At 45.8% G+C, this 72,089-nt stretch overlaps 1 protein-coding gene across 1 annotated transcript; it reads right to left on the reverse strand.

The window, feature by feature from the left end:
• Nucleotides 1-232: 232 nt before the first annotated feature.
• On the reverse strand, nucleotides 233-38,185 carry LOC129693712 (equilibrative nucleobase transporter 1-like). The gene is made up of 12 exons (XM_055630494.1): nucleotides 37,953-38,185; nucleotides 34,938-35,067; nucleotides 31,209-31,255; nucleotides 28,675-28,751; nucleotides 26,087-26,179; nucleotides 25,078-25,217; nucleotides 18,921-19,615; nucleotides 16,911-17,084; nucleotides 7,959-8,075; nucleotides 5,709-5,901; nucleotides 5,232-5,355; nucleotides 233-1,102 (listed from the first exon to the last, which is right to left on the reverse strand). Exons 1-12 carry the CDS (start codon nucleotides 38,140-38,142, stop codon nucleotides 977-979), a joined length of 2,106 nt encoding a protein of 701 aa, XP_055486469.1. The 5' UTR covers nucleotides 38,143-38,185; the 3' UTR covers nucleotides 233-976.
• Between the last annotated feature and the right edge of the window lie 33,904 nt (nucleotides 38,186-72,089).

The following is a 72,089-nucleotide window of genomic DNA, read 5'->3' on the forward strand; positions in this document are numbered from 1 at the left end:
CTTGACCGACTGATTACTCAACCACTTTGGTTAATTATAGAAGACCTATCCTTTCTAACTAATGTGATTGATTTTTTTTTTTGTGACGGAAGATAGCAATTGCTTGCATCAGGATTAGACGAAATGGAATTTAGTGGAATAATGCAGTCTTGAAAAGTTGAATTATTTTAGCATGAAGAAAAATATCCCACAGAGTTTCTCAGGAAGCGGTACCAGTAATATTATATATTATTTAATTCAATAATGTTGTGGCAGTATTCGTGTAGGTGGCACATTATTTTGAGATGCAGTAACAGATATTTGAATGGGCGAAACTTTGACAGATCACGTTTCATACTCAGAGTAAGTATTTGGGACAGTGAAGATGCGATATAAACAAAGTCACATTTCTAAATAGGCCACACCTATAGAGAGATTTGGGAATACAGGTGGATAATTGATTGAAATGGTGGAGCAGTTTGGGGACTCGGAATTTCTGAAAAGAGATATAGCCTAAAAGAACTAGGAAGGTACCCTGTCCCTAAATACATGTTTCAATCATAGTTAATAGCATCGAGTTCATTTTGGGCATGACATCGCAGATAAGATGGAATGGATTGATGATGCTAAAAAAGGACTTTACCTAAATTATTCAAAGGAGGAAGGGCATATATTATCTGCATTGAATTTAAAAAACGGGTTCAGTTTTTCGTTTTCGATGGTTGCTTGATCAGATACAGTTTTTGCAAAATCATGATATGTATGTGAATGATAGACGAGATATCGTGCAGCCATTGTCCAATGGATCAAGATTTAAATAATACAAAATGAAAACGATTGTCCACGGAACAAACCGAGAACGCGGCCTTATGTGTACAGTGATTAATTATTGTTAGGACTGAAGTATCTATGGAAGTATCAAGTACCGACTGCAGACGATCTCACAAAGTAAACAACAACAAACGCCCTGCACCGCCCTGTCCGGCTCAGATATCCATCATTGTTGGGCAGGAACTGGTGTAGCTTCGAGTATCCGTCTGCGGGTTTCCCGTCGGCAGTAGAAATACACATTGATTGGATGGACATAACTCAATGTTACCAGTGCGATGAGTGCGATGTTTAACTGTGTTTGTAATGGAAATGAAGACGTGGAGAGAGATTAGTTTTTGCGAAGCGACTGCCCCGATGCAACAACGAATAATTTGTGGGATCAGAAAGATAGTCAGTGGGACCATCTGCTCCGTGCAGATAATTAGAATAACTCCCTACCCATCCCATTACCCGTCCCGTTCCCACGTCAGCACACGACTGGTTATTTCAATTATTTTCCTACAAAGACTCCGTCTCCATCAAGCAGGGCCACACAGTCTCTGGGCAAACGTTTCCCGGCCTAATCTCACGGGGCGACTTGACACAAGATGTAACCAGAGTGAAGTGGTCGTGGTCTAGCACGATATCACACGATATAACGGGGGGTAGACAAAGAGTTCCCACGGTACTTGGCATTTCTGTTATTTGTGCGAGTGACTTGTCCGTCTCCCGAGCTTTCCCGTTAAATCTTGAATGAACATTGTAAACTGTCAAGTGTAATTAAATCATCACGTGGCACAAATGATGTCACTTTTTTTTCCACACACTATAAATATCCTCCCTTGCTTGAATTGGCTCATTTGGAGACATGCCTGTACTACTGCCGTGACTTTACTGCAGGAATATGCCACATTACTTAGGAGAGAGGGGGAGTGAGACAGAGAGAGAGAGGCACAGAGGCAGTGTGATGTACTTCGGGGTGACTGGCGGAAGAGAAAGAGCGCACATGACCTTGGTCTATCTGTGTGTGTGTGAGCGAAGAGAGACTAAGCAGAATACATCGGTCTTATTGTGTGTGGGGGGAGAAAGAGAGAGGTGGGGGGGGGGAGAGAAAGAGAGAGGTGGGGGAGGGGGAGAAAGAGAGAGGTGGGGGAGGGGGAGAAAGAGAGAGGTGGGGGAGGGGGAGAAAGAGAGAGGTGGGGGGGGGGGGAGAAAGAGAGAGGGGGGGGGGGAGGGAGAAAGAGAGAGAGGGGGGGGGGGGGAAAGAGAGAGGTGGGGGAGGGAGGAGAGAAAGAGAGGGGTGGGGAGGGGGAGAAAGAGACAGAGGTGGGAGGACTTTTACTGTGTATGTGGGAGACACAGATGGACTGAGCACAGTAACTCGGTCTTACTGTGTGTGGGAGAGGGGGGGGAAGAGACGTACACTCACAGAGGCAGAGTCTCTCGGCCTGTGTGAAAGGGAGGGAGGGAGAGAGAGAGAGGCACACACAAGGTGGATGTGAGATCTCACCTGTCTGTTTCAGTGACAGACACCCGCCACCAGTAAATGAAGACACCCCCATCTGTCTCCCCCTCCTCTCCCTCGACTCCCCCACCTTTCCCTCCCAACTCCAGTCCCGTCCCGAACCCCTGGGAAACTGAAGGGAGCAACAATCAACTGCTACCTGCCCGCTGAGTTAAAGAGTTCCCACGGTAGTAAGACGATGTTAGTTGCGCCCAAGTTTAAATTTCCAACATGTGTTTCAGAGTAAAGAGTCAGCGCAGAATCCTTGATAATTAAAAACTGTCTGAATCAGTAAGTTAGACCCAAAATGCTGGAGTAACTCAGCGGGCCAAGCAGCATCTATGGAGAAAAGGAATAGATTCCATTTTTGGTCGGGACCCTTCCTCGGGATGATTGTAGGGGGGAACTGGAAGCAAGAAAAGACCGGGACAAATCAGGGCCAACAACAGATGACCTCAGCAGGGTATTTTGAAAAGGGGCCCCGACCCGAAATGTCGCATAACCCTTTCCTCCAGAGATGCTGCCTGGCCCACTGAGTCACTCCAGCACTTTATGTCTATATTTGGTTCCCTGATAGGCCAATTGTTGGCTAGGGATAGTGTGATCCCAAGAGGGAACCATCGTTGCAAATCTTGAACTGGTTAACCGACATTTACTGCATGGGGGGGGCAGGAGGGGGTGGGCGAGGGAGAGAGAGAGAGAGTGTGAGTTACTTAAAATTAAATAATTCAATGTTCATAGTGAACACAGACACAACATGTTGGAGTAACTCAATGGGTCAGGCAACTTCTCTGGAGAAAATGAACAGGTAGCGTTTGTGTCTATCTTCGGTAAAAACCAGCATCCGCAGTTCCTTCCTGCACAATGGATCTCAGTGTCAAGTCTCTGACTCCCGTTGACAGGCCATTCGGCCCACAGCCCGCCCAGCGATGACTAACCCATGTCACAGGGGGATGGTGTGAAGGCGGAGTTAGACAGAGCTTGATTAATGTTACGGTTGGGGAATGGGCCATAATATGGCCAGGGAAACGCTGTTATTCGTGACGCCCCCTCCGCCCTTTCCTAGCTGTTCTCAATCGCACCCCTGGCCACACAAAAAAATTATACTTTAAGAAGGAATACACGGAACATTTAAACTGAGAACGCTTCTAACAGAGTGAGCCATGTGAGCACTTTGATCATTCTCCCTGTATTTGCATTTGACTAAATAGTCGGGAAAAAATGTTTAAAAGTGTTCATACCTTTTGCTATGCCTAATTGGCCCTTACCTCTGCGAAAATAGTCTGATATTCGTAGGTGAAATGTCACCAACAATAATTGATTCTATAATTAATTGACTAATAATTGACTCTATTAGCGGAAAGATGCAATTCTGATCTAATATTATAAGTGCCTCTGTCTTTGGAAGCAACACCAGCAATTTATTAAATCTGACTACATGCGGCACAGTGGTAGAGTTGCTGCCTCACAGCCCCAGAGACCGGGGTTTGATCCTGACCATGGGTGCACCGGTTTCCTCTCACACTCCAGAGATTACAGGTTTGTAAGTTAATCGGCTTCGGTAACATTGTAAAATTGTCCCTGGAGTGTATAAGAATAGGTGGTCGGTGCGGACTCGGTGGGCCGAAGGGCCTGTTTCCGCGCTATATCTCTAAAATCTGAAGTTAGGTAATGTCTAAAGGAACTGCAGATGCTGGTTAATACACACATAAGGACACAAAATGTTGGTGTAACTCAGCAGGTAAGTCAGATCTGGGAAGAAAAACATAAAAAGCTGGAGTAAGTCAGCGTGTCAGGCAGCATCTCTGGAGAAAAAGAATAGGTGGTGATTCGAATCGGAACCCTTCTTCAGACATCCTAATCGGAATTGAGTCTGAAGATGTGTCTCGTCCCGAAACATCACTTATTTTTCTCCAGAGATGCTGCTTGACTCGCTGAGTTACTCCAGCTTTTTGTGTCTGTCTTCATTTTAAACCAGCATGTGCAGTTCACTCCTTTACACGGGTCTCTGGAGAACATTGATTGGTAGCGTTCCGGATCCTGCTTCGGAAAGGCATCGCTCGCTGGTCGGCGAGATCTCCGAGCTGTATCTCACAAAGAAGCACATGTGAAAAATTTCTCACGGACCATAAAAATGCGGGACCTTTCAGTAAAGTCCCTTTTAAAGATTATAGTTATTTTCTTGAATCTCATTAACATAACTCATGAATAAGTTGATGTCCATATGCGGATGCAAATCTTTATTTTTTAAATTCAATCCCACAGAAGACAATATTTACTCACCTTCTGTCCCCTCTGTCCAGCTTCCGGTTTCACCGTTCGCAGGAGTTCCCACGGTACACGCAAGAGTCAGTACGGATATCGCACTGGCCACTACGTGCATATAATGTTGCAATGTTCAACCACAAGTATACAAGTCACTCTTGGAGAAATTCAAGCTTGTTTGAATTTTCTCCCGAGTCACCAAGTTACACGAGTATCTGCCGTTAGCGCCATGGTGGTCCACGAATGCCGTACGGTTATCGCAAGAGGTTCCCACGAAGTTCAACTCTGGTTAACTCTTGCGTCAAGTCGCCCCGTGAGAAAGGGGTTTATTAAGACGCTGTTTCTACATCTAAACGCCATGAGCCTGTGGCGTTTAGGCCACCGATCCTCATCTCGTTTCACCTCATTTGCTCCCTATTTTCTTTTGATCTTTCACTCTGTTCGTCACCTCTGCCTCATCTCCCCGGAAGCGTCTGCATTTAAGGGCAAGCACCGCTCCTCCAGTAGCCCCGCTGCACCCCGCCCAGTTATTTCCTCTACACTCCTCTTCCAAGCATTATCATCCACCCTAAAAGTACCGAGCAATAACTGTTGCTGCTGTGCCTGTTGTTTGTACAAGCCTTCGCCAGTGTCTCCGCAGGTTTCACTGAAACCTCAGCAATCTGATACTTACGTACAAAGGGTTCCCCTGCAAGGGTCCATTGACGAGGATAAGCCAGGGATACTGGAGCAGAGACACCACGGCTGCCAGAGCGAACGACATCCCCAAGGTTTTCCCAAAGTGACACAGAGGGAACCTGCAAGAGTAGAAGTTTAATGCAAAGCATTGAGTCGTGCCCACGAATGCTTCATCCGACCAATGGAGGTAACTGATACAGGCTGGTCTTTATGATCCAGAGGAGCCTAGTCCCAATCTCACATATTGATTGCTTCCGAGTATCACCTCCATTATTCGTTGATTGGCCAAAGCCCAGGGAACACTCTCTCCCCCACCTGGATTGCCCATTCCCCGCCCAGCCCACAGCCGGTTTCATTTCACCGTCTACTCAAGGTGGATTCAGCATCTTAAATGTCGCCAAAATCCAGATCTAATGCTTCGGGCTTTGGCAACTAAACCCTGGTCCATCCCCCATGTGACGAGTTCACTTGCGTCATGACGATGAATGCATTGAGTCCGCCATACAGGAAGGCACGGTTGAACGTTAGCAGGATGAAGGTCAGGTACTGAACCTCCAACACGGGGATGGCGGCGCACACCGTGAAGGCAACAGAGAACGTGACGGTAATGGCGAGAGACAGCACCGCCGATTGCATGTCCGCCAGTCTCTCAGAGACAGCCGAGCCTGGGGAAAAGAGAAACGTCGTTAACGATCCGCGCTCCCCATCAGTATCACTATATCTCGCAATGTTACAAAATTTTGAGATTTAAAAAATCAAGTCTGCAATTTATCCCATCAGATAAAGCATAACAATAAGTTTAATTTGACACCTAATTCACTTTCATATCTCAAGTATTTAAAAAGTTATGGCCATTTTCATACTCGGAAATTAGCATCTTGTTCCCTATTGATTTTCTATGGACATAACAGAAAAGCTGTGATCGTGGACAGTCAAAAGCCCATAACCTTCTTAAAAATTAAGAGAACTGAATGAAATTTTCAGTTATCATAGATTGAACCATTCTGAAACAAATATAAAATAATCTTACTTGGAGGACCTAAAATTAAAGCATATAATTAGTTAGTTACCCAATTGTAGCTAATTTCAAACTTCAATTACTAGATCTAAACATCTATCAATTTCTTAATAAATGATTAACATTTTTAAATAGCCTAAGTGTCCAAATAATATTCACAAATAATTCACGATAAAACATGATTTTTAAATCTCATTTACATCAATTTATAGGCCAAATGGAAGGAATTTAGTGTTCAATTGCTGTAAATTAAAGTCAATTTAAATCAGCTTTCTAGTGGGTTCCTGTGAACGCGCTGGTTTAGAACGTTCACATTGCAGTGGATTTGTGCCCTCAAATGCCCAGAAAAATACTGCGGGATATAAAGAGCCCAAAATGAACTATTCGCTATAGAAATCTTTATATACAGGGTTCTTAAGAAGCCCCTTTTAATGTAAAAATAAGGTACATACCTTTAATTGTTTGCTTTATAAAACCCTGGGGCTGCGAGAGGTTGCGGGTTGAGAGAGTGATTTTTAAACTACTATAACTATTATACAAGGCCATAAAAACTAATAATACCTTTTGCGACGGGGTCTTCCAGCGATTTTCCGTTAATGATTTACTAGGCTGAACATTCTACACTCGTTCCACCAGTCTACGCTTGGCCCATATCTCTATAAACCTGTTCTATCTATGTACCTGTCTAAATATTTATTACACGATGCGATAGGAAGGAATACTTTATTGTCATATGTGACGAAGCAGAGTGCGATTATTTGCTTGTATTGTATACATTTGTATTTTATACATTGTATACAAATAGCACCCACCAAAGGCACTGACCAACTTACAAAGCATGTGCCTGCAACTACCTCGTACCATACGCCCACCAGGTTTCGTGTGAAAAAGTTACCACTCAGGTGCCTATTAAATCTGTCATTCCTCAATTTAAATCTGTGCCTCTGGTCCCCGATTCCCCTCCTTTGGGCAAGAAATATTGTGTCTACCGAATCTATTCCTCTCATGATTTTGTACACCTCTAGAAGATCACCCCTGGTCATCAGGCGCACCAAGGAACAGAGTCCTAGCCTATTCAAAATCTCCCTAGACACCAGACGTTCGAGTCCTGTGAACATCGCAAATCTTATTTGCACCATTTCCGCTTTGACATCTTTCCTATTACATGGTGCCCAAAACTGAACACAATGTTGCCAATACATCTTATCCAACTGCAACACGACCTCCCAACGTACTATGACATAAAGGGCAATTCACTGTGTCGGTCCTCCTCTATAATCTTCGGTCCTACCCATGTTAGCGCTCCTAAAATGCAACACCTCACATTTCACTGCATTCCTCAGATGTTTGGACTACTAAATACAGCCCTCCAGTGCCAAGAGCAACCTTCCACAAACACCCTCTGCTTCGTTGCCTGAAGCCAATGTTATGTCCATTCGGGTATCTCTGCTTGCGTCCCAAGGGATCTAACCTTCAGAGCAGCCGACCATGCAGAATCTTGTCCAATGCCTTATTGAAATCAATGTATACAATGTGCACAACTCTCTCTGCATCGAGGTTTTTGATCAAATCCTCAAATAACAGATTTGTGAGACACGACGTCCCACATACATGTTGAAGATCCATAATTAGCCCTCGTCTATCTTATGTCTGTGACTGAAATATCTGCAATTGAGTAGAAGCGACTCAGAACTCCCGGGTTACCTGATGTGTCCAACCGCTTGTTTCTCCATTTGTGTCGGTCGAGGATCAACCCATTCCATGGCGCACACAAGATGCCGCAAAATTGGATAATACCAAGGGCGTTTGTAAACTTGCTGACTGTATAATAAAAAACAGAGGGAGAAATCGCAATGTGTTGGGTGCCAAGAATGGGGGGGGGGGGGGGGGGGGGGGGGGGGGTTAGATTGTCACGTGAAAGAGAGACAGAGAGAGCGTCTGCGGGGCAACGAAGGTGCATACAACAGCCATTTAAGGAAAGAAAATAACCGACACAGATAAAAATACAAACTTGTAGCGAAATGTGCGGCCGAGTAATGTCTTCAGTTCTGGCCACCATGTTATAGGCAATATGTTGTTAAGTTGGAAAGGGTACAGAGAAGGTATACGAGGATTTCGGTAGGACTCAAGTGTCAGAGCTACATGGATAGGTCGAGCAGGCTGGATCTCAATTTCTTGGAGCGCAGAAGAATGAGAGGTGATCATGTATAGGTGTATAGACATGTGAGATGAATATATCGGGTAGACGCAAAGTACGGAATCGAGAGCCAGATGCCATAGGTTTATGATGAAGGCGGAAAGGTTTAACGTGAATCTGATGGGTAACCTTTTCGTACAAAAGGTGATAGGTGTATGTAAACAGCTGCAAATTTGGTAGTTGAGGCAGGGACTATTGCAACGTTTAAGAAGCAATTCGACAGGATAGGTTATCGACCCAACGCAAACAGGTTGGACTCATGTAGATGGGGCATGGTGGACGGTGTGGTAAAGTTGGGCTGAAGGGCCTGTTTCCGCGCTGTGTTAACTCAATGACTGGAACACTCTAATTGAGATAATGTTGATTATGCTAGGTGGTTCAATGTTTATTCATGAATTCGGAGACAGGTCTGATTGAGCGCTGGGATAGCGAATTGAGAGTGCGTTGGGATCCCAGGCAAAGTCATGGGGAGCATCCGAAGTGTGCCTGCATGAGCAACGGGCGCGGTAATCGTGATGTAACTGAAAATAATGCAAAGTGATATATAGTTATTTAGATTAAAAATCTGATTAGTGTACGGTCCGGACTGATGTTTTGGTTATATATCTGGGAAGCAATTATACTAGGTGTCTCAGTATAGGGCGTTGCACGTAAGGTCACCGGGTCAAAGAGCGGAGCAGCTCAGTCCTTCTGGAGGACATGGCATACACTGTTAACTTTCTTACCTGTTAAAAACCGCCAACATGGTCATTTTTTTGCGCTGTACATAATTGTGGAGGGTGACTGAGCGCTATGAACCAAATGCTGTAGTATCTTTGCTCTGAACCCAAGCACCAATTTAAGCGGCCGGAGGAGCGCATCCCTCAGGACAGCCCCCAACTCTCCCCCCGGGGTCAGCGCTGTCCGGCAATGGCCGCCCTCCATCCCGTCTCCCCCTGTCCGGCCGCAATATCACGGGCTGTGGGTCGGCAGCGCCCCAAACACACGGGGCCGGGTGGATATGGGCCGCGACTCTGGGCAGCGGAGACACGGGGACGACGAAAACACGGCGACGTCTCCGTCAGTTGCAGCAGAGTTGGGGACAGTCTGGTCCCTCCGCCCACCCATAGTCACTGACCGCACTGCACTGGCACCCCAACCCCCCCCCCTCCCCCGACCGACACCCCGCCGATCCCCCCCCCCCCCCCCCCCCCCCCCCCCGACCAGTCCCCCCCACCGACCACCCGGCAACGTCCCCTTCAGCAGCAGCACTGTTGGGGACAGTCTGGTCCCGCCGCCAAACCCAGAGTCACTGACCGCGCTGCAAGGCACCCAGAACCACCACCCCCCCCCCCCCCCCCCCCACCCAGAACACGAACCCCCACCCCTCCCGGACCTCCCCGCCCCCCCCCCCCGACCACAAACCACCACCCCTCCCCCATAATTAGGAAAGGAAAAAATAGATTATGAAAGAAAACTGGCAGGGAACATAAAAACAAAAGTTTTTATAGATATGTGAAAAGAAAGAGATTAGTTAAAACAAATGTAGGTCCCTTGCAGTCAGAAGCAGGTGAGTTGATCATGGGGAACAAGGATATGGCGGACCAATTGAATAACTACTTTGCTTCCGTCTTCACGAAGGAAGACATAAATAATTTGCCGGAAATAGCAGGGGACCGCGGGTCAAAGGAGTTGGGGGAATTGAGTGAAATCCAGGTTAGCCGGGAAGTGGTGTTGGGTAAATTGAATGGATTAAAGGCCGATAAATCCCCAGGGCCAGATAGGCTGCATCCCAGAGTACTTAAGGAAGTAGTTCCAGAAATAGTGGATGCATTAGTAATAATCTTTCAAAACTCTTTAGATTCTGGAGTAGTTCCTGAGGATTGGCGGGTAGCAAACGTAATCCCACTTTTTAAGAAGGGAGGGAGAGAGAAAACGGGGAATTACAGACCAGTTAGTCTAACATCGGTAGTGGGGAAACTGCTAGAGTCAGTTATTAAAGATGGGATAGCAGCACATTTGGAAAGTGGTGAAATCATTGGACAAAGTCAGCATGGATTTACGAAAGGTAAATCATGTCTGACGAATCATATAGACTTTTTCGAGGATGTAAGTAGTAGCATGGATAGGGGAAAACCAGTGGATGTGGTGTATCTGGACTTCCAGAAGGCTTGCGACAAGGTCCCACATAAGAGATTAGTATACAAACTTAAAGTACACGGCATTGGGGGTTCAGTATTGATGTGGATAGAGAACTGGCTGGCAAACAGGAGGCAAAGAGAAGGAGTAAACGGGTCCTTTTCACAATGGCAGGCAGTGACTAGTGGGGTACCGCAAGGCTCAGTGCTGGGACCCCAGCTATTTACAATATATATTAATGATCTGGATGAGGGAATTGAAGGCAATATCGCCAAGTTTGCGGATGACACTAAGCTGGGGGGCAGTGTTAGCTGTGAGGGGGATGCTAGGAGACTGCAAGGTGACTTGGATAGGCTGGGTGAGTGGGCAAATGTTTGGCAGATGCAGTATAATGTGGATAAATGTGAGGTTATCCATTTTGGTGGCAAAAACAGGAAAGCAGACTATTATCTAAATGGTGGCCGACTAGGAAAAGGGGAGATGCAGCGAGACCTGGGTGTCATGGTACACCAGTCGTTGAAAGTAGGCATGCAGGTGCAGCAGGCAGTGAAGAAAGCGAATGGTATGTTAGCTTTCATAGCAAAAGGATTTGAGTATAGGAGCAGGGAGGTTCTACTGCAGTTGTACAGGGTCTTGGTGAGACTACACCTGGAGTATAGCGTACAGTTTTGGTCTCCAAATCTGAGGAAGGACATTATTACCATAGAGGGAGTGCAGAGAAAGTTCACCAGACTGATTCCTGGGATGTCAGGACTGTCTTATGAAGAAAGACTGGATAGACTTGGTTTATACTCTCTAGAATTTAGGAGATTGAGAGGAGATCTTATAGAAACTTACAAAATTCTTAAGGGGTTGGACAGGCTAGATGCAGGAAGATTGCTCCCGATGTTGGGGGAGTCCAGGACAAGGGGTCACAGCTTAAGGATAAGGGGGAAATCCTTTAAAACCGAGATGAGAAGAACTTTTTTCACACAGAGAGTGGTGAATCTCTCGAACTCTCTGCCGCAGAGGGTAGTCAAGGCCAGTTCATTGGCTATATTTAAGAGGGAGTTGGATGTGGCCCTTGTGGCTAAGGGGATCAGAGGGTATGGAGAGAAGGCAGGTACGGGATACTGAGTTGGATGATCAGCCATGATCATATTGAATGGCGGTGCAGGCTCGAAGGGCCGAATGGCCTACTCCTGCACCTATTGTCTATGTTTCTATGTTTCTAACATCCCTATATACTTATATATATGGATACAGGGTAAGGGTACAGTTGTGCAGATACTTGAATGCAAATGTTGTACACTGGGATACTGGTCAATGTGAGGATTAGGACACACATCTGTGGGGGAATAGCATATCGGTCTAAAGTGAGATCAGGTACAGTCTATAAGGGGTGTAGGATGGAACATTTTGCATAGTCACATAGTTACCTGACTGTGGGACATGCGTGTTCGTGGCGGGGGATGGGGGTATCATGTGGACACGGACATATGTCTTAATACAGACGAGGATAAAGCTCTCCGAGAACATTATGAAATCTGACGTAGAGTATTGCGGTACATTGGTACAATTAATTTCTCTAATTTCTTTACAGATAATGCTGAAGGAAGTCTCGAGGCAACGCATATAATTTTGCAAAGCTTGCACGCTATAACAGGCCGCAAACCGAGGTGGGACAGTAAACATAGCAAGAGCGGCTTCTTTCTCAGATGAGCTCAATGCATTCTATGCTGACTCTGAATAGAAAGTCTGTGGACATCGACTACTTCGTCAGTAAAGGGCGCACATATAACAAAGGTTGCTGTAGCAAGCGTAAAATCGGCATTCCTGTGAATGAATGTGCAGCGAAGAACTTGTCCGGATGAAGACCCCGGACGCCTAATCAAGACGATTGCGGACCAACGGGAAGAGGAAAATACTGACATATTTAAACTCAGTAAACTCCATCTGAGGTACACCTGATTCAAGAAGACGACTATCATCCCGGTGCTAAAACGACTGAGCGCAGTGAGCCTTAATAAGTAGAGTTCAGTGTCCCTGGCATCCATAAACATTTAGTACTCCGATAGAGTGGTGATGGTGCATATTAAGTCCATTCGATCGAAAGTGCAAAATGATTTGGGAGTGCTGATGCAGGGTTCCCAAAACGTTAATGTACAGGCTGAGTCGATCGTAAGGAAGGCAAATGCAATGTTATCATTCATTTCCAGAAGATTACAAAATGAAAGTAAAAGGATACAATGCTGAAGCTTTAAAAGGCGCTGGTCCGAACACGTTTGGAATATTGTGAGCAGTCTTGTGCGCCGTATCTGAATGACGTGGATAATTGGTTTCATTTATGAGAAGCGTTTCATGGATCTCGGCTTTTGCTGGCTGACGTTTTTAAGGCCGAGGATGGGACATTACAGAAACCTCCCGAATAATGAAAGGGCTAGCTATAGTGGATTATGAGAGCGTATTCAATACAGGGAAATTCCAAATCAAGTGGGCACAGCCTTAGAATAAAAGGACAACTTCAGATTGGAAATAGTAGAACCCAGAGTTTCGTGAAGATGTGGAACGCGTTGCCGCAGACGGTGGCGGAGGATAAGTCATCTTTTTAGGGAGATTAGTCGCTCTTTCATTAATAAGGATGGCATCGGGAGAAGGCAGGAACATAGATTTCCCTCCACGATGTCATTTCCCCGTGACAACGAGAATGAACCGATGTTGAGTTATGGATGCTACCCCTCAAACACATCTGTTTTAGTCATAGTCGAGTGATTAGTAGAGTGATACAGCGTGGAAACATACCCTTTGGCCCAATTTGTCCACACCGGACAACATATCCCAGCTATAGTAGCCCCACCCCCCGGTGTTTTGCTCATCTCCATCCAAAACCTCATATCCATGTACCTGTCTAACTATTTGTTAAACGTTGGTACTGTCCCTGCCTCAACTACCTCCTTTAGCAGCTTGTTCTAGCCCCACACTACCCTTTATGTGGAAAAAGTTCCCCTCGGATCATTATAACATCATTGATCCTTCACCTCAAACTTATGCCCTCTTGTTCTTGATTTACCTACTTTAGCCAAGATAATCTGTGCATCTATCTGATCTATTCCTCTCATGATTTTATATACATCCATAAGATCACCCCTCATTCTCCTGCTCTCCAAGGAATAGAGTCACAGCCAAAACAAGCTCTCGCTGTAGCTCGGACCCCCCTAGTCCTGGCATCACCCTCGTAAACCTTCTCTGCACCCTTTCCAGCTTGACAACATATTTCTTATAACACGGTGCCCAGAACAGAACACAATACAGGAAATGCGGCTCAAACAATTGCAACATGACCTACCAATTGCAAAATTCAATTCGATGAAGGACAAAGTGCCAAATGCCTTTTCACCACCTTATCTACCTGCGACTCCACCTTTAAGGAACCAAGCACCCGCATTCCTACATTCCTCTGCTCTACAACATTCCCCAGCGCCCTACCATTCACTGTGTTGGTCCTCCTCATATGAGACTTTTAGAGTATTGTGAGCAATTTTGCGCACCATATCTGATGGTGTATGTACTGACTCTGGAGATAGTCCAATGAGGTTTACAAAAATGATCGCAGGAATTGTGGGACTACACATGATGAGCGGTTGAAGGCATTGGGCCTGTATTAGCTGGAGTACAGGCCCAACTAATACAACCTGATGTGACCTGCAGCAGTCTGCAATCTCCTGGCACATTTGTTCTTCTACTTCACGTTGACTGGTGTAGAGGTCTGCAGTACACCCCAACAAGTTGATCATCCCTTTCTTGTTCTTCAGCTCCACCAATATAGCCCCACCAATGCCCGTCTGTAAGGTCACATCTGACCACCGCAATGGCATCCTTCTTAACCAATAGTAACCCCTCCCCTCGCTCCCCTTTTATCCTCAGCACTGTCTCTCCTGAATCTCCTGTACCCCACGAACATTTAGCTGCCAGTCCTGCCCTTCTCGTAACCAGGTTTAAATAATGGCTACAACGACCCAGTTGCTCGTGCCGTGCGCTAATCTCGTCGGATTTACCCGCAGGCCGCTGTTCGATTAGAAATAAATTACGTGCAGTTTAAAACAACCTTAATTCCCCTCTATCCTTCTTCCTGCTGCCTATTCTTTCCTCTAAATGTTCTCTCACTACGCTGCATTTGAACTTCTGACCTCTCACCTCCCTGTGTCCGATATGAGATCCCATCCCAATACCAATATATTTTAAATCCGCCCGTGAAGCATTAGCGAACCTGCCAGCAAAAAAATATTGGTACGCTTTCAGTTAAGGGAAACCCAGTCCCTTTTGTTTTGTACAGCTCACCCCTGCCCCAGAAGAGATCCAATCGACCAGAAATCTGAATCCCTGCCCACTTCACCAACTACACAGCCACACATTCATCTCCCCTTAACTTTCTGTTTTCACCCTCCGTTCTCTGACATCACTCTGCCTCGTGTGTCTTAATGGACACTCCTTCATTTGCAGGCACGGATGCGAGGTTCCTAGTTAAATGAACGGTCTTCCCCTAGCGTAATTACACGCATTTTACTTTTCATCCCTTGTAATTTTCTTCGACCCAAACAACTTGTGCTTCATTCCTGGAGTCGGCTGAATGGCATATCTCCACGCCATTTGCTGGAGTAATCAGATATCTATAATCTCTCGTCATTTACATAATGTTCTAATTGTACACTTCCGCCGGTGTAAACTATTTATTTTTATTCTCCTTTGTGGAGTAAACAAGTCCTAAGACGAAGGTACACAAAATTGCTGGAGAAACTCAGCGGGTGCAGCAGCATCTATGGAGCGAAGGAAATAGGCGACGTTTCGGGCCGAAACCCTTCTTCAGACTGACGATAAGTCCTAAGACTATACGGTTCTAATGCGGGCGAATGAAATTACGGCATAAAGGACAAAGTCTGACGGGCCTGTTTCTGGACGGCACTTCTGTATGACGACATGATTCCACCAGATATATTTCCCTCTCGTAAACCTGGTTAATTCCCTCCGTTCTTTCAGTCCTCTACACCACGACTCCATCTTTCTTTCGTTCCTAGATCCCGCAACTTTCTGTCCCAGACTTCCATCACCATACTTTATCCAGACCACCCATCCCTCTTTATTTCGCATCTGAATTGATCAATCTCATAGAAACATAGAAACATAGACAATAGTTGCAGGAGTAGGCCATTCGGCCCTTCGAGCCTGCACCGCCATTCAATATGATCATGGCTGATCATCCAACTCAGTATCCTGTACCTACCTTCTCTCCATACCCCCTGATCCCTTTAGCCACAAGGGTCACATCTAACTCCCTCTTAAATATAGCCAATGAACTGCCCTCAACAACCTTCTATGGCAGAGAATTCCAGAGATTCACCACTCTCTGTGTGAAAAATGTTTTTCTTCATCTCGGTCCTAAAAGATTTCCCCCTTATCCTTAAACTGTGACCCCCCTTGCTCTGGACTTTCCCAACATCGGGAACAATCTTCCTGCATCTAGCCTGTCCAACCCCTTAAGAATTTTTTAAGCTTCTATAAGATCCCCCCTCAATCTTCTAAATTCTAGCGAGTACAAGCCGAGTCTATCCAGTCTTTCTTCATATGAAAGTTCTGCCATCCCAGGAATCAGTCTGGTGAACCTTATCTGTACTCCCTCTATGGCAAGAATGTCTTTCCTCAGATTAGGAGTCCAAAACTGTACGCAATACTCCAGGTGTGGTCTCACCAAGACCCTGTACAACTGCAGTAGAACCTCCCTGCTCCTATACTCAAATTATTTTGCTATGAATGCTAACATACCATTCACTTTCTTCACTGCCTGCTGCACCTGCATGCCTACTTTTAATGACTGGTGTACCATGACACCCAGGTCTCGTTGCATCTCCCCTTTTCCTAATCGGCCACCATTCAGATAATAATCTCGTTATTCTCATACTGCCTCTTCGTCTCCTGCTCCATTACTAATCGAATCCACCGCCCCATTCCATCGTTCCATTGATTCGTGTTGTTTCCTCCCTCCCATCGACTTTAAAAACTGTCATTCTTACTCGATCTTCTCATTGTTTACCTTCTTCACCCTCTCTGTCAATTTCATCTCTTGCACTCTTTAATATTTCACTTCAGGCTTGTCGCACCAACTACCCTCATATACACTTTTATTGCTCCACTCAAGATTCATGCACCCTTTCTAACCATCATTCTCTTCTTATATCCCTAATCCCAGTTCACTTATCTCTCGCCTGTCACTCCCCTTTCGGATTCTTCCCCCTTTGCTTCCGTCCCTTTCAATTCATCTACATCACAGTCTCCCAGCCCGCATATGCCCCTCCTCCACTGCCCCTTACCTTGCCCGGGATCGCCGTCCGCCAGGAAATCCAACATAGGATTTATCGTCCCGATAAACAATATGAATCTCAGCTGAATGACTGAGAACCATAGCAGGTGCGTGAGGAAGAGGCTGGAGAAGACGCAATTCTGGAAGGAGGGAATCTCTTCTTCTTTCTCGTTGTTCAACGAGCCTAGAGAGAGGGAGTGGAGCGTCATAGGAAAGTAAACACATAAAGTAGATGCAAATGTGAGCAGTTCTGAGTTGTGACATTCCATGTAAATATTTCAGCCAGCGATGGTGAATAAATGTGTATATGTTTAAGACGTTGTTAGCGGGTGTAGATCGTGTACCGACGGCGTTTCTGTTTTAAATATGCTGAACGCATTGTGCAAAAGGTGGCATTCAACTTGCAAAGTTGCTTTTGGTGGAGACGTGAGGAGGGGAGGGGAACGGACATGGAAGAGTCGAAGGCCAGATTTGGAAATATATCAGTGACCATGGGAAAACCAAAGACCAAATAATAGGCAACCAGGGGAAAGGAGGGAGCGGAAAGGACAACGCAAAAACCCTTTGAGCCAACACAACTCGCCGATCATAGAACACCCATGTATCCTTGTATCCTTTTCAGCATCCTCATCGCAATCCCCACTTGACTTTCCTCGGCGGCGGTGTTCATATCTGGACCAGGTTACAGGTGGGAACTAATTTATCATTCTGTACAATTGTGGAATGTGGGATGAAGATTAGTGGTAGGATTGGTAATCCGCGGGCTGCGGGCAGGGTTGAACCCTGGTCTTTAGTGCTGTCGGGCAGAAGTATGGATGGATACATCAAGTTATCGACCAAGAATATAAGAGGATGAGGGAGAGAAAATCAGCAATGGACAAGGCCGGAAGGGGAGGAGAAGACGAAAGGAAATCTAGAATAAGAGCAGGGTGAAACTTTATGACTACAAATAAGGGCGAAGAAAATGCAGGGAAATGGGCTCTTCAGCCACGGAGACCACACCGAGCATTTGAACCTGTAGGAGGGAATTCTGTGCTTTACGCGAACGCAATATCTGACTTCACTCAGATAGGCACAAACACTGCTCGTAGATCAGAGATGCGGCTATCGAAGAAGTCGGTTTATTAAAGGCCTCGGCAATGTACATCGGAAAACAGTGTCAGCAAGCCCAAACTGCTTAAGCAAGTCATAGCAACCACAACATTGTTATATCCTCATGACACAATGAATTAAATCATTAATCAATGACTCAGTGGCATTCCATCTTGACTTTCCCCAGAGTTAACTTTAATCTTATGCCTCCTGCACTTTTGAAACTCTCCGTAAATTCCAATGTCCCCGTAGGGAGGGTTGATTCTACTCATAAAATGGAAGCCCCTCGTTAAAGCGGTCGGTCGTAAAACTTCGGAAGACCGGCCTGCTAAACACAGCGAGGAAGAGCGGCTATAATCGCAAGAATGCAACAGATAAGTACCTAAACAGATTTACAGTGGACTATCCTCCACCCCCGCCCCTACTGAAAAAACCCTGTTTTTCAGCAGAATGTTCCATCTTTGCTATTCTGATTACATTCTCGGCCATTTTTCTCATCACGCTTCCTCTAGGGTTAACCATATTAGACCTACACATCTTCCTTATGAATCTCAAAATTCCCGACTATAGTACTCACCCTGCATTAATCCTGCACAATGTTGACATTATCCCCACATCCTCATCATCTGTAGCCCAGGAGCTATCACTCACATATAACCGAGTGACCTATCACAACGGCCAATTAACGCAATGACCGCGCGCTTTCGTTCCTGGGAGTCCAGGGCATCTGGAGGAAACCCTCGATCTCAGAGAGGACATGCAAAATCCACATTGTACAGATAACTCCAAATATCGGAGTTAAACCCGGGCCTCTGCCGCTGCGAGGGAAGTGGAACGCGATAAATAGAGCGGGTGTGGAAATGAAGATATTATGAAGGGAAGTGGAGGAGAGGCAAGGGTGATAGTGACGTATTGGAGGAATTGTTACCTTCTGCTCCACTGGGCTGCAGATCACCAGCGTTAGTTGACTGTGCAGGTCCATCCGCCGTAGTTCGCACTCTGTCCACCGATCCGTCATCTCTTTCTGATTCCATCTCTACACTTTCTTCTCTAAGGTCTCCCTCAGTTTCCTTTTGCGCTTCGTGACTTTCTATTTTATCCGAACCCGCTCCAACCCCAATTTTTCTCTCTCTGATTCCCCCTTTAATCCCCTCTCGCATTTTCTCTTCGATCTCTTTGAGTTGCTCTTTGTCCATCTTCACCATTCCTTCCGCGGTATTTCCATCAGTCTCTGATGCATCGACCGCAACATTCATCCTTGTCTTTCTAGGGTCCCCAACTGCCCTTCCCATTTCATCGTCGCCTTTCACTTCCTTCCTTTCATCTCCCTCTGCCTCTTGTCCATTATCTCCGATGTCTCTCTCCGTTTCTTCCCTCCCTTCCCCGGAGTGCCTTCCCGTTTTTTCCAATTCCAGTCTGTAGTGTCCATTCGTCTCCGCCCCACCATCTGCAGCGTCTTCTTCCGCCTGTTTCCATCGCACTCTAACGTGTCCTTCCGTGTCCTCTCTTCCATTGACAGCGTATCCTTCCCCCAATTCCTCCCTGTGGCCCTCCTCGGACTCAGCCTCTTCCCGGCGAGAGTTCATTGAGAGTGCGCTGCATCGAAACACGGCGCAATTCACTCTGGGTGGAAAGATAAGAGTGTGATTTGAAGACGGCTCACATTTAATGTCGAATGGGCCAAAGGACGATTATTTTGTAATAATTTAAGAGATCGATAACAATTGCGATTTAAAGATAACCCATTTCCCGGTCAATCCCAACCGCGTGTCATTCATTGCAAGGCATATAAAAACCGGCCACATCACAAACATCTTGAAACATTCATCACATCTCTGCCTTTACAAAGTCTCGAGCAATTGCTCTTATCTTGAAAACCTTTGAAACTGCCCATTGGTGCCCGTCTGCAACACTGCCCTGTGCATCTATTGGGTCGATAACTTGCCTCGAGCTAACTGGTGCATTTAGCTTCCAGTCTGTCACTTACTGCCAGATACTTGTTCACGTTACTAACTCCTCGTTCCGATTGCAGACCAAGAAACACTGTCAGGTACTTCTTATTGTATATTTATAAACCAAATGCATTGGTCAATTTTTAGCTAGCAACGGACAGTATTTTTTAAATTAGATTTCAGGACGTATTCGATTCCTGGATAGTTATTATTCGATCTTTAAACAATCAACTTGCTTAGATTTGAATATGAAACCTCGTTAACATTAAAATTACTATTGGTGTCAACAACTTTGAACGGAGGATGATTAATAATGTAAACGGTTAATTCTAAATGGATAAAGTTGATAAATTTATAAATTGATTAAGTTGTATAATGCGTGTTTTATATAGAAATGACTGGTCATCTGAGGAATACACGGTTTAGGTATGTTGCAAAGCCTACCTGAAGCGTCGCTGAAAATCTGTCCCAGCCCGTGTGCGCGATTTAGGCGCCGTTTAGAGGGGGCGGGTTTAAAACGCGATTTTCCCTAGGCTGTTCAAATCGAGGTTTTTCAGCCTAGTTAATTATTAACGAAAAATCGCTGGAAGATTCCATAGCTGGAGCTATTTTATAGTTTTAAGGGATTTATTTACTTGCTATAGTAGGTTAAAAATTAACCTCTAAACCCCCGACCGCCGACAACGGGTCGGATCTCATACAGGGGACAACAGAAGGTAGGCTGTTTATTTGTATGTTAAAAAGGGCTTCTTAAGATCCCTTTATACAAAGTTTAATGTTGTGAGTAGCTAATTTGGGCCCCATTATATCCCACAATGTTTTTCTGGGCACTTGAGGGCACAAATCCAGCGCAATGTGAACGTTCTAAACCAGCGTTCACAGGATCCCACGAGAAAGCTGATTTAAAATCGACTTTAATTTACAGCAATTGAACACTAAATTCCTTCCATTTGGCCTATAAGTTAATGTAAATGAGATTTTAAAATCATGTTTTATTGTGAATTATTTGTGAATATTATTTGGACACATGCTATGTAAAAATGTTAATCATTTATTAAGAAATGGATAGATGTTTAGATCTAGTAATTGAAGTCTGAAATTAGCTACAATTGGGTAACTAACTAATTATATGATTTAATTTCAGGTCACCCAAGTAAGATTATTTTATATTTGTTTCAGGATGCTTCAATCTATGATAACTGAAAGTTTCATTCAGTTCTCTTAATTTTTAAGAAAGTTATGGGCTTTTGACTGTCCATGATCACAGTTTTTTGTGTTATGTCCATAGAAAATCAATAGGGAACAAGATGCTAATTTACGAGTATGAAAATGGCCATACCTTTTTAAATACTTGAGATATGAAAGTGAATTAGGTGTCAAATTAAACTTATTTTTATGCTTTAACTGATGGGATAAATTGCAGACTTGATTTTTTAAATCTTAAAATGTTGTAACATTGCTACACGGTTTAGTAACTGAAGACGATACGGCTGGTGTAATTCAGTGGGAAAAGGCAGCCGCACTGGAGATAAGGAATTGATGACGTTTCGGGTCGAGACCCTTCCCCAGACTGGGAATCAGGGGAGATGGAAACTAGAGAGATGGAAGGGTGCAATGAGAATGTAAGGTGTGAAAACGGCAAATTCAAAGCGCACGTTGATCAAGGGAATGTAGAATGGTTCACTGTTGGCTGAGGGGGGAGTGACAACGAGACAAACAGTAACATTGATCGGGGGAAAGTGAAGGTTGTCGGAAAACTAGGGTGGGAGAGGGACGGAGAGAGAGGGAATGCACGGGAAAGAAGCTAAATCTGGAATAGAGGGAGGGATGCTGCGTGTAAGAGAACGCACGAGTTGAACATTGGGAACCGGAGTCGGAGGAATGTGATGTCAGAGGATATAGGGCTGGTGAAGGAGTGAATGATGACGCGGTGGGTTGGCAAGCAACTTGTGAAAGAAGCGGGAGTTGGGGAAATGAGGAAGGTGGGGTTGAAATTGGAAAACAAATCAACGTCTATACCGTTGGAATTTAGGCAGCAGACGTCTCTCGGTCCAAAACGTTGTCAGTTCACAAATGCTGCCACACGCACGGAATACCTCAGCAGTTTGTTTTAACACTTAATATTCCAGCATATTTTGGCTCCACTTCTGTAGATTGCATGAAGATTGTGGACACGCATTGTTTTTCTCAGGTTAAACCATCGTATCATTTGATTAGATTCTAGCTTCATGCTCACTCTCCTGTCTTTCCTAAATATTATGTTGGCCGCTCCTGGCCTTCTGAAAAGGTATTTATACTGTGGACATTGTAAATATTTATTTTCCGCGATTGTGGAGTCGTCAAAGTACTGGACAAGCTAGATGTAGGGGAAATGTTCCCAATCATAAGGGAGACCAGAACCAGGGGGCTCAGTCTAATAATAAACGAGAGGCAATTTAAAATATAGATAACAAAAATCTATTTCACCCAAAGAGTTGTGAATTTGTGTAATTCTCTGTCATAGAAGGCAGAAGAGGTCAATTCATTGGATGAATTTGAAAGATTGTTAGATAGAGCTCTAGGGGCTAGCTGAATCAAGGGATATGCCAAGAAGGTAGGCACGGGTTACTGCTTATGGATGATCAGTCATGATCACAATGAATCTGGCAGGGAACATTAAAACTGACTGCAAAAGTTTTTATAGATATGTGAAAAGAAAGAGATTAGTTAAAACAAATGTAGGTCCCTTGCAGTCAGAAACAGGTGATTTGATCATGGGGAACAAGGATATGGCGGACCAATTGAATAACTACTTTGGTTCCGTCTTCACTAAGGAAGACATAAATAATTTGCCGGAAATAGCAGGGGACCGCGGGTCAAAGGAGTTGGAGGAATTGAGTGAAATCCAGGTTAGCCGGGAAGTAGTGTTGGGTAAATTGAATGGATTAAAGGCCAATAAATCCCCAGGGGCAGATAGGGTGCATCCCAGAATACTTATGGAAGTAGCTCCAGAAATAGTGGATGCATTAGTAATAATCTTTCAAAACTCTTTAGATTCTGGAGTAGTTCCTGAGGATTGGCGGGTAGCAAACGTAACCCCACTTTTTAAGAAGGGAGGGAGAGCAAAAACGGGGAATTACAGACCAGTTAGTCTAACATCGGTAGTGGGGAAACTGCTAGTCAGTTATTAAACATGGGATAGCAGCACATTTGGAAAGTGGTGCAATCATTGGACAAGGTCAGCATGGATTTACGAAAGGTAAATCATGTCTGACGAATCTTATAGAATTTTTCGAGGATGTAACTAGTAGCATGGATAGGGGAGAACCAGTGGATGTGGTGTATCTGGACTTCCAGAAGGCTTTCGACAAGGACCCACATAAGAGATTAGTATACAAACTTAAAGTACACGGCATTGGGGGTTCAGTATTGATGTGGTAGAGAACTGGCTGGCAAACAGGAAGCAAAGAGTAGGAGTAAACGGGTCCTTTTCACAATGGCAGGCAGTGACTAGTGGGGTACCGCAAGGCTCAGTGCTGGGACCCCAGCTATTTACAATATATATTAATGATCTGGATGAGGGAATTGAAGGCAAAATCTCCAAGTTTGCAGATGACACTAAGCTGGGGGGCAGTGTTAGCTGTGAGGAGGATGCTAGGAGACTGCAAGGTGACTTGGATAGGCTGGGTGAGTGGGCAAATGTTTGGCAGATGCAGTATAATGTGGATAAATGTGAGGTTATCCATTTTGATGGCAAAAACAGGAAAGCAGACTATTATCTAAATGGTGGCCGACTAGGAAAAGGGGAGATGCAGCGAGACCTGGGTGTCATGGTACACCAGTCATTGAAAGTAGGCATGCAGGTGCAGCAGGCAGTGAAGAAAGCGAATGGTATGTTAACTTTCATAGCAAAAGGATTTGAGTATAGGAGCAGGGAGGTTCTACTGCAGTTGTACAGGGTCTTGGTGAGACCACACCTGGAGTATTGCGTATAGTTTTGGTCTCCAAATCTGAGGAAGGACATTATTGCCATAGAGGGAGTGCAGAGAAGGTTCACCAGACTGATTCCTGGGATGTCAGGACTGTCTTATGAAGAAAGACTGGATAGACTTGGTTTATACTCTCTAGAATTTAGGAGATTGAGAGGGGAGCTTATAGAAACTTGCAAAGTTCTTAAGGGGTTGGACAGGCTAGATGCAGGAAGATTGTTCCCGATGTTGGGGAAGTCCAGGACAAGGGGTCGCAGCTTAAGGATAAGGGGGAAATCCGTTAAAACCGAGATGAGAAGAACTTTTTTCACACAGAGAGTGGTGAATGTCTGGAACTCTCTGCCACAGAGGGTAGTCGAGGCCAGTTCATTGGCTATATTTAAGAGGGAGTTAGATGTGGCCCTTGTGGCTAAGGGGATCAGGGGGTATGGAGAGAAAGCAGGTACGGGATACTGAGTTGGATGATCAGCCATGATCATATTGAATGGCGGTGCAGGCTCGAAGGGCCGAATGGCCTACTCCTGCACCTAATTTCTATGTTTCTATGTTTCTATGAATGGCGGTGCTGGCTCGAAGGGCAGAACGGCCTCTTCCTTCTCCTATTTTCTATGTTTCTATAAGTGTAATCGGTCAAGGATTTAAAGCTGGAGAAGGGGATTTTAAAGGTTACTTGAGGAGGGTTTAGTTACACAGAAAGTGGTTGAAAACTGAAATATGCTGCATTCGGAGACGGTTGGCACAAACGCAAAGCGTACATAGTGGTCGACATTTTTAATTTCATTGGTGTGATCTTCAATGATTCTGCAAATTCACCCCAGGTTTTAGATCGATCCCGGGTCGCCACGTTTCTGGATATAAACCTGCGGATCTTTCGACGGGATCGTACTTGTCAACCATTCATGTAATTCTGTGGGGTTTTTTTCCAATTGGATTCATCCTATTGTCCCCTCTCCCTGTTATTGTCTAAACCTAAATTTGATTTCAGCCTGCAACACTTTCCTGTGACTCAATTCTCGGTGTAAAACGCTTCATCTCCAGATATGGTTGTAGCTTGTAACTGACATTTGATATGAACGCAGACTCCCAAAATCTTGGATAAATATCCATACACTATTTTCGCCTTCTTAGTTCACACATATCATCCCACCCTGATTCTGGGCCTTACCCGTAAGTATACCCTTCAGGCAGAGGGTAGGGAATGTGTCTCCGAGGAAAGAGGAATATGGTGCGAAGGACATGGATGAAGCTTAGGCAGCTGATGAACAGGAAGATTGACATCAATGAGAAACCAGCTTCATACACCAGCTGAATAGAAGAGACGGGGGAACGGTGTGAGGACTTTGGATCAATACAAGTCATCATTAACAGTAACGCCGACCTCAGCATTATTCTCCACACATACGTCCCACCCTGTTCCTCCTCCAATCATCTATCCCGCGTTTCTCACATACACTCATTCACGGCATAATGTATCTGTCTCGTCGTCTTTCCCATGAAACGTTCCACTTCGATCTCTCTCCCTACATTTTCTTCTATCTCTACTTATTCCGAGGCCTTGCAACTCGCACCTCGTCTCACGGTCAGCCACTACTTTCCAAGTGCCGCTCCTCCAATTCTTAGCACCATTCAGTATCATTCCCATGATGGTGTTGACGGGCCGAACTGAGTTAGCAAGCCACACCCTGATCCTGAATCAGGAGGGAGCGGTCATCGTCTCGTAGTGTCCTTTCAAGTGGATCTGTGGGATGTTGATGCGAGAGACCGAGCCCATCGTATTTGCTTCAGCTCCTGGTTTCCTAGCCCCCCCCCCCCCCCCCCCCCCCCCCCCCCCCCCCCCTCTCTTCTTTCACATGTTTCACCATTTCGGTTGACTTCAATCTTATTTTGAAACTTCGATTCATTCTTCCATATCGTAACCATCGTTGTGCAGAAACTTGTTCGCTAAAGCCCCCCCCCCCCACCCCCCCCCCCCCCCCCCCCACCACCACCCCCACCCTCCCCTCCCATCCGTGCCCCCAAACATCACAAAGGATTCCTTTAGTGCCTGATCTAAGCATATTCTGTCCAATATCCTCTCAACAATCTGTCACCTTAAGAAACAACCCCAGCTTACCAATCCATTACATTACATGGTTCATTGCGAGTAAGTTTAAGTCGATGTCAGTAAACCGCACCTTGACCACCAAGACGACGACTGCGGAGGAATCAAAGGCCCCGTTGAACAACGTGATGACAGTCGATCTTTTGCTCCAAAATAAATTTCCAACCTGGGGTCGTATGAAAACACCAGTCAGCGTGCAACCGAGTACACATGGATGTTGCCGAAATATTTGCACATCATGCCCCGTTCTGTTTGCCCAGGACCAAAGTGAAGCTTAGATTATATTAGCGCCCAATGTTGTTAATTTATCTTTCTCGTGTGTGAAACTGACTCCTGCACCGTGTAAGAACCACTGGCTCCACCTTGTGACTCTAATTACACAAATAGAAGCCATTACGTTAACATTTGCACTGGTCTAGAAATTCATGCGCAGCAAAACATACTGCACTGGGATAGTATAGCCCTGAGGAAGCTCCGCGCTATCTGAGAGCCAGTGCTCGGCGAACAGCATGAACGCGAGAGACACATATTCGAAATGAGAGAGACACACACACGCTGTTGACGGTGAACGAGTGCCGCCATCATAGAGAAAAAATACTGCAGGAAGCTCCACACTTTTGGAGTGGCAATAACGAGGGTGCACGGCAAGTTGAAGATTAGAAACTGATAGCGACGGATAGTGGTGGAGAACCGAACCAACAATAAGGGACTTAAGAGAAACATGGCGTTGGAGAGACGCCAACGGGAGGGCGACAACCTTGGAGAGCTGGTACTGAGGGATCGTACTCAGCAATCCATAACACAATGAAAGTGTCTCGTTATGCGGCTGAGGCTGCACAGAATTGTCGACCCAAGGCCTGGGTAGCAGTATGGTGTGAACGGCTGTATAGCTCGTACTGAGGGATCGCCACAGTATGTGAGCTTTAGCAGTGAGACAATGCCTCGCCGTCGGTGGAATTGCGGACAGAGGCCCTTATTGTGCTCGGGATATAACAAAGGTAGCGCCCATTATGGAGAGGCGTCAGGGAGAGAACGGAACCCTGAACGACAGCCACAATAACGGACAGGCACTACGAAGAGATGGTCACGATGTCGGAGAAATTGGACTGAAATAGGGCTTCAATTTTAAAAAAGACAGCACGTACAATGATGGCAATGATAGAGCTAAGATACTGAAAGTGGGTCACAATGTCGGAAAGGGAATACAGAAAGAGGGCGATAATAACAGAGAGATAATACGTACATGGCAACGATATCGGAGGGATATTACGGAAAGCGGGCCATATTATCAGAGGATTAATACGGAAAGCGGGCCATATTATCAGAGGATTAATACGGAAAGCGGGCCACGATATTGAACAGATTCTGCGGAGAGAGTGCCAAAAAAACGCATGCAACACGGAAAGTGCACAGCGATTTCGGAGCGGCTGTATTGAAAGAGGGCCGCAATGATGGAGTGACGGTACCGAAATTGAATTACACTATTCAAGAGCTAAAACTCAAAGATGGCCACAATATCGGAGGAGCGGTATCAGAAGAGAATCACCATATCCGAGTTAAAATTGAAAAATGACCGCAAAATCGGAGCGACAGTATGAAAGTGGGCCACGTGTTGAAGTGGGACACAATATCGGAGAGACAGAAGCGAAAGAGGAACACGATGTCGGAGAACATTGACTGAAAGAGGGCCACAATTTAGGATAGACGGTACGGAAAGATGGCCACAATACCACTGAGATAGAACTGAAAAGGATCACAATGTCGGAAGAGAGAGCATTGAAAGAGGGCCACAAACAGTATTGAATGAGTGCCGTATGGGTAGTATGAATAGAGGGTCTAAATGTGGAAGGCAGGAAAATAAGGTATGTGTCATCGGAGAGCCTATGTTGAATTAAAAACACACTGCAGCAACGTGTGCTCACTCAGTCTGAAAAAGGGTCCGACCCGAATCTCGGTATTTGCAGTTCCTTGTTTCTACACCCAAGGAACATGTCGTATTAAGATTAGGACGTACGATCTGATTGTCAATTTGTGAGAGGGATACACTGACTGAGGCAGTTTTGAGCGAGTGTTGCAGAGTTTGGGGGAGGGGCGAATGAGTGCAACGCGTGTTCACTGCAACGCTAATTGTGAATGAATCACTTGTTCCAACAAGGCCGGTGTCTCTCTTTCAGTCCACGACAGGTCACCGCGCCCTCTCCAGTAGCACGGTAGTCTCTTAAGTCTGGTTTCGCCTATCGCCGGCACGGCACAGGTTCCTCTGCACTACCTCTCCAATAGTGTGTTGTTACATAGGAGAATCCCTCTCCACGTCCACCCTGACAGGACAACGCCCTCACTCCATTCATCCCCCTACAGAGCGGTAGTTCCCCAAACAGATCCCGATCTATCCCGAGGACAGAACTATATCTGCACTGCCCTTATAGAACCCTCAATATAACAAACGGATCTCTGCAACGCCTCCCCGACAGCATGGGCGGACCTGAGCAGATCCCTCCCCCCATTCCAACCCAGAACCGGCAGCTTTCACTGGGCACTGCCTATCCAAAGGCGCCGTGGACGTCCTGAATTGATTCACTGCCCTCCCAACATTCCCTTCCCACTGTCTCCTCATAGGTGGCAGTCGTCTGGTTCAGTCCGTCGAACTCCGCCATTCTTTACCTGTATGTTTGTGACGAGCAAGATGACTCCTCCCACTCCCACAAATGAGAGAGCGGGGAACAGCAGCATGGGTGAAGCTGGAACAGAGGGGAAAGTGAGGGCACGTCATAGTGTACATTGCATAACATCCCTTAACCGAAACCACATCATAAGCAAGAAAGGCTTTTAGCTGAAACCAAGTCCAAATGTATCACACATTTCCTCGTCATAATTTCCAACCCAAACATGGTATTTTCTTAAGATAAACACTGACCAGGCCTTGATGATTATATCCCGCGTGTTGTGTTATGCTCCTGTCCCACTTAGGAAACCTGAACGGAAACCTCAGGAGACTTTGTGCCCCACCCAAGGTTTCAGTGCGGTTCCCGGAGGTTTCCGTCAGTCTCCCTACCTGCTCCCACTACCTGCAACCTCCGGCAACCACCTGAACCTCCGGGAACCACACGGAAACCTTGGGTGGGTCGCAAAGTCTCCAGAGGTTTCCGTTCAGGTTTTCTAAGTGGGACAGGGGCAAGAGGGTGACAGCGTTCGTTGTTTATCCTTCGAATTGGAAAGGGTGTAGATAATATATAAGCAAAGTATCCCGGACTCCTTAACTATTGGGTGAAGTTTGACAGACTAGCACATTATTCATGAGAGGGCAGGAGGCTGAGAAGTGATCTTTTCAAGGCAAATGATACCACGGTGGGCATGGTAGGTAGAAGTTCTCCAAGGATAGGGGAATGAAGAAATAAATGGTATAGATTAGGTGTGAGAGGGTAATGATTTATTGAGATTCTGAGGGTCACCTTTTTTTCACAGAGCGCGGTGGGTGCATGGACGAGATAGTTGAGGCAAGTGCGATAACAACATTAAAATAAAACTTTAGGACTGGTATGTGGATGGAAAAGTTTGATATGGACATTGGGCAAAACGTGGGAAAATGGGATTAGATTGGATCGGGCACCTTGGTTGGCATGGATCAGTGGAAATAAAAGACATGTGACTATATGATGTATAGCTTCTAATAGGGCAACATTAGATGAAAGATTGTGCCTGTAGCAGTTGTGAGATTGGTCAGTTCTGCTCATCTAACACTGTAACACTCTGAGAGATTGTACCTGCAGCAATGTTGCGATTCCTCAGCTCTGGTCGTCCAACACCTAACTGCATTTTAGCATTTCCCCTCCAAAAGTGCAAGCGTGTGTGTGACGCGGATTTCATTCGTCATTTCATCTGTCGTCTTGTCTTTGTTTCTCTATTTTCTCTTGATCGCCATCTCTTCCACAGGTCTTCCCCGGTTCTCCCTCCCACTCTCTCGCCTGCCTCCACTTTTTACCACAGTAAACACTGCCCAGTCCATCATCGGCTCTGACCTTCCTTCCATCGAAGGGATTTAGCGGAGTCGCTGCCTCAAAAAGGCTGGCAGTATCATCAAAGACCCACACCATCCTGGCCACACACTCATCTCGCTGCTACCTTCAGGAGCCTGAAGACTGCAACAACCAGATTCAGGAATAGCTACTTCCCCACAACCATCAGGCTATTAAACCTGGCTCGGACAAAACTTTGATTATTAATAATCCATTTTCTGTTATTTGCACTTTATCAGTTTATTTATTCATGTGTGTATATAATTATATTACGGTATATGGGCACACTTATCTGTTTTGTAGTAAATGCCTATTATGTTCTGTGTGCTGAAGAAAAGCAAGAATTTCATTGTCCTATACAGGGACGCATGACAATAAACTCATTTGAACTTGAACTTGAACTTTTCGCACTTCCCCTACTTTCTCTCATTGGCTCGACCAGACTCTCTTTATCGGCATCGTTCTCTATCTGCTATGTGCTATGCTATGCTACAAACTCACTCTTGTTTTCGCTCGACTGTACAAAATGCTTTGTTGCCCTCGCTCAACCTCTTGCTCGCCATCTACACTGCTTATATTCTCTTCCACTCGCTCCCTCAGCCACCCTCTCTCGCTTACTGGCCTGTCCTTCATTCACATTGCATTTGCCTCGTTTTTCCCCATTTCTCTGTTATTGTCTATTTATTTCTTCCTCGCACCACCCCTTCGCTTCCGCTTCTCAGTTGCCACCGTTACATCCCACACAAATATTCATCTTCTTCCCTATCTTGCTCTCGCCTTTTTTACAAGTCCATTCTCGCGCTTTATTTCCTTTGCACGCTCGTGTTAATAGTTTCCCGCATATGCAACAACTCTCCATTTATCATTTGATTCTCACACCGTCAAATTCTGACTCTAAATGGTCCCGATCTTACCCTAGCTCGCTGCCCCTCTTCTTGTTTTCCATTCACCCTGGCCAACCATCCCTCCTGCGATTGTGCTTTCCTTCTCATTCGCCTCATCATCTCTCTCAATTTCTCCCTTCGTTTCTTTCTCACTCTTGTCCATTCCACTACCTTAGCATTCACCTTCTTGCGCACCCAGCCCTTCTCCCCTCCCGCTTGTTTCCACGCACATTCTCCGCCAGCTTCCACTCGAGCCCGGGGGATTTAACTTAGTAAAGCGGAAGGGAGTTTGACTCACCAGTGGCGGAAAACGCGATCAGCAACGTACCAGTTGTGTATATGAATCTGGGAAGAGATAACCTCAAAGGATTAAACAATGTTATCTTCTCCCACTACCCCCACCCCTTGACAACAAGAAGCATGCTTCATTTATTGTTTAAACACAGTATTGCCGTCTTGTTGCCCGCGTAACGCACACAACAAGGTCCCACGCACAAAACACCAGATAATCTTCAGTTTATTTGCAGTTCATTTGTTTTTTTTTTTAACTTTGCTCATTTACCAGTGCCATTTTAGCAGCGGTGTCGAGTAAATCGTACCCCCCCCCCCCTCTCCCCCCCCCCGCAGACGATACATTACTCTCAAATCACATACCTTACCTTTGTTACCCCTCTAAATGAAAACAAAGTGTCAATGCCTCTTCATGGTCTATTAACCCACCCATAGCTTCACTTGCAGATACAGCTGAAGGGATTTGGCGCTCGAAACAATAACCGCATTAAATCATCTGAGCATCTTGAAATCAATCTCATCAGCGCGAGTGAAAGATAGCCGAGCGTTGCTTATCGATCAGCCCAACTTCGGAGTTACGTGAGTGATTCCGTGAAGAACCCCGCCAGTCCGCATGCACGTCATTACGTCTGACGCATGGCGCAGCGACCGGCTGCCCACACTTCTTTAGCTACTTTCGCGACGGCTCACCTTGCTCTCAACGCTTTCTCCATGCTTGGACTTGCCTCCTGAGATCAAGAATTATCAAGTGCAGAAAACGACCTCCGACTAAGTTTGACACTTACCTGAGGCTTTTGAAACTTACCGCTGGAGGAACGCTGCACCCCCCAGCCGGTCACTAACGGTACGACCAGTGACTGCAGACTTGGTGTTTGAAGGCACCGTGGCTGCATCTGTGGGGCGCAAAGCCACCAGAAAGTCTGCACGGCCGATAGACTTGGACGTTTGTGCAGTATAATCATTTCAAAATGGAAACATTTGCTACTGCCAAGCAATTGGTTTCCAGAGGGTGTTATATTGCATGTATAGATCTAAAGGATGCATATTACCCAGTGCCTGTTCATAAGGATCATCGGAGATATTTGAAATTTAGCTGGATGAGGCAATGATGGCAATTTAAAGCACTGCCTTATGGGTTAACCTCAGCCCCTAGATTATTTGCAAAACTGCTAAAACCAGTACTGGGGCTACTCCGGGTTCAAGGTCATACTGTAATGGCTTATTTGGATGATATCTAAATAATTTGGAAGACCCGGGAGGCAACTGAATTATCTGTTTCAGCTGTTAAACTCATGGTTGAGAGATTGGGGTTTCTCATTCATCCAGCTAAATCAAAATTGATACCAGTTAAAGTTATTGATTATTTGGGATTCACTGTTGATAGTAAGATTAAATGAGAATTTACCAGTTTGAAGTTTGATCTTTATTTTGTGAGGAGTTACGTTGAGGGATTATGTGAAGAGCCCGCCAGCCCGCATGCGTGTCAATCTTCAAAGCAGTGGTGTGAAATCACAGATAACAGTTGTTGAACTGAATATAGTAAGATTAGAGAAACTAGAATACCAGCTGACCTTTATGATAGAGGGTTGCGACTGGAGGGCACGTAATCCCTCAACGTAACTCCTCACAAAATAAAGATCAAACTATAAACTGGTAAGTTCTCGTTTAATCTTACTATTTTACTTCGGAGTCACGTGAGTGACTACGTGAAGATTTCAAAGCTCTGTGATTTCATGCCGTGGAAACGAGTCCATGCATCACACACTGCATCAGTTGACCAAGGATGAGTGAACATTAACAATGCATTCCAACATGACATAGTGTATCAGCTTGGACTTGAGCATGTAGATTATGCATATTCACACAATCCCTTTAACGCACAGAATGCACCTAGTGTCTATAGGTAGTTGATACCATATAACTGAAGAATTGGTAACTCATGCAAATCCCATCCGCCCCCATAACTAGAGATTGTATTAGTAATTTTCCATCTTTGAGCAATAGCATCAGTTTGTAATTATAACTGAAGATTTACTGACGAAAAGTTAGTGGAGCAATGCTGAATACTGTTCGTCCACCAAAAGTGACTTCAATAGTTTCAGCTGGTAATAGCGATGAGCGATTAAGTGCCCACCGCTCCCGGCCCTCATATCATAAAGGTCATCTGGTATGCCTGGTTTATAATCATACTATCTTACTTCAGTTACTGTTATCTGTGATTATAAACCAGGCATACCAGATGCCTGGTTTATAATCATACTATCTTACTTCAGTTACTGTTATCTGTGATTTCACACCACTGCTTTGAAGATTGACGTGCATGCGGACTGGCGGGGTTCTTCACGTAAACGCTCATCGTAACTCCTCATAAAATAACGATCAAACTTCAAACTGGTAAGTTCTCGTTTAATCTTACTATTATTTGTTGGTTATAACTCTACAACTTTAAGGCATAGTGCCATGTGAAGAAATACACCCCAATAATTCCACCCTGCAACTCAGACAATGTCTTGATAGGTTAATACCTCCGATGAACGCTCGTCAAGATGATACATTAATCGTGTTTCGCTCACCGCAGTTGCAGCCTTAACTTATTTAGTATAACTTGTTTAGAAATACTGTGTGGAAATAGGCTCTTCGGCCCACCGATTCCATGCTGACCGTCAATCAACGGTTGAACTTGTTCTATGTTATCCCACTTTTTCATCCACTCCCTGACCACTAGGGGCAATCTTCTTTTTTTTCCAGAGGCCTCTGATTATAGCAGCAACCCCTGTAACTACATTGCTTCCTCGGCCATTAACTTCCCTAAATGGCTTCTGCTGATATGCCTACCAAGATGAACATTTGGTTTTTTACACGTGATGCTTTCTTGCATACTGTCCTTTTGCCCCACCCCTAACCTTGTCCCTGTATTATTTAAACATCTCTTCCCTCAGAATACCTCTCCTGTGTTACAACACGACACTGCAACCATCTCGGCATTCAAATACCACGTGACCCGTCCCAGGACCCGCTTGTCACGACCCCTTCAACTTCACCAAGACTCCTGCAGCATCGCTCAGTATACCTTCACTCCTCTTGATGCTCTTCCGGCAACATAGAAACATAGAAAATAGGTGCAAGAGGAGGCCATTCGGCCTTTCGACCCAGCACCGCCATTCATTGTGATCATGGCTGATCGTCCCCCATGCCGGCCTTCTCCCCATATCCCTTGACTCCACTCGCCCCTAGAGCTCTATCTAACTCTCTCTTAAATCCATTCAGTGATTTGGCATCCACTGCCCTCTGTGAAAGGTAATTCCATAAATTCACAACTCTCTGGGTGAAAACGTTTTTTCTCACCACAGTCTAAATGACCTCCCATTTATTCTAAGACTGTGGCCCCTGGTTCTGGACTCGCCCAACATTGGGAACATTTTTCCTGCATCTTGCTTGTCCAGTCCTTTTTATAATTTTATATGTTTCTATAAGATCCCCCCTAATCCTTCTAAACTCCAGTGAATACAAGCTTAGTCTTTTAAATCTTTCCTCATATGACAGTCCCGCCATCCCAGGGATCAATCTCGTGAACCTACGCTGCACTGCCTCAATCACAAGGTTGTCCATCCTCAAATTATGAGACCAAAACTGTACACAATACTCCAGATGTGGTCTCACCAGAGCCCTATACAACTGCAGAAGAACCTCTTTACCCCTATACCAACACTGAACAAAGCAATCAAGAATAACTTACATAGCCAGGAGATGAGTGACCACAGTACCGAAGTAGTCGAGCAGGAAGCCATTGCCCACGGTTGCGACAGGCATGACGAAAGTGGAAATTGTGAAGATCAGCGCGAATCGTTCATCCTGCAAATCACAATCTAGTCGGAGAGACAGTTGGTGAGAGTTATTGAGTGAAAGAGATGTGTAGAACGAGGAAGCAAGGGAGATGGCGGAAGAAAGACAGAGACAGAGAGAGGGAGGGGATGAATAAAGCTGTTGAAAATTAAAGAATGCTTGGATGAAGGAAATAGGTAAATCACCGCGATAGGCAAAGGCAAAGGAGAAAACGAAGACATCTGAAGTGTTAGATAGGATGGAGACGTGGTTTAGTGTGAAAGAGGGAGATAATTTCAGATAAAGCGGGCAAGGGGGGACAACGAGACAGAATAAGAGAATGTGGATGGGAAATGAAAATGCAAACTGTGAAGTGTAAGGACACATTGTAAGAGTAGAGGTATTGTGAGAGAGGGTAGAGAGAGGGGAGCATGCAGCAAACAGAATATCTACTTTTAAAGCAACTTTGAATTCCCGCGTGATATTCAATCATATATTGCAACTTATTGAAAATGCGGGTTATTCCCTGTTGCCGTGGATAGATCCATCACCAGCATCTCTTGTAGTTCTGCTTTTTCCGCTCTCTCCACAGGTGGAACTAGGACAGACCTCCACTCGTCCTCAATTTTCACTCTTTCCGTTTCTACATCCAACCCAGCAATCTACGATATCCCTGGCACCTACAACATGATCCTACCACCAGTCTCGCTTTCCCATGCCACCCTTATCCTACTTCCGTGGACACTAATTCCTCCATAACTCCCTGGTTCCCTCATCCATTCGCACCCAAACACACCCTGCTCAGTTTGTTACCTCTGCAACCATACGGGAATTGACACATCATCCCATACCTCCTCCCTTACATCCATCCTTGGTCACCAACAGTACTTCCATGGATATAGTCAAGTCAAGTCAAGTCACATTTATTTATATAGCACATTTAAAAAACAACTATCGGTGGCCAAAGTGCTTTACATTTGTTATAAAAATAGTATAAACAAACAAGCCACATACATATATACATATAGACCTCGCTCAGTGGACGTCAGGAAAGGCTTGAGAGTATAGATACGTTTTTAGTCTTGACTGGAGGGGGCAGTTCTGATGGGAAAGGGGATGCTGTTCCATAGTCTAGGATCTGCAACCGCAAAGGCAAGGTCGCCCCTAAGCTTATGCCTAGACCGCAGCAGCCCCAAGTCGGCCGATCTGAGGGACCTGGAGGTGGAGTGGTGGGTGAGAAGACTTTTAATGTAGGAGGGGGCAAGCCCATTGAGGGCTTTGTAGACATAGAGGAGGGTCTTGAAATATATATTGAATATAGAGGTTCAGTTGTACCTTATCTTCCATTATCTCCTACCACATGTGTTCCATATATGCCCTCCTTGACATTGGTGATACCAAGCATAGAATCGGCGATCGTTTCGCCGAACACTTACGCTTGGCCAGTTGAGGCCTACCAGATTTTCCGGTTGCTCACCTTCCCATTCCCGTACTGAAGATTTTGCCCTTGTCCTCCAGAGTGAAGCCACGTGCAAATTGAAGGAACAACATCCCACATTGCGCCTGGATAGCTTGCAACTTTACAGTATGAATGTTGAATTATGCAATTTTAAGAAATTAACCTAAAACATCCCCCTTGGATTTGGATCCATTTTGTCCCCTCCCGATAATCCTTCCCCTAACTTTATAATTATCACCTATATTTTAACCTCTGTTGAGGTCCAACCAGTATCGAAACAACTCGCCTTCATCGCCCTATCACTTGCCAGGTTTTGTCCCGCCTCCATCTCCCTGCCAGTTTTCTACCTTGATGTATATCTGAAAGAGGGTTCTGACACGAAACGTGACAGAACCTAATCATGTTCTCCAAAGACACTGCCTAATATAAATTATTCCGGCAAAACGTATATTTCGCAATTCAGCGTCTGTAGTTCCAAATGTTTAAGAGCGAATAGCCACAGCTTCCAATGTTCTAGTGAGCGCATAGAAATGCAGCGACCTGGTAAAGAGACAATAGGAAACCCTTTCTGCTCAAACCTAGTCCTTCTCGCAGCGGTGAATCCTCCCATTATCTCCCACCACGGCAGCGTTGCCTGAAACGTGCTCACCAATGGTGAGTGCACCAAAGTCTCGCTTCTCCTTCCTTCATCCTGCACACTGTTCAGCGCAGCACATTTTTTACTGAATTCACTCCTGTACACTTTGCTTCTTCGCTCAATGGTCATTCCCTTCGCCCTCCCCATATTCATCCCCTACATTTCCCGCCCAATGTATCCACTTCCCTCCTCTCCTTAACCTCTTTTACTCTCCCTCGGTAACTTTGTATCAGTTTCTCCACTTCCATCCACTTTCGCAATTCAAGAGTAAAGGTGAATGAAGAGGGTGGAGAGAACATGTTAGGCCACAATTTGCTTCTAGATGCCATGTTTACTTTTCCACGATACTCTTATCTCATCGTGAAATTCGCAGATTCAGATATGTGTCTTTTTCGCTTTTGCGATCACATTCTCTGCGCGCCTGCCTGTTACGGTGTCACTGGGGCCGTCGTCCTAGCCCCTGTCCCACTTAGGAAACCTGAACGGAAACCTCTGGACACCTTGTGCCCCACACACGGTTTCCGTGCGGTTCCCGGAGGTTTTTGTCAGTCTCCCTACCTGCTCCCATTAACTGCAACCTCCGGCAACAACCTGTAACCTCCGAGAACCGCACGGAAACCTTGGTTGGGGCGCAAAGTCTCCAGAGGTTTCCGTTCAGGTTTCCTAAGTGGGACAGGGTTAGCAGCCTCGGTCGGCGTCAACTATTTAACTTGGTCTCCTGAATATTTCATCAACGTTCTACTTCTCATTGATCTGTCTTTCTCCATCGTCTAGCTCTGTCCCTCTGTATATTCGCTTGATTTTCTCCTCTCCCCTGTCCCACGGGCACTCACCAGTGGCATTCCTCGCTCCAGAATCGCTGGTGTTGTGCAACGAGAGGCAGAGATCAGCAAAGTACTCTTCTTTCTTCAAAACAAACACAAGGGAGGGCCAGCCAAAGAGCAACCCTGCGAAGCCTATGCACTCTATGATCCCAGTAACAAATGTCAAATACCGCCTGACTCTCTCGCACGACCGGGCCATCTCGCAGACAATCACCGGATATGCTCGAAAATCAATGTTTCTCTGGTTGTGTATAACTGCCCCTGTACTTCTGGCAACGTATCAATCTATCCATGCGGTCCTTTAAAGCGTATGGAAATCGATCACCTCTGTCCTTCTGACAGCAAAGGGCTCCCTCAGCACTGTGTCCCAGTGACTGTGCAGCGTTCTCTCAGCTCTGCCGCTCCAGCAGTCGACCGTTCCATCAGCATGGCATATTTGACGGTAGGATACTTCATCAACGGTGTCCTTATAATATGGTCGGGGTCCCCTAAGCACTGCCTCTGAAGAATCGTCTCGCTCACGACCGCTCCTCGACGGCGCAGCGTTGCTTCTAGACTGAATGAGGGGCGTTGTGTATTTCGATGCAGTTCAATTCCGTCAATGCAGACAGCGCGAAGTTATGTAAGTATGTCACAAATCCGGTTAATGTAACCAATTGTTTACAGCATTAACAACGCCAAACCTGTCAAATCACTTTTGGTTTGAATTAATTTCAACCTAGAGATAGACAATGTTAAAAATGAGCTGCGGGAGAGATAGAAATGGAAGGTAAAGGGAAAGCATGAAACAGTCTTCATGACTTCTGAGCATCCGAAAATGATTGGTGGAAAAATAACTAGCTTTGAGAAAGCAGGCAGTGTGAGCACAAAAAGCTCCTACAAACAATAAGGTGTTTAAATATAAAGACATATAAGAGAAAGACCGCGCTCCCATTGAAAAAACATGTTCTCCCTTCACCAGGTTCAAGAACAGCTTCTTCACAGCTGTTATCAAACTCTTGCACAGTCACAAAGTGCCCCCCTCCCCCCCCACCCACCCATCGGCTCTCCTTACTCCCTGCTTTATGTCCAAACACTAGAATCGTGGGAATAAAATGCAACCAGAAATTGAGGGTTGAAAGGGTTGAAATATCTTTCAGATATTGGTACAGGGGCAATAGCCTCTCACACTCCATATACGTGGAACACGGTCTCTTTCTCACCGCACAAAAATACAGGCAAGGCAAGGCAAGGCAAGTTTATTTGTATAGCACCATTCGTGCAAACAGCAATTCAGGAAAGAAAAAAAAATAGTCAATAATTAAAAATTGCAAAACAAGCAATACGACAAATGTATGAATAATAAAACAACGTCAATGAAACAATAACACGGTTTTAAAAAAGCACATTAAAGGGTTAAAATTAGACGGTTAAGATTACCTGCATTCGGGTTATGGACAAACTATAGTAAACAACAGTGTTTTTAGGCCTGATTTAAATGCACTTACAGTCTGTGCACACCTCAGGTGTTCAGGGAGCTTGTTCCACACGTGTGGAGCATAAAAACCGAATGCTGCTTCAGCCTTTTTAGTTCTGACCCTGGGAACACAGAGTAAACCTGTCCCTGAAGACCTGAGGAGTCTAGGCGCCTCATATACAACAAGTAGGTCAGAGATGTATTTTGGACCTAGGCCATTCAGTGCCTCGTAGGTCAGCAACAGAATTTTAAAATCTATCCTCTTACACACAGGGAGCCAGTACAAAAATTTAAGGACAGGTGTAATGTGGTCCATTTTCTTGGTGTTGGTCAAGACTCTGGCAGCGGCATTTTGGATAAGCTGCAGTTGTTTAATTGATTTTTTATTGAGACCTGTAAAGATGCCATTACAATAATCTAACCTACTAAAAATATATGCATGAACAAGTTTTTCAGTGTCTTCTTTGGACAGAAATCCCTTGATTCTTGCAATATTTTTTAGATGGTAATAGGCAGATCTGGTAATGGTCTTTATATGGCTGTTAAAATTCAAATCTGAGTCCATAACTATGCCAAGGTTTCTGGCTTTGTCTGTGGTTTTCAGTGCAATTGAGTCGAGTTGAGCACTCACCTCTAGCCTTGTTTTTTTGGGACCAAAGACAATAATTTCTGTCTTATTTGCATTGAGGAGGAAGTTCTGGTTCATCCACTCATTGATATGTTTGACACACTGGCTCAGTGAGTGTAGGGGACTATGGTCATGTGGTGACACTGCGATATATAGTTGTGTGTCATCGGCATAAGTGTGGTAGGATATGTTAAAATGCTCTATGATCTGAGCTAGGGGGAGCATATAAATGTTGAACAAAATGGGTCCAAGAATGGAGCCCTGAGGAACCCGCATGTGAGTTTTGTACGTTCTGATTCAAAATTACCAAGGGAAACAAAATAATCCCGATCTTTCAAGTAAGATTTGAACCAGTCCAGCACAGAACCAGAGAGTCCCACCCACTGCTCCAGTCTGTTAAGCAGTATGTTGTGGTCCACCGTATCAAAAGCAGCACTGAGATCTAGAAGTACCAAAACTGAAGCTTTTGATGCATCACTGTTTAGATGTATGTCGTTTAGGACCTTAGTGAGTGCAGTCTCGGTGCTGTGATGTGGCCGAAATCCCGACTGGAAGACATTAAAAATATTGTTTTGGGTCAGAAAGCAGTACATTTGTTGGTAAACTACCCTTTCAATAATCTTTGCCAAAAATGCTAAATTAGATATAGGCCTGTAGTTGCTCATAGCTGAGGCATCCAAATTAGGCTTCTTCAATAGGGGCGTGATCACTGCTGTTTTTAAGGCTTTGGGAAAATGCCCCGATTGAAGGGAAGTGTTTACTATGTTCAGTACTTCTGGTACAACACTGTTAAAATTATTTTTAAAGAAGCTTGTGGGCAGCAGATCAAGACAGCAGGTAGTGGACTTTAGCTGTTGTGAACAGTTTCAGTCAGAGATGCACAATCTAAAAGTTTAAAATGTTGTAGATTCATTAGTGAATCTGGAGGCATAGGTGACAAAGCCATGTTCCCTGAGGTGGAGCTAGACATTGTTTGTCTTATCTTCAGAATTTTATCGGTGAAGAAATCCGCAAAGTCATTGCACGACTTGCTGGACAGGAACTCAGGAGGGATTGATGATGAGGGGTTTGTCAGTCTATCGACAACAGCAAACAGGGTGCGGGACTTATTATTTTTGTTGATAACCTCTGAGAAAAAGGACTGCCTTGCCCCTTTCAATTCCTGATTATAGATACGGAGGTTGGCTTTGTAGATGTCGTAGTGGACCTGTAGTTTGGTTTTTCGCCACCTACGTTCGGCCTGTCTACACTTTGTTCTTTGGGATCTCACTGCTGTGGCATTTCTCCATGGTGACTTTTTCCTTCCACATAAAACCTTGGTCTTTAGTGGTGCAATAGCATCCATAGCGATGTAACTAGTAGCGTGGATAGGGGAGAACCAGTGGATGTGGTGTATCTGGACTTCCAGAAGGCTTTTGACGAGGTCCCACATAAGAGATTAGTATACAAACTTAAAGCACAAGGCATTGAGGGTTCAGTATTGATGTGGATAGAGATAGGCTGGCAAACAGGAAGCAAAGAGTAGGAGTAAACGGGTCCTTTTCACAATGGCAGGCAGTGACTAGTGGGGTACCGCAAGGCTCAGTGCTGGGACCCCAGCTATTTACAATATATATTAATGATCTGGATGAGGAAATTGAAGGCAATATCTCTAAGTTTGCGGATGACACAAAGCTGGGGGGCAGTGTTAGCTGTGAGGAGGATGCTAGGAGACTGCAAGGTGACTTGGATAGGCTGGGTGAGTGGGCAAATGTTTAGCAGATGCAGTATAATGTGGATAAATGTGAGGTTATCCATTTTGGTAGCAAAAACGGGAAAGCAGACTATTATCTAAATGGTGGCCAATTGGGAAAGGGGGAGATACAGCGAGACCTGGGTGTCATGGTACACCAGTCATTGAAGGTACGCATGCAGGTGCAGCAGGCAGTAAAGAAAGCGAATGGTATGTTAGCTTTCATTCCAAAAGGATTTGAGTATAGGAGCAGGGAGGTTCTACTGCAGTTGTACAGGTTCTTGGTGAGACCACACCTGGAGTATTGCGTATAGTTTTTGTAAAGGGACTCAGTCTGACACACTGTAAACTTTACTAGAGTCTTTATTATAGCACATGACACACACGTCCCAGCACTGGCTGCACCCAGCCTTCAGGCGTACCAGGACAAAATGGGAGGAGAGGAGGGGAGGAGATCATAATTATACTGATATGAGAGGGCGTGTTAATGGTGATGAGGTAGATACATTATAGGTTGCATGCATAAACCATCTACATCCTTTCCCATACAATTTAAACAAAGTTGCAAGAACAGCAGGTTAATTATACAGGACCTGCAAAACTAAGCGAAGTCTCCGTAGCGATCCGGAGCTTTGACAACCTGACCCGAGCGAGTGCGCACAGCACCTTCACCCTCCCCACCCGAAAGAAGAGCGAGCAGAACGGGAACAGGAACAGGGGGGAAGGAGAAGGCCGGCGGGGACCCCGGCTGCAAGGGGGAACCGGCAGGCACCGGGGAACCAGGAGAGAGAGAAGGGGAGGAACGAGCAGCAGGTGGAGAGAGAGAGAGACGGGCAGGAGGCGAGCGGACCGGAGAGCGGAGACCGGGAAGGGCAGAGGGAGGAAGGCGAGGGACGCGAACCGACCAAGGCATGTTACGGGCAGAGGGCATGTTACTGGAGGGGGGTACCGCAGGCGGAGGAGAATAAGGAACAGCAGGAGGAGGTTTCGGCTCTCTGACCGCCAACAGGTGCTGGCGGCTGCGACGGTAGATGGTGCCCTCATAGTCCACTAAGTAGGAACGCGGCGAATCGTCGACACCCACCACGGTAGCGAGCCTGGAGAAACCGGTAGAGGTCTGCAAACGGACGACCTGGCCTGGCAGTAGTGGGGAGAGAGGACGGCTGGATCTGTCGTGCGAGCGGCGTTGGATTTCGTGCTTCTGAGCAATTCGCTGCTGGACGGCAGAAGGCTGCAGGACCCTGGGCACTAGAGTTTGCTGGGCAATAGGCATCGGAGGGCGAATAACGCGGGACATGAGCCGTTGGGCAGGCGATTTAATGGTACAGTCTCTGGATATATTCTGAAGGTTCAACAACCCCTGGTAGAAATCACCATTAGAGAGATAGGACTGTTCAAGCAGGTGCTTTGCACTGCGCACAGCGCGCTCAGCCAGACCATTGCTCTGCGGGTACTCTGGACTGCTGGTGTAATGATCGAAGTTCCACTTTGTAGCGAAGGCTTCGAACTCAGCACTAGTGAACTGGCGGCCGTTGTCAGTCTGTAACCGGACAGGAGATCCAAACGTTGCGAAGTGGCGGCGGAGCTTGCTGATGACCATCTCCGAGGTGATGGCAGGGAGAAGGTCCACCTCGAACCAATTTGAGTAAGAATCCACCAAAACGAGGTATTGCTTTCCACGCCAATCAAAAATGTCGGCAGCCAGCGAGGACCATGGCATGTCAGGGGCAGGCTGTTGTAGCAGTGGCTGACGCTGCTGATGCGGGGCAAGAGAGTTGCAGTCCGGGCAGGAGGCCACTCTGGCCTTGATGTACTTCGCCATGCCAGGCCAATAGTACTGTTCCTGGGCATGCGAGACGGTGGCGTCAGCCCCAGGATGCCCCATGTGGGCAGCATTGAAGTACAGGTCGTATAGTGAGGCAGGGACGACTACTTTGTAGCCCTTGATGATAATGCCATCGATGAGCACCAGCTCATCACGAACCAGGAAGAAGGGGTGAACGGCAGCAGGTAAAGAGGTGCGCTTGACAGGCCATCCACGCCTGATGACAGCGGCAGCTGTTGTAGATCAGGGTCGTCGGCGGTGTGTGCAGCCAGGCATTGGAGCTGCTTGGAAGGGACGAAATTCACGTTCAGCACCTGTAGGTCATCCTGTTCGAAGGGGTGCTGGACACGTGAGGTCCGGGGGGCCAGGGACAGCGGGTCAGCCACATGCATCTCGGTTCCCCTTTTGTAGACGATTTTAAAGTCAAAGCGCTGCAGCTGCAGCATCATCCGCTGCAGCCTGGCGGGAGCAACGTGGATAGGTTTGTTTAGGATCGTCACCAGGGGTTGGTGATCCATCTCGACAGTGAAACTGTTGCCAAAAAGGAAGTCTCGAAACTTTGAACAAGCGAACACAACTGCCAGCAGCTCCTTCTCAATCTGCGCGTAGCGCTGCTCCATGTACGTCATGGTCCTAGCGGCATAGGAGACCGGCTGTAGGGAGCCATCATCGTGCGGCTGCTGGCAAGCAGCACCCAGACCAAAACGTGAGGCGTCACACGTCACCACCAACGGACGCTGCAAATCAAAGAACCTCAGAGTGGATGTGTTGATCAGCTTTATCTTCGGCAGGTCGAAAGCTTGCTGGTGGTGTGGGAACCAGGACCAGGCAATGTCTTTTTTAGTAAGCTGTCTTAGGGGCGCGCTCAGCTCGCTGAGGTCAGGAATGAACTTGCCCAGGTAGTTGAGCATGCCCAGGAAGCGCTGTAGACCGGCAATATCAGTGGGGGCAGGCAGTTCAGAGATTGCGTTCGTCTTTTGGGGGTCGGGCTTCAACCCTTTTGCCGTGAAAATGTGGCCAACGTACGGGACCTAAGGTACACGGAAACGGCATTTTGACGGGTTCAACTTGAGATTTACCTGCCTGGCGTGGTCCAGGATTCTGCGGAGGTTGCGGTCATGCTCAGCCACATCTCTGCCGTAGACCAGAATGTCGTCCACAATAATCGCACAGGGCAGACCTGCAAACAGTTGCTCCATGGAACGTTTAAGAGGCAACTGCAGATGCTGGAGAATCGAAGGTTACACAAAAAAGCTGGAGAAACTCAGCGGGTGCAGCAGCATCTATGGAGCGAAGGAAATAGGCAACGTTTCGGGCCGAAACCCTTCTTCAGACCTCCATGGAGCGCTGGAATACCTCACTAGCGGAGTTGATGCCGAACGGCATCCGCAAGAATTTAAACCTGCCGAAGGGTGTACTGAAGGTTGTTAAGTCAGAGGAGCGTTTGTCCAGGGGTATTTGCCAAAATGAACTCCTGGCGTCGAGGACGGAAAACACCGTTGCTTGTCCGACTTGAGCGGCGACGTCTTCAACGGTCCGCATTGAGTAGTGGGGCCGCTTGATTGCTAAGTTCAAGTCCTTGGGGTTGATGCACACCCGTATCTCATCCTTTCCTTTCTTCATCGTGGCGACCATGGTGGAGACCCACTCGGTGGGCTCGCTGACTGACGCCAGAACACCCATATCGACCATGTCCTTTAGCATAGCCTCCACCTTGCCCTTCAAGGCGAATGACACTCTGTGCGGCGGGCGAATCACAGGCATCACGGAGGGGTCAGTTGCAATCTTGTACAAGAGCGGCAGCTTCCCCAGCTTACCGTCAAAAAGGTCTGGATACTCGGATAGCGGATCCATCACAGCTTGAACCTCGTGAACTGTCCGGTCGAAAGACACCAGACCGAGATCCTGGCAGATCTGGTTGCTCAGCAAGGTGACACAGTCGCAATCCAGAATAAAGAACGACAGGTCACAGGATGATTTCTGCAGCACACAGTGGAAAGTGGCCCTCCCCACAGGTGTTAGTTCCTCTCCCCTATAGGCACGCAAAACAGAGCGATCGGCAGTCAACAGCTCATTATTTCTTATCTTGTTGAACAGTGATGTTGACATAACATTCACTTTTGCACCAGTATCGAGTTTAGCAGAGAATGACTTGTTATTCACCGTAATGTGCACAGAAGGTTCGGGGAGGCTAGAGTGGCTGTGAAGGAGAGTGTGGTAAACACTTCACTCTCCCACCGATCACAGAGTCGGTGGGCAGTGTCGGCAGTAGACTGAGAGTCCATCTCACTATCAAGTTGCTGAAGGATGTTTAGGATTTGCCTAGTAGCTGGTGGAACTTTCCCACGGGAACGGCATGCGGCAGCAAAATTATTCATTTTCTTACAGAAATTGCAGGATTTTCCGAAAGCCGGGCACCGAGACTGCACGGGGTGGGCATAGTTACAATTGGGACACTTAGGTGCCCACGGGTCCCGAGACGTACGGGCGGGCCGCGGTGGAGGGCGGGAGCTGTCCTGCAAACGTCGTGGCCCTGTAACACCAGTTACACCAGTCAGATTGACAGCGCGGCTGTTAGATCCCCTCACCCCATGCGTAGGGGCTACCACCTCGGCGATGCGACACGCATGCATTGCCTGAGTCAGGGTCAGGTCAGGTCTTTGCAGCAAATCAGCACGTAACTTCTGGTCTAACATGCCAGTAACTAGAACGTCCCTGGTGAGCTGATCACACATATTTTTGAAACGGCACCGCTGAGCAAGGTAGCGCAGGTCAGCGATGAAACACTCGACAGGTTCTTCTGGCTGTTGCTTCCGCGAGAAAAACCTAGCCCGCTCCAATATGCGGTTGGAGGGCTCGGCGTCGCAAATCTCGTCAAATTTACGCAAAAGACTTTGCAGCAAATCGGCGGCAGATTCTGGTCTGGCACGACGAGCTGGCCGTTGACATCCAGGACCTCTGGATCATAGACGAAAGCCCGAGCTCTCTTCGTGGCATCGGAAACTGCTAGATTAAGCTGGAGGGAGGCGAGAAAAACGTAGCTGGGTCAATTGCGGTTGGAGGGCAGGTCGCAAAACTCGTCAAATTACGCAAAAGACATACCGGGTCGGGGGCGGCAGATTGTGCGCAAATGACATACCGGACGGCGGAAGCTGACGAGCTGGCCGTTGACATCCAGGACCATTACATAGACGAAGCCCATCGCTCCGCATCGGTCCGCATCAGGAACGGACATTTCTGTGCGCAAATTGACGAAGTGAGTGTAGTCCATTACAAAAGTAGCCCATGCTCCGCAACGAGGACAAGGCCATCAAAACTGATAGGGAATACCTGATAGGGAAAATAAAATATAAAGAAAACCGGTAAACGAGAGGCACGAGTCTAACTAACTATCTGACACAATGTAAAGGGACTCAGTCTGACACACTGTAACCTTTACTAGAGTCTTTATTATAGCACATGGCACACACGTCCCAGCACTGGCTGCGCCCAGCCTTCAGGCGTACCAGGACAAAATGGGAGGAGGGGAGGGGAGGAGATCATAGTTATACTGATATGAGAGGGCGTGTTAATGGTGATGAGGTAGCTACATTATAGGTTGCATGCATAAACCATCTACAGTTTTGGTCTCCAAATCTGAGGAAGGACATTATTGCATAGAGGGAGTGCAGAGACGGTTCACCAGACTGATTCCTGGGATGTCAGGACTGTCTTATGAAGAAAGGCTGGATAGACTTGGTTTATACTCTCTAGAATTTAGAAGATTGAGAGGGGATCTTATAGAAACTTACAACATTCTTAAGGGGTTGGACAGGCTAGATGCAGGAAGATTGTTCCCGATGTTGGGGAAGTCCAAGGCAAGGGGGTCACAGCTTAAGGAAAAGGGGGGACTCTTTTAGGACCAAGATGATAAAAACTGTTTTTACACAGAGAGTGGTGAATCTGTGGAATTCTCTGCCACAGAAGGTAGTTGAGGCCACAGTACATTGGCGATATGTAAGAGGGAGTTAGTTAGATGTGGCCCTTGTGGCTAAGGGGATCAGAGGGTATGGAGAGAAGGCAGGTACGGGATACTGAGTTGGATGCTCAGCCATGATCATATTGAATGGCGGTGCCGGCTCGAAGGGCCGAATGGCCTACTCCTGCACCTAATTTCTATGTTTCTATGTTTCTATAAGAGTCATAACATTGGAGCTAAAACCATCCACAAGGTCATCGACAGAGGCCGAGGGCAGAGTTGGTGGTGGTGTACAGGCCTGAGTAAACAATGCGCCGGTGTTTTCATTGATACAGCGCCTTTCGATCACCTCTGGTTCTTTTCTGAAACTGCTAGCAGAGATGGTCGTTTTAAAAAATACACAGTGGTGATCGGAAAGATCGGAAATACAGGCGGCTGACGAGCCCGTGAACCAACTCAAACATTTATTACATGCCACCGCTCTGTGCAACACTCTCCCAACCCAGGTCCCCAATGTAAAGGGGGATAACTCCCTTGTAGAGGGACCCCCACTGGGGATCTCCTCCGCCTTCGGGTGGTAACACCGACCGCCATGGTGTGTCAGGACGGAGACGAAGGCAAGGAGGTGCAGAATGTGCAAGAGCATTATGTAAAGTATGCGTCTGTTCGCATCACAAAATGGCACGCTGGGCATCTCGGAAAGGTGGTTCAGGTTGTGTGGAGCTGGTGCCCGAGAAATATCCTGGAGCCTAGGTCTGATGAGCAAATAGGACGGAGCGGGGTGAGCCCATTCAGAACCACTCTAGGCGCACCCTCTCCTCGACACCCGCTATGACAGGGTGAGGATCGGCCAGTCCTGCAGCCACAACATCCCCCTCCCCCTGTGGAGCAACACGCTGGCTGAAAACAACCAAATTCCTCACTGTTAGCACATCATCATAGAAACTATGCAAACCCCGTAAGGCGGGTCGACTGATGCCCGCCACCGGGAGCCACGAAACCCCCCTTAGGCAACGACCCCGACGGAAAAATACACATGGCCAGAGCGTGCCATCTGGGGGGGGGGGGGCTGTTCTCCGCATACATATACCTCCGCAGAGTCCTGAGATGGAGAGCCACCACCTGGGTACGCACGCATACCAAGGACTGGCCGCCCTCCTCTAACGGGAGACTCAGGAGAGTCTCCCGTGGCTACGGAGACCCAATGTTTCCTATTTCCCCAAAGGAAATCCACCAGCTTCTTCTGTAAAGCAGTTACAAAAATGGAAGGCGGGCCAAGAGTAGCCAGCCGGTACCATAACATGGAGGCCACCAGCTGGATTATGACCAGCACCCTCCCCTGAAAGGAAAGAACTCCAAGCAGGCCTGACCAGCGCCCCAGCTGGGCTACCACTTTCTTCTCCAACTCCTGCCAGTTCGCCGGCCAACCATCCTTAGTGGGACTCAGGTAAACCCCCAGATAGAGGAGGTGCCTGGTGCTCCACGCATACATTGTCATCCTTCCTGACAGGGAGTCTACTTACCACTGACCCACTAAAAGTCCAGAACACTTACTCCAGTTAATCCTGGCAGAAGATGCAGCTGAGAAAGTCTTCTGGCAGTCACGCATCCTCCGCAGGTCACCAGGATCAGTGAGCGTAAGGAATACATCATCGACATACGCCAAAAGAACCACCTCCTCCCCCGGGCCAGATAGGGCCAGGCCTGTCAACCTCCTCCTCCGAAGAGCCAGGGACGGCTCCACACAGACTGAGTACAACTGACCCGACATGGGACACCCCTGACGGACCGCCCCTCACAAAATGAAAGGGTGCCAACAACACACCATTAACCTTCCCAAAGCACTCCACTGCAGTATACAAAAGCCGGACCCGGGCTACAAAATTCAGTCCAAATCCGAAGGCTTGCAACGTCCCGAAGAGGTATTCATTCTACCCTATCAAAGACCTTCTCCTGATCAAGACACAGAAAAGCAGTTGACTGACCAATACCCTGGGCTAGATGAATCAGGTCCCTAACCAGGTGGATGGATTGGCCAGGGTCTGTATAGGACTGGTCAGGTTGAATCAGTTGAGACATCACAGAGCCCAGGCAATTTGCCATCACCCGTGCAAATACTTTATTCTCTGTACATAGGAGAGAGACCAGGCGCCAGTTTTCAACATGTGGAGTTCCCCTTCTTGGGCAGCAAGACGCCAACTGCCCTACGCCACGAGAGAGGCATCTTCCCGGTCGCCAGGCTCTCCCCCCAGAACCACCATGTACCCACCCCCCAGAATATCCCAGAAAGCTCCAACAAATTCTACCGTCAACCCAACCAGCCCTGGGGACTTGCCCCTCCTGAGATGGTACAGGGCACCAGTTACAGTCGGTAAACCCTCCCACAGAGCCCGCTGAGCCTCCCCGCTGAATCCATCTGCAGAGAACAGGGACCCATAAAAGGACCGGCCCAAAGCACTGATCCTCTCCGGATCCATTTGGGGTTTGAGGATGCCGAGTGGGTGGGGGGGATGTGTGCGGGGTGGGGGGCGACAGATAGGACATATATGTAACTCACAGAGAGAAATTGTCATAGAGGCATCAGTACCGATCACATTTAAACAACGCTTGAGTGTGCAGTTGATGAAACGTGTCCCGCAGGCGATCGATTCCATTGGGATTCTGCTGTCCACTGCTGATGGGTCAAGCCCTCCGCTGCTGTGTCCCACACGTTCCATCTGTAAACATATAAAAGTCTGATCTTGTGTCTGTGTCTGAAGATGGCGGACTGCAGGGGTGATCCGCCGTTGTGTATGTCTGCTCCGCATGCAGTCCGTCCTTTCACCCTTTTTTATTTTTATTTTTAGTCCTGTCACTACAAAATGTTTGTTGGAGGTCTTCTTTTATGTGGTGGGTGGGGGGAGGGGAAGGGGGAAACTACTTTAATCCCAGTCCTACCTGGTCGGAGATGCGGTTTTCCTCCGAACCCCATCTTCGTCCTCTCTGTGCGGCCTACCATCGAGCTGGAGCAGCGCTGGAGCGGCGTTTCCTGCCGGGACTACAGCTTCGCCGGCGGTGCAAATGTTGAGACACCAACACGGAGCGGGCGATGCCTTACCGGGTCGCCTTGCGGTAAGCTCCGGGGCACTGTGACCGCCGACTGCAACATCGTTGAGCTGCGGCTGCAGAGCGTGCGGCGGGCGGCACTGGATTTACAGCACCACGGAGCCTGGGATCCGAGATCGCCAGAGTCGGAGGTCCGGCCGGCGCAGCCTGAGAACTTTGGACATTGCAGTCTCCGGGGAGGAAGCGGCCGCTTCAGTCCAAGCCGCTGAAGAATGTTCACCCGACGCCGATGATCCAGCCTCGTGGCAAGAGGGCCTGAAAACACCGGGTTGGTTGAGGAGGCCACATATAGACCCCGACCTCGGGTGGACTATGAGGAGGAGAACTGGATATTTTTAGTGCCTTCCCTCACAGTGAATTCTGCTGTGGGGGGACGTTTCTTGTTGATTTCTATAGTGTACTGTTCTGTGTCTTTTTTCTTTTTCTTCTTTTTCTTTTTTATTTTATATGGATTTATTGACATTTAATCAACTCAATTAGTTTAATCAATCTCTGTAAAGCACTTTGGTTCAAAGTGATTTTGTTTAAAAGTGCTATATAAATAAATATTACTTATTACTATTACTTACTTATTCATTGTATCTTCCTCAAAACGCTACCCTAAAACTCTTAGATTTTTACATATTCTTTCTCACATTTTCCTCCCCACAACCTCATCAGGTTCACTTCAAATTGCATGCTCGATTCCAAAAGTTATTGGCGATTAAAGTTAAAAAAAAGACACAAACCGCTTCTCACAGAGAGCCTTTTTCCAGCAGCTTCAGATGATGATGTCACAATGCCACTCACAGTGCACCAATCATAATTGGCTCTCAAGCAGCCCATTACCACAATGACATCACAATGGGACGTTGCCAACAGTAACCACAGCAGGAAGAGAGGTTGCCAAAGGCAGACCCTGTCGGGGGGGACAATAAATGCCATTTGGCATGGCCTTGTCTGCCTCAAATGGATCTTGATTTGGGGGGCCTCTGAAATTGAGGGGCCTATAGTTGATCTTGGTTTGTGGGCCATTAAAATTGAAATTGGCCTGGGTCTCAGTTCATCTGAGGGACAGCCTGGCCAATGTCTCTCGTGCCTCAGCTGCCTCCATTCGGTCAGTGTCGTGCTCGGACTACTGTCTGCTGCGAGTGGACTTTATCCCAACGCACACATTACTGGCATACTAGCACTTTAATGACCATCTGCTGGAGAATCGGCGGGGTGGGAGATCACAACCTTCACATTGTCCACCCTGTTTCGACTAATGCAATCAACCGGTCATTCACAAACAAATATATCAAATAGAACAAGTTGACCAACAACTTTAGGCTGTGCACGCCATGCGTAAGAAGAAGAAGGAGGGCGATCTTCGATTCCGGGTGTCATTTAGTCAGTTTTTGGTGAAGTGAAGAGAGAGGCAGAGGAGCCTCCCTTCCCGTATGCAGTGGTGGGATGTGGGAAAGGATTACGTCTCTCTTTGTCAGGATGGATTTAAGGGAGAGTTAGATAGAGCTCTAGGGGCTAGTGGAGTCAAGGGATATGGGGAGAAGGCAGGCATGGGTTATTGATAGGGGACGATCAGCCATGACCACATTGAATGGCGGTGCTGGCTCGAAGGGCTGAATGGCCTCCTCCTGCACCTAGTTTCTATGTTTCTATGAATACACCTGGGGCTCGACAAGAAGGCGGGACATGGCGGTCGAGCGACTCAAGAGGGAGTTACTCGATGCAGAGTGTCGCTTGGGGCAGATTGGAGAGGATTCTTGTGAGTGGGGAGAGTATCAGGAGAGGAAGGGGGCTTGAGGGAGTTGCAGCTTGAGTGGACCCAAGGTGCTTACACGAGGTCGCGGGTCCAGATGCTGCACGATCTGGACCGAGCTTCACCTTTCCTTTTCTCTCTGGAGAAAGTGCGAGGACCTCGCAAACAGCTCGTCAAGCTGCTCATGGATGATGGCTCCTCTGTTACAGATCCATAGAAGATCAGTGCTTCAGTCCGGTCCTTTTGTGGGTGTCTGTTCTCCGCAGATGGATTCAGCGGGGAGGCTCAGCGGGTCCTGTGGGAGGGTCTACCGACTGTAGATAGATATGCGTTTGAACTCCTTGATGATCCCTTATAATTGGAGAAGTTGACTCGTGCCCTGTACCAGCTCAGGAGGGGCAAGTACCCAGGGCTGAATGGGCTGACGGTAGAGTTTTGTTACAGCCTTCTGGGGCGTCCTGGGGGATGATTACATGAAGGTCCTGGGGAAGAGCCTGGCGACCGGGGAGTCATCGTCCTGCTGCCCAAGAGGGCAATCTCCACCTGTTGGCCAACTGGCACCTGGTCTCTCCCCTCTGTACTTTGTATAACGTTTTTGCACGGGGAATGGCAAATAGTCTGGGCTCCGTGCTGTCCATTATCCTGGCCGGTCCATTCAGGATAACATCCACCTGGTTAGGGACCTGATTAATCTATCTCAGGGAACTGGTCACTCAGCTGCTTTTCTGTCCCTTGATCAGGAGAAGGCATTTGACAGGGTAGACCAAGACTACCTCTTGCGGAAGATGCGAGCGTTCAGATTTGGACCGCATTTTATGGCCCGGGTCCGGCTTTTGTACGCCGCAGCGGAGAGTCTCGTGAATATTAGCGGTGCATTGTTGGCTCCTATTTATTTTGGGGGAGGGGTACGCCAGGGGTGCCCAATGTCTGGTCAGTTGTACTCAGTCTGTGTGGAACCAGTCCCATGGCTTCTTCGGAGGCGGTTGACAAGCCTGGCTCTACCAGGTCCGGGGGTGGAGGTGATTCTCTCGGCTTCTGCTCATGATGTACTCCAAATGTTCACTGAATCTGTTGACCTGCAGAGACTGCATGATTGCCAGAAGGTTTTGTGGGCTGCATCAACTGGAGTAAGTGTTACATAGATACATAGAAAATAGGTGCAGGAGTAGGCCATTCAGCCCTTCGAGCCTGCATCACCATTCAATATGATCATGGCTGATTATCCAACTCAGTATCCCGTACCTGCCTTCTCTCCATACCCCCTGATCCCTTTAGCCACAAGGGCCACATCAAACTCCCTCTTAAATATAGCCAATGAACTGGCCTCAACTACCCCCTGTGGCAGAGAGTTCCAGAGCTTCACCACTCTATGTGTGAAAAATGTTTTTCTCATCTCGGTCTTAAAGGATTTCCCCCTTATCCTTAAGCTGTGACCCCTTGTCCTGGACTTCCCCAACATCGGAAACAATCTTCCTCCATCTGGCCTGTCCAACCCCTTAAGAATTGTGTAAGCTTCTATTAGATCCCCCCTCAATCTCCTAAATTCTAGCGAGTACAAGCCCAGTCTATCCAGTCTTTCTTCATATGAAAGTCTTGACATCCCAAGAATCAGTCTGGTGAACCTTCTCTGCACTCCCTCTATGGCAATAATGTCCTTCCTCAAATTTGGAGACCTCAAAAAAAATGTCTATTGGTTCTAAAGCTTGCAAAAAAAATGTCTATTGGTTCTAAAGCTTGCAACAAAAATGTCTATTGGTTCTAAAGCTTGCAAAAAAATGTATATTGGTTATAAAGCTTGCAAAAAATGTCTATTGGTTCTAAAGCTTGCAAAAAACGTATATTGGTTCTAAAGCTTGCAAAAATGTCGATTGGTTCTAAAGCTTGCACAAAATGTGTCTCTATTGGTTCTAAAGCTAGCAAAAAAAATGTCTCTATTGGTTCTAAAGCTTGCACAAAATGTGTCTCTATTGGTTCTAAAGCTAGCAAAAATATGTCCATTGGTTCTAAAGCTTGCAAAAAAAATGTCCATTGGTTCTAAAGCTTGCAAAAAAAATGTCCATTGGTTCTAAAGCTTGCAAAAAAAAGGTCCATTGGTTCTAAAGCTTGCAAAAAAAATGTCTATCTATTGGTTCTAAAGCTTGCAAAAAATGTCTATTGGTTCTAAAGCTTGCAAAAAATGTATATTGGTTCTAAAGCTTGCAAAAAATGTCTATTGGTTCTAAAGCTTGCAAAAAATGTGTCTATTGGTTCTAAAGCTTGCAAAAAAATGTCCATTGGTTCTAAAGCTTGCAAAATGTGTGTCTATTGGTTCTAAAGCTTGCAAAAAAATGTCTATTGGTTCTAAAGCTTGCAAAAAAAAATGTCCATTGGTTCTAAAGCTTGCAAAAAATGTCTATTGGTTCTAAAGCTTGCAAAAAAAAGTCTATTGGTTCTAAAGCTTGCAAAAAAAATGTCTATTGGTTCTAAAGCTTGCAAAAAAAATGTCTATTGGTTCTAAAGCTTGCAAAAAGTGTCTATTGGTTCTAAAGCTTGCAAAAAAATGTCTATTGGTTCTAAAAGCTTGCAAAATTGGTTCTAAAGTGTGTCTATTGGTTCTAAAGCTTGCAAAAAAAATGTCCATTGGTTCTAAAGCTTGCAAAAAAAATGTCCATTGGTTCTAAAGCTTGCAAAAAAAATGTCCATTGGTTCTAAAGCTTGCAAAAAAATGTATTGGTTCTAAAGCTTGCAAAAAAATGTCCATTGGTTCTAAAGCTTGCAAAAAAAATGTCCATTGGTTCTAAAGCTTGCAAAAAAATGTCCATTGGTTCTAAAGCTTGCAAAAAAATGTCCATTGGTTCTAAAGCTTGCAAAAAAATGTCCATTGGTTCTAAAGCTTGCAAAAAAATGTCTATTGGTTCTAAAGCTTGCAAAAAAATGTCTATTGGTTCTAAATCTTGCAAAAAATAAGTCTATTGGTTCTAAAATGGTTCATACTAGCGCTGCAGAAAGCCCCCCATCCCCTCCCCCTCCCCTCACCTCCTGGTTGGCTTGGTTTGGGTGTGTCTTGAAATTGAAAGGCACTATTTACTGCAAATGGTGGCATGAAGTTGAAAGGCACTACTTACTGCAAATGGTGGCTTGGGAGCTTTGGCTTGAAGTTGAAAGGAACTATTACTGCAAATGGTGGCTTGGTTGCTTTGGCTTGCAGTTGAAAGGCACTACTTACTGCAAATGGTGGATTGGTTGCTTTAGGTTGAAGTTGAAAGGCACTATTATTGCAAATGGTGGCTTGGGAGCTTTGACTTGAAGTTGAAAGGCACTACTCACTGAAAATTGTGGCTTGAAGTTGAAAGGCACTACTTCCTGCAAATGATTGTTTGGGTGTGGCTTGAAGTTGAAAGGCACTACTTACTGCAAATGGTGGCTTGGTTGCTTTGGCTTGAAGTTGAAAGGCACTACTTCTTGCAAATGAGGGGTGTGGGTGTGGCTTGAAGGTGAAAGGCATTGCTTACTGCAAATGGTGGCATAAAGTTGAAAGGCACTACTTACTGCCAATGGTGGCTTGGGAGCTTTGGTTTGAAGTTGAAAGGCACTATTACTGCAAATAGTGGCTTGGTTGCTTTGGCTTGAAGTTGAAAGGCACTACTTACTGCAAATGGTAGCTTGGTTGCTTTGGCTTGAAGTTGAAAGGCACTACTTACTGCAAACGGTGGCTTGGGTGTGGCTTGGGTGTGGTTTGAAGTTGAAAGACACCACTTACTGTAAATGATGGCTTGGGTGTGGCTTGAAGTTGAAAGACACCACTTACTGCAAATGGTGGCATGAAGTTGAAAGGCACTAACTGCAAATGGTGGCTTGGGAGCTTTGACTTGAAGTTGAAAGGCACTACTTACTGCAAATGATGGCTTGGGTGTGGCTTGAAGTTGAAAGGCACTACTTACTGCAAATGGTGCCTTGGGTGCAATGGCTTGAAGTTAAAATGCATTACTTACTGCAAATGGGGGCGTGGGTGCATTGGCTTGAAGTTGAAAGGCACTACTTACTGCAAATTGTGGTTTGAAGTTGAAAGGCACTACTTACTGCAAATGGTGGCTTGGGTGCTTTGGCATTAAGTTGAAAGGCATTGCAAATGGTGGCATGAAGTTGAAAGGCACTACTTGCTGCAAATGGTGGCTTGGGAGCTTTGACTTGAAGTTGAAAGGCACCTCTTACTGCTAATGGTGGCTTGGGTGTGGCTTGAAGTTGAAAGATACCACTTACTGCAAATGGTGGCATGCAGTTGAAAGGCACTACTTACTGCAAATGGTGGCTTGGGTGTGGCTTGGGTGTGGCTTGAAGTTGAAAGGCACCACTTACTGCAAATGGTGGCTTGGGAGCTTTGACTTGAAGTTGAAAGGCACTACTCCCTGCAAATGATGTCGTGGGTGTGGCTTGAAGTCGAAAGGCACTAACTGCAAATGGGTGGCATGGGTGCATTGGCTTGAAGTTGAAAGGCATTACTGCAAATGGTGGCATGAAGTTGAAAGGCACTACTTACTGCAAATGGTGACTTGGGTGCTTTGGCTCGAAGTTGAAAGGCACTATTACTGCAAATGGTGGCTTGGTAGCTTTGGCTTGAAGTTGAAAGGCACTACTTACTGCCAATGGTAGCTTGGGTGTGGCTTGAAGTTGAAAGATACCACTTACTGCAAATGGTGGCATGCAGTTGAAAGGCACTACTTACTGCAAATGGTGGCTTGGTTGCTTTGGCTTGAAGTTGAAAGGCACTACCTACTGCAAATGATGGCTTGGGTGTGGCTTGAAGTTGAAAGACACCACTTACTGCAAATGGTGGCTTGGGTGTGGCTTGGGTGTGGCTTGAAGTTGAAAGGCACTTCTTACTGCAGATGGTGGCTTGGGTGCAATGGCTTGAAGTTAAAATGCATTACTTACTGCAAATGGGGGCGTGGGTGCATTGGCTTGAAGTTGAAAGTTGAAGTATAAAACTCGGAAATGTGGGCACGTTCACACACATTCACTCAGTTACAACCTCGCAGACCCACATATTGTTTCACACCCATAACCGCACAACTTCACACACACTCACGCGCTCTTCCACACTCCCACATTCACGCACACTAAAACATACTCACATGATTTCACACATTTGCATTGGAGAATTCAAAGTTCAGTACCTCATATTCCGCTTAGCTTCCATACAACAAAATCGTGTGGACATTCAATTCTCCAATTTTAGTTAACTGAACTAATGCCCGGGCAATTCCGCTCATTCCCCTCCCTCTCTTTCCCTGTCGCCCACTTGGATTCTCACAAATTTCTCCCCTCACTTTCCACCTATATTCCACAATTGTGGCTCCGCAATTCGCACTTTTCTTTCAACCTGATTCTTACACCCAGACACAAGGAACTGGGTGCGCTTGTTTACTCAAATACACACAACGTGAATGAGTAACTCACCAGGTAAAGTTGCATCTCTGGAGAACATGTATCGGCAGTGTTTCGTGTCACGATCCTTCTTCAGACTGAGTGGGGAGAGAAAGTTGGAAGAGAGGAAGGGCAGGGCACAACCTCGCGATTGATAGATGGATACGGGTGCTTGATAAATGTATAGTTAGACAAAGGCAAGATAACAAGATAACAAGACAAATGCTGTGATGTAAGGATTGAGCTGCGAGCCAGAGACATGAATATTGGCGGAAGGGAAGGGAAAAAGGAGACATAGTTTAACAGGGAAGGATATGGGCAGGGCCGGATTTATGTATAAACTAGACAAGCTTAAGTTTAGGGCCTCGAGATCTAGGGGGGCCCACATACCTCGCTGCATCACTGGCCATCCACCCACCAGGACCTCCTACTCTTTGCCCGCTGACCCTGGCCACTCCACCGCCCTCCAACAGCCCGCAGCCGTCGCCTTACCTGCAGCCTGGACTCAGCACCGGGCCTGAAGTTTCCACGCTGCAGATTCCCACTCCCCTGGGTTTGACTGCGCTGGGTCCTAGTGCTAGTCCCCCTAACCCTAGTAATCTCAGTGGGTGTTCCCCATCCCCCTCAAACCATGTGACCCCAGCTCTTCCCCACCCACACTACAGTCATCATACCCCCTCTCCCCTGACCACCCACCACCCCTCCACTAGACATCGCCTCGGCCTCAGCCCATTCATCTGCCTTCCTCCGGCCCCAACCCCCATCCCTGCCACAGGCCCAACACTCCAGCTTCAAACGGCGATCCAGGTAAGGCATCGCCCGCTCCACTGTGAATCCAATATGTATTTTAAAACCAACTGTTTAATGACAACATAGAGTAGGATCTAAAAGTGTCACACTGTCACTGTCCGGCAGTCATGGTCCTCTAGTGGTGGGGTGGCGGCTCACAAGTGAAATAGCTTAGGGCCTCTCTTCATCTAAATCCGGCCCTGGATGTGGGGAACGGGAATGAAGAAGGGTGGTTGTAGGGATGCTCTTGGGATGTCAACTATCCAAGCGGAATATGATGTTTTTTACCTCCAGATTTCTTAAGGACTAACTCTGGCAATTGTGGATCCAAGGACAGAACCGTTTGTTAGAAATAGAACTTAGACTTAGACTTAGTTTTTCACATATTCTGTGCATTGGACAGCAAGCTTTCGCCATTCTGTTCGGTCATGTGTGACGTCTTGCACCCTCGATAGGTTAGCGTCCCGCTTCTGGTTATGGACACCCGAAGCCAGTGCCGGTCCCAAGCCCGGACAAAGGGGAACGGTTGGGCGTAGAGCGAGCACCCACCCCTACCCTGTAAAACCCTAACCCGCTACGGAAACAGCAAACATAAACTATACTGGAAACCGGCAGGAGAGATGGACCTCGCCAACTGCAAGGACGACAGGCTCGGGCCAAAGCCTCCGGGACGCTTGTGCCCCGAAAAAAAGTAACATCTTCTCTTCCCAAAACTGCTATGCGAATAGCTACCTGGAGTGTCAGGACCTTGTACCAGACTGGGAACTTATCCCAGCTGCTGAGAGAGTTTGAGAAGTATGAGCTGGGCATCTTCGGGGTGAGTGAAGTCCGATGAAGTGGAAAGCGAACAAGCGAAGGAAAAAAACTGATGTACTCTGGGCGTGAACAAAACCCCACATACGAGGAGTAGGACTGGTGTTACACAAAGAGGCAGACAAAACAATGATAGCTTGTAAACCTGTGGATGACCATATCATCACAGCGAGGTTCCGATCCCGTACACAAGGACAACAGTAGTACAATAATAATAATAATAATAATAATAATAATAATAATAATAATAATGATAATAATAAAGTTTATTACGGACTCGAGGTCCGGACAAGGGGCAACATTACATAAAAATGCATTGCATATTAAAAATATCACAAATACATATAAAATATTCTTTCAACGGAAATCTCCTATTTCACTTTCAAATTATATTCATTTATAACCACCGTTTGTAACACCGGGTATGCTTGAAACTATTTATTGTAATGTACTGTATCTTTAAAAAAAAACTATATCAACCAAGTGTGAAATTTACACTGAATCGAACGATGATTGAAAAAGCATGGGAATCGACTGATCGCGATCGTGCTGCGAAATGTTACTAAAATCGAAAACAGAATTTTATTTCAAAGTGTGAATTTGAAGATAGGGACAGAGATGCCACACAGAGATTTTAAGCTCTTGGGTGGACTCGCACAGTGGGACAGGGCTCGAGGCAGCTCTATAGAGCGAAGGAAATAGCCGCATCTGAAGAAGGGTTTCGACCCGAAACGTTGCATATTTCCTTCGCTCCATAGGTGCTGCCTCACCCGCTAAGTTTCTCCAGCACTTTTGTATACCGCAAAGCGTCAATGATTCCGGGAATGCCGAGAGAGCTCGAGAGAGAGGTGGGGAACGGGAGAGAGAGAGAGAGCGCACGGGAGAGAGAGAGAGAGAGCGAGCGCGAGAGAGAGGGAGGGAGAGTACGAAAGACAGAGAGACACAACGTGGGTTGGTAGGTAAATTGAATGACTAACCTGCTGCAGACCAAGAATCTCACCAAGAAGAAGTTCTCACTCATGATGGTGAGTTTAAAAAAAAATCTCAATGTGTCATTAATGCATCAATCTACATTCCTCAGTAAAATGTAATTATGTTTTGAAGAAGTGTTAATGACGCCGCGTGAATTGTATTCAAAGGAACGCATCGTCATTAATACTTCTTCTAAAACACAATTACACATTTACTGAGGAATGTGGATCGATGCATTGATGACACATTGGATAACTACTTGTGAAATACTGGCTGTTATCACATCTGGCTGTTATCACATCTGGCTGTTAACACTACTGTCTGTTACACAAGTGCTATAGTAGTTAACACCATGTAACCAAGTTTAGTTTAAAAAAAATCCGTACGGCGAATGTTTTTTTTAAATCTTTATTTAACAAAGCGAATTTGTATTTCCATATGAAATACGTAAAATTAACGCGGAGCCCCCATAGGGCGCGGGCCCAATTTGGAAAAATCGGTCCAATCGGCCTAGGACAGGCCCTGGATGTAAGGCCCTGCTCCTGGTAGTTTTCAACCCCGCAATTCGGGCCGGAGAAGTTGCTGTTGCGGGAGCTCCGAAAAGCGGTCTCCCACTAGGGACCCGCGAGCTCCCGATGTCACCGTCCACGGGCCTGCGGCTGGAGTCGAGTCGCAGCCATGCGCCACTACAGCTCTCCACACTCCGAAGCGGGCTAGCTCCATGATGGTAAGTCCGCAGGCTCCTCGACTGGAGCCCCCAGGTCGTTCCGGTTGGAGGCCGCTCCACGGTGCTAGGCCCCAACGACAACGGAGATCCGACAGACGTCAGGTCCCCCGTACAGGGAAGTGCCCCCCCCCCCCCCCCCCCCCCCCCCCCCCCCCCCCCCCCCCGCACATATGCACAGTTAAAAACAATATATATATATATCACCACAAACTATACACTCAACGGGGCAAAAGTAAAAAAAAAACAGACGGACTGCAGAGGCCGCTGCAAACGTCGGTCTCGCCGCCTCCTTTGTCCTACTGATATTGAGATAAAGGTTGTTGTCTTCAAGTTGTTGTTTTCAAGAGATAGTTCGAATTAGCTCTTAAGGCTAAGTGAATCACGGAATACAGAAAATGTTGGGATTTGGACCAAAAACGAACAGGTAGGTTCAGATCGGATTGCCAATATGTTCAATAGGGAGGTTGCACGGCAGACCAGGTCACGTGGTTGCAGTCAATTATAGGTTCTACTCTGTGTTCCTCGGGTCCGTATTCGACCTATAATTGACTGCAACAAAAAGTAATCGGGTAATTGGGAGAGAAATTATACAATCCGGAATACTCCTCGCTGAGGACAAAACCAGGTGGCAGGGATAAGAAAGTGGTAAATAAGAACATAGAGTAATTATACTCACAGGCATGGCAAAGAATCAGCAATAAAAGTTAAAAATAACACTAGAGTGTGCAGAGCACGAGAACAAAATACATTTGCGGGATAAAGGTGGCGCTGTGTCGGCTACGGCGCCGCCGATGGATGGAGGCGACATTGACGGAAACAGTAGACAATGAGATGCTTCAAGATGGGCATACTGGGGATTAAGGACTGTCCCTACCATAGAACATAGAGATAAAGAAACGAGCTGCTGTCCCAGTAGCTCTGATTCAGACAGTTGTCAGTATGACCAGGGGCAAATTACCTGCATGATAGGACATATGGCCAACCGGAATGTTATAAGTATGCGAATGTTTGTGAGGGTCAGCAGGTTGCATGTGTTGTGGCAACTCGCTAGTTATTTTTTGATTTGTATGAAGGGAGGTGAGAGTGTAAATATTGTTAAATTGTTTAATAGTTTGATCTGGGGAAATGTTGAATTAGTCATATAGTCCCGATGGAATAGGATTCTGCTCCTCAATGTGAAATATATTAGTTGTATCTCATGTGTCTTAATGGGGTCGTGTCCCTTTAAGACATTGTGAGATGGGGCCTCTCCACCCCTTCATCTTTTAGTCTTTGGACATTTGTTAGATGCTTTCAATGTGGAAAGTAACTGTTTATTCTTTGTTTTCTTACAAATGTTTTAATGACTATCCTAATGTATCTAATGACTATCCTATGTATCCTAATCATCACAACCTTACAGAAGATTTTATTAATACAATGTACAGTATGAGTCTATTTCCCAAAATCACTAGACCGAGTAGAATTACTTCCCATTGTGCTACACTCATTGACAATATATTCAACAATGATGTTGAAAATAAAATAGTAAGTGGATTATTAATTAATGATATGTGACCACCTGCCAGTTTTTATAGTTTACTAGACCAAGTGCTCCCCCAATGGTGTGATCCCCCAACCCAATATTCCACCATGCACCCGTCTCCTCCAATGGAACTGAAGCCGTTCCCAAAAGTAAGATTCCAGCATTGCCCTGCCTCCCTCAGCAGTGGATATAAAAAAAAATCCAATGGCACCTCCCCTGCCTGCTGCAGCAGTGAAAAGTTCAGAATGTTCCTGTCTTGCAACTTTGTTTCGATGTGTGTTGGAAGCTGGCATGTAAATGGAGAAGTTTTTGAAATACTTGGGGGTGGGGGGGGGAAGGATTTGATTAAAAACGTGTACTTCAACACGACAAAATGAAATGAGGAGCAGATACTTAGAAAGAAAAGCGAAATCTCTACCGAAATGGAAAATATCTCGGAGATTGAGCGTCTGGATTGGGCGTGGCAATGAATCAAAGGAAGAAATGCAGCCGGCAGCCGTACATGCAAATGAATCATTCCGCATCTGCGAGCATCGGCCATTCCGATTGGACATCTGCGAGTATCGGGCACGAATCGAAAGGCAGGAAGGGCGCCGGTCGGCAGTCGGTCGGATGGCCCCAGAGTTTTATAGATATACTAGACCAATGCAGACCCGTTGGGTCTGCTCCCCCAATGATGTGATCCCCCAACCCAATATTCCACCATGCACCCGTCTCCTCCAATGGAACTGAAGCCGTTCTCAAAAGTAAGATTCCAGCACTGCCCTGCCTCTTTAAAAAAAAATCCATTGACACCTCCCCTGCCTGCTGCAGCAGTGAAAAGTTCAGTGTTCCTGTCTTGCAACTTTGTTTCGAAGTGTGTTGGAAGCTGATAGGACGGAGCAGCCGTCAACGAATCAAAAGGCAGGAAGGGATCCGTACTGCAGGCGGACGGATGGATTTGAGTTTTATATATTAATAGATAGACTAGACCAAGTGCAGACCTGTTGGGTCTGCTCCCCCAATGGTGTGATTCCCCCAACCCAATATTCCACCATGCACCCGTCTCCTCCAATGGAACTGAAGCCGTTGCCAAATGTAAGTTTCCAGCACTCCCCTGCCTCCCTCAATTGCACCTCCCCTGCCTGCTGCAGCAGTGAAAAGTTCAGTGTTCCTGTCTTGCAACTTTGTTTCGAAGTGTGTTGGAAGCTGATAGGAAGGAGCAGCCGTCAACGAATCGAAAGGCAGGAAGGGATCCGTACTGCAGGCGGACGGATGGGTTTGAGTTTTATATATTAATAGATAGATAGATAGATAGATAGATAGATAGATAGATAGATAGATAGATAGATAGATAGATAGATAGATAGATAGATAGATAGATAGATAGATAGATAGATAGATAGATAGATAGATGATAATATCCACAGGAACAACAAACCAAATAAACTAACAGAATATAGACGAGTGAGATCGGAGGAAGCTATCAATGCACTAATAAAGGATATATTGGTACAAAATTGGGACATAATATATAGCAAAAAAGAGACATTGATAGTGCTTATGAAATATTTATTGCTATGTTTAAGTCATTATATGATAAAAAAATTGTCCAATTAAAGAATATAATAGAAAATCAAAATATACTAAATGTCCATGGATTACAAAGGGATTACAAAATACTAGCAAAAAAAAAAGCCCTATAGAGAGATTTTATAAGAAAGAGAACTAAAGATACAGAAAATAAATATAAAAAGTACAAAAATAAATTAACTTACATCATAAGAAAAAGCAAGAAAGATTATTATAAGAAGAAATTAGATGATAATAAAAACAACATAAAAATAATATGGAGCATACTTAATAGCATTATCAGAAATGGTCCGGGGAGAACAAATTACCCGAAGTATTTTATTGATAAGGATAAGGAAAATTACAATATGGAAGATGTAACTAATAGCTTTAATAATTTTTTTGTAAATATTGGACCAGACCTGGCTAAACAAATCCCTGATCCAGGGACATCTGGAGAAACTCCTGAGAACTTAGTGGAGAGAAATCCCTGCTCTATGTTTCTTATGGCAGTAGAAGAAAAAGAACTGCTGGATATTGTCAAAACATGTAAAAATAAAAAAAAGTCTACCGATTTCAACGACATTGACATGTCGCTAGTTAAGATGGTCATTGAGGGGATCTCCAAACCTTTAACATTCATCTGTAATTTATCTTTCCAAACCGGTACTTTTCCAATTCAAATGAAAATAGCAAAAATAATACCAATATACAAAACTGGGAACAAGCATCATTTTACAAACTATAGACCTGTTTCCTTACTCCCACAATTTTCCAAAATACTAGAAAAAATGTTCAATAATAGATTAGATACATTTGTAGAAAAGAATAAATTAATCACTGAAAGTCAATATGGATTCAGAACAAACAGATCAACATCACTTGCAATATTAGATTCAATTGAAGACATCACAAACGCCATTGATAATAAATTATATGCAGCTGGGATATTTATTGACATAAAGAAAGCATTTGATACAATTAATCACGATATTTTATTTAAAAAATTGGAAAGGTATGGAATCAGAGGAATAGTACTGGACTGGATAAAAAGCTACTTAAGTAACAGGCAACAGTTTGTGAATCTGGGTAGTCATAATTCTACATGCTTGGATATTGTTTGTGGTGTACCACAGGGGTCAGTGCTGGGCCCAAAATTATTTATCATGTACATAAACGATATTTGTAATGTGTCCAATGCCTTGAGGCTGGTTTTGTTTGCAGATGATACAAATATTTTTTGTTCTGGGGAGAATTTAAAACAGCTATTGGATAAAATAATAAAAGAAATGGGTAAATTGAAAAATATGGTTTGATAGAGTAAAATAAAGTTATTTTTCATTAAACGACGATAAAAATTGAACGAGTGCATGCTGGTTAAATGACGATAAAATTGGAAATCACATGTAAAATGTAAAATTAAAATTGTCAAAAAGTATCTCTGTATTATACAAAGCCAAGCAGGCTCTGGATTATAAATCACTCCGTATTCTTTATTGTTCATTAATCTTACCCTACTTAAATTATTGTGCAGAAGTCTGGGGCAATAACTATAAAAATTCGATACACTCATTAACCATGATGCAAAAAAGAGCAATTCGTATTATACATAATGCCAAGTATCTGGGTCATACGAATCCATTATTTTTAGAGTCAAAATTATTAAAATTAGAAGATTTGGTTACATTCAAAACAGCTCAGATAATGTCTAGGGCCAAAAATAAAAATTTACCTGGAAACATTCAAAAATTATTTAACGAGCGTGTGGGGGGTTACAATTTAAGAGGAATATTTAATTTTAAGAAACAAAGAGTCCGTACGACTAGAAAAACCTTTTGTATTTCGGTTTGTGGAGTGGGAGTGTGGAACAAATTGAACGAGGAATTAAAGCAATGTACAAACATGAATCATTTTAAAATGATATAAAAAAAAAACAATTTTCAAGGGGTACCGGGATGGAGGGGATGGTTGACAAGTGGGGGTTAATGTTTGTCTATTGCTTTACAATTGTTTACTTATGTTTGGTTACTTCATATATTAAGTTTGTATGTGTATAATAGTTGTATGTATATATATACGTCTGTAGGTATTATGGGAAATTGCCTGGGGTAATTAAATATGGTAGAAGTGTTGGGGAAAAGGGGTGAGATTTAATAAGTTATTCTTCTTCTCACTCCTTTTCGAGCTTGTACAGACACAGAGTTGGACATTGGAAATTTGCTTTTTGTTCTTTTCATTGCTTGTAAATATTGATTGTAATGTCCAATTGTTTGATAATTTCGATGTTGTTACTATTAATGTCTTTAATGTCTTTACTTGTTCGGAATAAATAAATAAAATAAAATAAAATAAAATGACGGAGGGGTGTAAAGGTGCAGGTTTGTTTCGACTTGTCTGTTTGTTTTCTTCCTAATTCGTTCATTTTTAATTGATTTATAAGACGGCTGCAGATTCCATCCTGCCATGGCTTCTAGGCTGCACCAGTGTGCTCAAGCACTTGACTGCAACATGTTCAGTTGAAGTCCATCACTTTAATGGTGGCTATAATTCCACAGTCCTCGTATCATGGTGCAACGTTTAGCGGCAGGGAAGCTAAAGGCAGTATCAGATAATCGACGAGGGAGTAGATGGAATAGTGTATCGTTGCCAGCGGATAAGCAGGTACAGATATTCAAAGACAATGTGTTGAAACCAGCCACATTTAGCGAATGAAGAAAAAGCGCATGCTGCAATGAAGTAGAAGCAGAAAAAGATGGGAGGATTGTAGAAGTACCTTTAGATACTATGTATATAGACGGATCAAGGAAATATTATAATGGTATCCCTCGAAAGCATGCACAGTGGTAGATAGAGGGGGAAACATGTTTAAAGGGGAGCAGATTCAGGGGACAAGATCAGTACAGTAGCAGAATTAATAGCCTTGACAGAGGCCCTCAAGTTAGGAAAATGAAAGAGAGTGAATATTTATACCGACAGCAGATATGTCTTTCAGGTTGGACATGGTTATTGTATATGATGGAATGTTTATGAATGGGATATAAAATGTATTTAGTTCTAATTGATCACGTTACCCGCTGGGTAGTGGCATTCTCATGTCGGGATTGTACCTCCGGAATTCTGGCTGAAGAAATATCACCTAGATGGGAGATTATACTTCAGATATGCTCTGATCAGGAAACACATTTCACAGGAAGGTAATGAAGGGAGTGTGTGCTTTGTTAGGAGTTTACCACCAATTTTACACTCCCCAACACCCACAGAGTTCTGGAATTGTGGAGTGAACGAACAGAACACGAAGGAACAGTCTGACTAAAGCTTTGACCAAGAATGGATAGGGATGGACTAAGGTACTCTCGGCCATTCTAATGAAGTTCAAAGCAGCCCCAGCGAGACGGAACGGGTTAATACAAGTGGGCTGATGACAGTGAGTTATGAATAGACTGAAGATGTAAAACCGCCAGGAGCAGAGGTTTGTAACGGAAAGGGAAAAGTTATCGAACACATCCAAGAGTCAGTAAAACAATACATGCACTTAAGAGTGAGTTAATTGATCAATAAACGATAAAATATGCGAAAAGGAGAAAATAAGCATTGAAGCTAATATGCTGATGGACGGAAATTAGGTAATTAGAAATTGGGTGATACAACATTAGTGTTAAAGTGGCTAAGTTCTAATGTTGTAATTGTAATTGGAATTAATTTATTAACCAAGGAATCTGATCCGTGGCGATCGAAGCTCCGGCGATCTCAGCGGTCAAAGCTCCTGCGGTTGGAGCTAACCGAAGTCGATCCCCCACCAAGGAATCGCAAGCTCCACGATATTAAGTCCGCAGGCTCCCGCGTTGGAGCTCCCGAGGACGATCCCCAGCAAAGATACCGCCAGCTCCACGTTGTTTGGCTGCAGTGCGCACGGAGATACGATACGGAAAAGGTCGCAACTCTGTCGAGGAAAGAGATAAAATGAAGTCCCCCCCTCCCCCCACCCCGCAAATAATACAAGACTAAAGATACACTAAAACATATATTTAACAACAGACTGAAACCAACAAATGAAGAAAAGGACGGGACAGACTGAAAACAACAAATGAAGAAAAGGACGGGACAGACTGGTGGTGAGGCTGCCGTCTACGGCGCCACCCGGTAAATAGTCACCTGTACAAATGGAGTTTATATTAATCATTGGGCAAACATTGCAGAGTGAAGGGGAAAATGTTAATTGGATGTTTTCAAATTGTACTGTTTTGAGTTGGCTCCTTGGATATCAAACGGCAAAGATACAAATGCGGTTTATTTTCCCCCGAAGTGGGTCTGCAGAAACCATTACTGTAATCATCATTGCATGGTTTGGTTAAATAGGTGTTCAACTCACTTCTTCTGGGCCACAACTGCCGAGAGACCGACCCTCTCTGATGAGGATGTCAAGGTGGTAGATGGTCACGGGTTTGTGATGACTCCAAAGGAAGAAAGAGCAACCTTTATTCCCCATTGCCGTCACATTCAGATGATGCTTAACCCTATGCGGTTGGACATTACGGAATGGTGTTCTACACCCACAATGGAATTATTCCAATATTTGCCAAGGGACCAGTTGTTGGGTAAAGGGGTAAAAACACAAAGCAACTGAAGTAAAAATACAAAGTGTCAACCATGTCTAGTCGGCGCCATCAATGCGTACCGGGGTATGTTTACCGCTTCACCTCCTGAAGTTGATCACTATGACTTGCTGATATTGACGGGCACAAGGTTGCGAAGTTCTATATCGCCTTCCTGTCGTCCGTCTCGTCATTACCTTGTACCCGACCCACTATGGTTGCACTATCCGCAAATTTGTCAATGGATGGACCCGCAGAGATTGTACGGAGACGGAGCCGGAGCCCGAAGCGGCCGACTCCGGGAGGTGCTAAGCGCGCTGATTTAATAAAGAGCCGAAGCACTGTGTGGCCAGATATTTCACCGCGCTCTTCAACTCTTCCCTGAACTTGGACTGTGTCGCCGCGTAAATAAATGTGTTGGTGCAGCAGCTGAGATTTCGCAGCAAAAATCCAATGTTGTTAAAGACCCATTCAGACAGTGTCAGATTGTTCTCAGTTCTTGTGATCTGATAATAAATGAATTCAACAACTTTCGTCAGCCACAGGAGCATGAAGCTTCCGGAAATGGTGAAGAGCAGAACGATAGACCGCCTCCTGCTCCTTATCTCCGGGTCAATACGGTTCTCCCCCTTGCTCTGACCCATCAGCAACTTACGCACCCGACTGGCCACCACAATGTGCCGGACTGTCAGAGCGTTGAGCAGCATGATTACAGAGAAAGGGAGGAGTGGATTTAAAACGGTGTCGATCCAGTCAAATGCCACCCACCCGGGGTCAGTGAAAAAAGTATCCATCGCGACACAGCCCCAGGTGACATTGTCTATGAACATTGCGGGGCGCAGTGTGAAGTAGCGGGGGACGTTTTTCAGACATAGCAGGACGCCGGCTGTTGCGAGAACCGCAGCCGCAGTTTTCCCGGTGCAATATGTTCTTTTCAGCCTCTGGGAACAAATGGCGACAAACCGATCAAAGGTGAAAAAGATGGTGAACCAGACTGAACAGTCTGTAGCTATATACGTTAAAACGGCGATGACACTGCACGTCGGTGGAATGGATAGGAAAGTCCACAGGAAGTAAAAATATCGGAGTCGGAACAAAATTACTTCGATGATGACCATCAGTAGATCGGCCGCTGCCATGGCCATCAGATAGCGAGTGGTGCATGTGGTGAGGCCAATCTTTCCTCGGGACAGGATCACAATCGCTACTATATTCGCTGCAGAAAGAGAAGGAGACGGACACTGGGCATTATAGACAATGGACAGAAGGTGCAGGAGTAGGCCATTCGGCCATTCGAACCAGCACCGCCATTCACTGTGATCATGGCTGATCATCCACAATCAGTACCCCGTTCCTGCCTTCTCCCCATATCCTCTGACTCTGCTATCTTTAAGAGCCCTATCTAGCTCTCTCTTGAAAGTATCCAGAGAACCGGTCTCCACAGCCCTCTGAGGCAGAGAATTCCACAGACTCACAACTCTCTGTCTGAAAAAGTTCCTCATCTCCGTTCTAATTGCCATACCCCTTATTCTTGAACTGTGGCCCCGGGTTCTGGTCTCTTCAGGAACATGTTTCCACCCCCTAGCGTGTCCAAACCCGTAATAATCTTCTATGTTCCGATAAGATTGCCTCTCATCCTTCTAAAATCCAGAGAATACAAGCCCAGTCGCTCCATTCGCTCAACATATGCCAGTCCCGCCATCCAGGGAATTAACCTTGTGAACCTACACTGCACTCCCTCAATAGCAAGAATGTCCTTCCTCAAAACCTCACACAATACGTTAGGTGTGGTCTCACTAGGGCCCTGTACAACTGCAGAAGGACCTCTGCTCCGATACCCAACTCCTTTTGTTATGAAGGCCAACATGCCATTCGCTTTCTTCACTGCCTGTTGTACCTGCAAGCTTACTTTCATTGATTGATGAACAAGAACCGCCACATCCCGTTGCACTTCCCCTTTTGTCAACTCGACACCATTTAGATATAATATGCCTTCCTGTTTTTGCAGCCAAAATGGACAACCTCACATGTATCCACATTAAACTGCATCTGCCATGCATCTGCCCACTCACCCAACCTGTCCAAGTCACACAGCATCACCCTGCATCCACCCATTCTCGCACCATCCTCCTCACGGTTCACATTGCTCCCAGCTTTGTGTTATCTACAAATTTTCTAATGTTACTTTGAACCGTCATCTAAATCATCGATGTATATTGTAAATAGCTGCTCCCAACACCGATCCTTGCGGTACCCCACAAATCACTGCCAGCGATTCTGAAAGGGACCCGTCAATCCCTACTCTTTGTTTCCTGCCTGCCAACCAGTTTTCTATCCATATCAGCACTCTACCCCCAATACCATATGCCATAATTTTGCCCACTAATCTCCTATGTGGGATCTTATCAAATGCTTTCTGAAAGTTCAGGTACACCACACCCGACTGGCCATTTTCCTAGTTACATCCTAAAAAAATCCAGAAGATTAGTCAAGATTAGTCAACCCTTCGTAAATCCATGCTGACTCGGACCAATCCTGTTAGCCAAATGTGCCGCTATTTCATTCATTTACTTCTTTTATAATTGACTCCAGCATCTTCCCTACCACCGATGTCAGGCTAACTGGTCTATAATTCCCTGTTTTCTCTCTCCTGCCTTTCTTAAAAAGTGAAATAACATTAGCTACCCTCCAATCCACGGGATCCGATCCTGAATCTATAGAACATTGGAAAATGATCACCATTGCGTCCACAATTTCTGGAGCCACTTCCTTAAGTAACCTGGGATGCAGACCATCAGGCCCCGGGGATGTATCAGCCTTCAGTCCCATCAGTCTACCCAACATTATTTCCTGCCTAATGTGGATTTCCTTCAGTTCCTCCGTCAACCCAGATCTAATGGCCACCAGTACATCAGGAAGATTGTGTCCTCCAAAGTATCGGTTCAACTCATCTGCCATTTGTTCCCAACAATATATTTTTCGGTCTTCAAGGGTCTTAACTAATGTTTTCCTCTTCATGTTCCTAAATAAGCTTTTGCTGTCCTTTATATTCTTGGCTAGCTTACCTTCGAACCTCATCTTTTCTCCCCGCATTGCCTTTCTAATTGTCTTCGGTTTCTCTTTGAACATGACCCTATCCTCTTGATTCCCGCTTTCTGAACACGTTGTCCGGAGCAGTTCACCGGTTCGACTTTCAGCTAAAAATCAACATCTTGTAACATTGTCAGACTGTGTCCGAACTGTCGGTTCAGGGGGGCAAAGATAAGGCGATGGGCGGGGTAAAGAGCGGGAAGCGAATGAGCAGCCATCCACTACTAGGCGGAATGGTC

This window comes from Leucoraja erinacea, chromosome 3, assembly GCF_028641065.1.
Source record: "Leucoraja erinacea ecotype New England chromosome 3, Leri_hhj_1, whole genome shotgun sequence".
NCBI classification, from domain to species: Eukaryota; Metazoa; Chordata; class Chondrichthyes; order Rajiformes; family Rajidae; genus Leucoraja; species Leucoraja erinaceus.

Excerpts from the sequence above, each read along its gene's own strand:
- LOC129693712 (XM_055630494.1), bottom strand. The coding sequence starts at position 38,142 with ATGGCCCGGTCGTGCGAGAGAGTCAGGCGGTATTTGACATTTGTTACT. Across the intron at positions 5,902-7,958 it reads CAAGCGGTTGGACACATCAG|GCTCGGCTGTCTCTGAGAGA; the intron begins GTAACCCGGGAG and ends TCTTTTCCCCAG. Across the intron at positions 5,356-5,708 it reads AATGCATTCATCGTCATGAC|GTTCCCTCTGTGTCACTTTG; the intron begins GCAAGTGAACTC and ends CTACTCTTGCAG.